This window comes from Uloborus diversus, chromosome 4, assembly GCF_026930045.1.
Source record: "Uloborus diversus isolate 005 chromosome 4, Udiv.v.3.1, whole genome shotgun sequence".
Taxonomy (NCBI): Eukaryota; Metazoa; Arthropoda; class Arachnida; order Araneae; family Uloboridae; genus Uloborus; species Uloborus diversus.
Genome location: NC_072734.1, coordinates 176,803,384 through 176,875,472, shown reverse-complemented (window position 1 = coordinate 176,875,472; position 72,089 = coordinate 176,803,384). Strand labels below are relative to the sequence as shown.

Genomic DNA, 72,089 nt, shown 5'->3' with positions numbered 1-72,089 from the left:
ATCTGTACAAAATGAGCCATTGGATGCTAGATTTGGAAAATACTGCTCATTAGCTGTATCCTCATATAGTCTATGTAAATGCCGATGGCAAAAAAAATGTAATTCTGTATTTCCTGTTATACTATACATAACTGGATATTGCATTTTCTACTAAAAAAAATTTCAAGTGTGATTTTGACTCAGAATAACTCACCATCAGTGGAAAATTATGTTTGGATTACTCAAATCATTAGACGAAAAAATCTTAGTCAAGAATGCTAATTTCTTTGACGTCACTTTTTTTTTTTTTTTTTTTTAATGTATGGAGATAGCTTAATAATTGTCATCCTGTAACAAATACTTCCAGACAATAGTTAAAAAATTATTTTTTGGTGTGAAGTGTTTCTGGGTAACATCTTTCCAGGTATAAAGTTTTTGGTTGACATTAAAATATGGAAACCCGATGGGTGTCAGCACCAAAATTTGGCGATGTTTCCATTTGAAAAGAGGATATAAGCCAGTAATCGAAAACCTAGTAATCGAAATGTCTCCCTTAAATTTAAAAAAGTAAACTGAACTGTAACTATTAAAAAATCCTTTTTTTTTTTTGTAAAAACACCATGTACAGAAACGACTTAAAAACAGCGGATGAGTTTTATTGAATATTTTCTACGATTAGTATACTTAAAAAAACTGTAAAGAACAAGAAATGTAAAAACTTACAAATTTTAAAGGTCCATATTTTCTTACTGAAATTTTTGAGGTTAAATGAATTTAGTTCGGAAATGTATGTATTAATTTTGTAAACATACTGAAATTGATTTATTTCAATATTTCAAAAAAGATATTGCTGCCTAATTTAAAGTTTGCGTGATGATTTATTGTTATATTTTTTACCCAAGGTTCAACTCAATCAGCACTGCAAAGCTTTTTGAACTAATCAACGCTGATTCTCGTAGGCTGCTCTCCGAAGTTAAAGTTTGAAAACAACCTCTACTTAAATAGCACGCAAAAGTTTGCGTGTGTGTGTATGTGTATGTGTGTGTGTGGGTGGGTGGGTGGGTAGGTGGGTGGATGGGTGTTACGCCCCCCACATTTCTTTCAGGACTCCCTTGCCAGATCATGCCTCGAGCCCCTTACAGTTTTTGGGGGGGGGGGGGCGTCGGACTCGTAACCGAAGGGTCCCGGGTTTGAAGCCAGCCGGTCGAAGATCCTCCGTGTTCGTTAATGGTCGCAGAGGCACGTTACATGTGTCGTGATCATAAAGTACTCCTAGTGACCTCTAGCGGGGTTGCAGCCGGGATTACTCGACTTCTGGTCTGGATTTTTAAAAACAATTAAAAAAAAGACTTGCTGATTTTTTAGGGTAAGTCGGGGTACCACGCCCCACCTAAGAAGAAACATTTTATTATCAATTATTATGTTTATGGCTCTTATCTAGCCGCAGTAACATACATCTAGTTACTGAAATTCCCAGGTAGCACAAACCATCGGATTTACGTTGGAGAAAGGTTGAAAATGCATCGCAATGGTTGGAAATATGTTTTGGTTAGATATTGGTTTTTTTCATACGCTCATCCGATCATTCGAAGCATCGGAGGATGGTTTAAAACCAACCTATATCCGACTAAACGCATTCCCAACTTATTTCTAACCTTCAAACCTGTTTCACATTTACGCCCATTTATTGCAAGCTCGTTGCTGATTTGCACGTTCAGCGAAGCGTGCGTAATGCGTTCCATAAGCCCCCCCCCCCCCCCCTCTGCAGTTTTGTTAAGGCCCCAGGACTTGAATGGGGTGAGGGAGGGGTGCGCCGCAGCATAGCCATTTTCTTCTTCATTCCAGGGTCTCATACACATCCACACGTGTCGTACTTGCTAACGGCGAGTGTTGAATCCTCGCAAGTACTCAAGTCTTTCAAAGTAAATCAATTCATTTTTCCAACTATTTTTCTTTTTTTCAATAAATTTAAAACTAAGATAAAACATTGTTTTTTTTTTTTTTTTTTGGGTGTGTGTGATTATTAAATGCATTCTACATTTATTTGTTTTCCAAGCACGAGAAATCATTGTGGGTGTGCAGGCCCAGATTTTTTCGTTTTAAACTACTTGAATTTTTTCTACAAATTCGTTTTGGCAGGGGTTTTTAGGGGGAGGTTGTTTCTAGGGGTATTTTCTCTCTTTCGGGGGGGGGGGGGTCTCCGATGAATCAAAATTCTTTAAATGTTTGCGCATATTCATTTTTTTTTTTTTTGATAGATGCTGTAACTAGTTTTCTGGAGAATTTTGTGAATGCTTTGAATTCGTTTCAGAATTTCGTGTTTTTCTTTGTTTAGCTTCGGTAATTTTAAACGCATAATATTTAAAAATAGTTTCCTCATCATACAAATTACATGTGCAATTTACCATAGAAATAAAATTGTCTTTGAATGAGCTTTTCTCGTTGATGGATAAACTACATTAAAATTCCTTCCCTAATAATAAAAAAAAAATAATAAAAAAATCAGTGAACATGAACTTTTGAATGAAATGGGAGAGTATAATAGTTCGGCAAAACAAACTAAATGTTTACGCGTATGTTTTTTTTTTTTAATTTTTTTCTTATTTCAGGTCAAAGCAAAATTGAACCTTCAAACAAGCTAGGTTATTTTTCATGGCAGAATTTTAAAGTCAAAAATTTTTCTGTCTTAAGAATAACCTTGCTGGTAATTAATATTTCCTGAAAAAGAAAAAAAGAAACTAATGTATGCTTATGAAGATAATTTTGGAGTAATTATTCAGAAAAATAAAAGGTAAGAATTATCAATATCTTAATTTTTGTTCATATTTTATTGAAACGTTTGTAAAGATAGGGAAATGATAAATTGTATTAAATTCAGCCATTTTATCATTTTATGTCAATATGACTGAAAATTATTCTTTACACTCGTTCATCTAAGAGCACCTCGTAATACTTATTTTATTAATGAAATGCTACAGTTAAAGTAGATAACATTGGAAGATAGTTGGTTTAGCGTTGAAATTCATAGTGGAATAACGTTAGAAAATGTAGGTTAAGCGTTGTTTTTTTTACATCGAAATTACGTTTGGAAAGTGTTAGTTTACTGTTGTGTTTTACATTGGAACAACATTAGAAAATGTTGGTTAAGTGTTGCTTTTTACATCGAAATTACGTTTTTAAATGGTTAGTTTACTGTTGTATTTTACATTGGAATAACATTGGTTGAACGTTGTATTTTACATCGAAATCACGTTTGTAAATGGGTAGTTTACAGTTGTATTTTACATTAGAATAACGTTGGAAACTAACCAATAACCAACCGTTGGATAACCGTTTTCCGACGTACCGTTTTAAGGTACGTTCCGACGTAAGATGCCGACGCTGGTCCAATGTAATATGATAACGTTGGACCAATGTTCGTGTGCTAGCTGGGTTACCTTTGCTTCACGAGTTGAGCAGCAAAAATCGCTTGCAGACTCTCGCTCGGCAGCTGGTGTGCAAAATTAGTTTTGACTACCAACCTATTAGTTACTTTAAAGGTAATCTCAGTTTTTATGAGAGGACATCTGCTACATCCAGCTTGGTAAATTGACTAGTTCAGAGTGATGAGTCCATTACAAGGATGAAACTGTAGTTTTGGTGTATGCGTGCAGTTCTACCTTAGTCCTGGTTTAATATAAGGGTGGTAACATGCTGCTTATTGCCTAAAGCCTTTACCTCTATTTTACGCAGAGGCGGCGATTGGGGCTCATAAGGGGGGGGGGGGCAAAAAAAGGCAACAAAAAATGGCAAAAAGGGAACATTTTTGTCAGGGCTGATTTTGAGAGCAAATAGGTGGAAATTGCTGTAAATCTAACTACTTAATTCACGTTTTTTTTTTAAAGATTTTGATGAATTATGTACATAATAACTTCCCTCGAAAAAACTTAGACATGAATTAGACTTACATTATTTACCCCAAAGTATTTTGAGATGTCACGAACACCTGGTAATAACTTCATTAAACCAAGTATGGCCTGTTCAAATAAAACAATAGATTTACTAATATCTAAACAATGAATTCATAAACTAAAAGTTACTATTTGTGCTAAATAATGTTTCGTAAACTGAAGTACAAAGTAAAACAAATGTTCTGAAAATTTTGCCATTTCTGCTTTTTTTTGTAATTTCTAGTTTTCAGTTCCTTAATTGGAAAATAAAATAAATTTCTCATAAAAAATGCCCCCCCCCCCCTCCCCGAATCGCCGCCATTGATTTTACGAGTTGAGTGGCACCATTGCTTGAGTAAAGTCCCTCTGGTGGGCTTGATTTCAGCTACCAGTTTGAAGGTTTTTCGAGAGGACTTATGCCTCCAGTTCCATTCGCAACTCCAACAAACTATAGGGAGCACTGCAGCCACTGCCTAATGGCGGATGAAAAAGGTAAAACAAATGCGTGCCGTGGCGTAGAAAATGCTCTTAAGCCTAGTAAATGTTGTTCGTATGCATGATTTTTTCGCTTTATTCTTTTTTTATTAATTTTCAATGTTTTGTGGATATTCTGGCCCATATGTAGAAAGAAATGAGAATTCAAGAAGCATTACTAAACGTCAAAAATTAATGCGAATTACGTAGTTCGTAGTTCTAAGCAGCCATTTCCACGATGTTGAATTCGATATTTATCAATTCTTGATAATACTAAATAATAATTGTGGCCTGACAAGAAGAACAATTAATGCTATATAATTTAATCATATTATATTACGAATTATTATCAAAAGAAGATGATACTTCTTTGCCTTGCTTGGCTAGCGCTAGCCAAGCAAGGCAATTGTTTTGCATTTGTAGCTGAGTTATTTTTCTCAAATTGCCGAATCGGTTGATTTTAAATTTTTCTGTTTCGTACGTTTCTAATTTCTGAGTTATGATTTAATTATGTCATGCTATGCAAATCATCAACAAAACTCTCACGGATATATGGTGGTGGTAGTTTTATTTTCAATTGATCTACCATTATGTATTTCTTTTTACTTATCGAATTCTGTAATCTTTCTACCATTTTATTCCACTCATGATAAAAAATAAAAATGGTTTAATTGACATGCGAAATCTCGCCAGGGGTTCTTCGCTCGCACAATATTAAAACTATAATCCTAAACAAATTTGGCGAAACCTTTCAGCTGAGAATGTAAGTAATAAAGTAAATTCTTTCTCGGTTAAACAGTTTTCATTTCGTTGTACGATAATATATTCAAGAAAATATTTTGCAAACTGTACATTCCAACTAAATGCTGCTGTAAAATATGGTTAGTTAAACTAATTTAAGATTTTTAAAAAAAAATCCATATTCTTACAAATTCACACAAAACAATAAAAGATTTTGCCTGGTATAACGTTATCCAAGTTTGTTAATCCAGAGTTTTCTTGTGTTTACGCTTTCACCATTTAACAATCAACTCACTTTTTAGAAGGAAATAAGGAAAACAAACGAAACAATTTCTGTAGCTGAAAGCAATCTAAGACACATCGAATGCGTAAATAAATACTCATAACAAACTGCCTATGTTTACCAACAGACACACGTGGAACGCATTGTTTTACCTTTTTCTTTAATTTTGTAAATCACCACAAGGTAGCGTATTCTAGCGCTGGAGTTGCGAATTTCAAATTATTCCAGGCTGCAGTACAAAAAAAGAACAAGGATTCAAACTCCAGTCTCGAAATTTTAGAACCAGACTGCTCAATTGAGTTTTCACCACTAATCTGTGATCACTCTATGGAAATATTATCGCAAGAATTTCACTACGTCACTGTGGATGTTTAATAAGTTGTCTGAAACATGTCGTGGCAGGAGGAAATCCGATATTTCAGCAGCTTCAAAACGCTTCCTTCTGATTTTAAAAGACTTCTTTTGAAATAGAAATATTGTGAACGAAAGATGAACCACATCTGGCTCGAAATTATTTCTTTTTGAAGTACTGTAAGCCTCTCTGCCCGAGGGACTCTAGCCCGAATGTAGCTTATGAGTCTGTTTTATCCCTGCATATGCTCAGAATGTATGCTAATTAGTCTAGTGTGAAATAAAACGCTAATACAACAAATCCACAAACGAATTAATTTCGTTTTACGCCAGCAATGACGTCACCGGTAGACCAGTCGAGATCGGCGGAACGCACCCAAAGAAAAAATGTTACTAACTTCAACTAATACTTTTGTTGTTTGTTTTGTTTTCGGTGTGAATCTAAATTTTGTCGAAACATTTTTGGTATTTCTCCTGTTAACAAGTAATTGAAACTACTTTTTTATACCTTGTTTAATCTGTTTACATTAAAAAGTGACTTATTATTATTTTCATGTTTTGCACAGCTATGTAAAAGTGCTTGCAACGTTTATTATGCGGTAGAGGAAATTTCACATCAGACTGTCCCTAGAGTAATGTGTAATTAGTTATATATAACATTGTTTTAATTATTAGAAATTCAGACTAGACAGCTTTTCATTGACTTGTGTGTTGATCTTATTTTTTTCATGAACTAATTTCTGCCTTTTTAATTGCATCCAAAAAAGTTCAACATTTTTCTTTGTTTTTGCATTATTGAAATTGTCCTGTGTTGTAATGTTAAAAATGTGTGATATAGTTTATTGTTTTTTTGTGCAACAGTTGTAGGCTGTAGGGGTTCATCTGAGGATGTATCCAGCTTAAAATGGAGAGGGGCACACAATTGGGACAGTTTTTGAAACAATGTAGTTGTGCAATTATGCATTTTGTGTTTTTTTTTACATAAAATGCATAGAGGATATACCCTTTGCCTTCCCACCCTCACCCAGGAAAATTCGAAAGTGAGCAGCCTAAGAGAGTCACTTTTCTAAATTAAATTTTTTTCCTGGTGTATGGAGAGGAGGTTGTGTGTGTTCCTCACACATTTTGTGTTGAGTTTGTACAGAAAAAGTAAGCTTTTGGTGGCTGTATTACCAATCATTCAGGTATGTGTCAAGAGGGGGGTGAGACAACCACCTAGATTTTTTTTCCTTGTCTGCATTTCAAATGAAAGTAGTTGGCACATTTTGAAACAGTACCTGAAAGTGATTGTTTTCTGCACATCGATTTTCATTGGAAATAGTTTGAGCAGTGTGATAAAATTAACGATAACCAGTCGTCATGATTCAAACCATACCAGTCCTCATGATCACCCATATAGGTGGGACAAGTAGGGACTCAAGCCTCCCATTAGAAATTGGAACTTAATTGCTTTTAGGTATTGAAATCGGTTTCCATGCAGAACATATCTGCAGATATTTTGATATGTATGAAATCCACCACCAGCTCAGTCATTTCCAGCCAAGGACTGCAGTTTCGTGCATATTAGCACTCATCAGCCCGGCATAGGAAAGTGACTGAGCTGGAGATGGAAAACCCCTTAAGGAAGCCAAGAGTGTAAACAAACTGGTAGCTAATCATGATATTTTGATATTTTCGATATTTATTTTTTTCATCTACGGTATTTTCAATATAAAAATTATATCAATCATAGTAATATTGTTCATTTACTATTCAAAATAACCAAAAAGTCATGTACTATATTTTTAAGCTGCAATAATACATCATTAATATAACAAAGTAATATAATATTCGTTTTTCATTTTATTTTCATAAAATTATTCGTAATGTAACAATTTTAATTCATATTACAAGTGCCTAATTAACTATTAAACATTAGTCAGAATAAAAGAAAGTATCTTATGACTGTGCACTTACTAATGCATAATTTTTATGTCTGAATCTTATAACTGTGTAAAAGTAGCTAACAGTGTACCGTTTCCACCTCTTGTCTAAAGATAACGAGAATTCATGGTCTTTTAGAGACGTTTAATGTGATCAATATTTACAGCTATTTTACAAGTTACAAATTATTTAATGTTACAAAGATATTCTGAACTACGAGAGCCCATAGTCCGGGGCTCACAGCTCTCTCTGCTCTTCGAGTGTCTCCCCTTCTGACCTGGATTCGTTTGGCGGGGAATGCACCCCTGTTTACAACAGTCAGACGATGTTGACAAAATGCGTTAAGATCTTTTCCTTCTGCTGTCTGACGTTTCAACTGCGTTGACAGGGTGGTTGAAAAATGTTCCCTGAAGTGTCACAGACATCATATCACACCAAACGGAGAAAGTTTATGTGCACAACAAATGTCCAGCTTCGGATAAAATTCAGCTATTTTGAAGATCTCATTTCGAATATTTCTCAGAAAAGGGGAGCAAAGCGGTATTTACTTGTGGTCTGATATTTATCCAGCTCCCATTCTGGTGACAGATATAAAACACCCGCGTAACATGTTTTTCTCACGATGAGTGTGGTCTGGGAAAGAATTTCTAGATCGACCCCACACACTGAATCGAAATAGCAAACAACTGGAGGAATTGCATCGGTATAACAGAAGAAAAATGGATAAAACAGCTAATTCTAAATTAACTCCATTAAAATTGATAAAAATGTTAAATGAAATATTAAATATAAATAATGAAAGAAACCGTAATTTTAAGTCTACATATTGTAAAAAAAATATATAATGATTTGAGGATGCATTTACTATTTTGAAGACTTTAGTTTCTGCTTATTGAAAATATCGGATATATATCAAAATATCCGATATACAGTCGAGTCCCGACTTATGCAAGAGATGCGCGTTCCAAGATGGGACGTGCGGCGTAAAGTTGGCGTAAGTTGAAATTTCGCGTTGTGGAAAAGGGTATGTGTAAAAACTTTTATAAACATACCCATACGATTAAAGACACTTGTAAACACTACCTCAAACTGTTAAAAACCATTTCTTAACTATATAGGGTCAGGTGGGGTAAAATGGGCATAAAATAGCCTACTTTTGGATTTCGACTCAACTATTTTTGTCAAAATATTTTGTTTCTAATTTTTTTTTGTTTTATGTATACATTACATATGTTGAGAGTAGAATTAAATTATTTTCACACATAATTTGATACAAATTTATTTTTGAGAGGATGTGTTTATGACTATATGTTTTCTATGCCCATTTTATCCCATGCAGGTGAAAATGGGTAGCGTGTGGGGTAAAATGGGTATTCATGTCTAATAAGTGATAAAAAAGCATACTATTTGTTCAATACAGTGTGATAATATAGACTTAAGAGTCAGTTAACAAAATTTTACAATTTAATTAAAAAAAAAATAGTGCAAACAGTAAATTTGACAAAATATTAATGACGTTTCTTTCAATCTATGATATCCATACTTGTCATTCTTTAAAAAAAGTAATGGCCTCTATTGTTAAATTGTAGCTCATCAATTTTTTTTTATTTGATGTTTTTCAGTCAAATCCATGTCGTCTATATCAGGAAAAATAAAAATCCCCCATCCTGGATTTTTAAAAAATATTTCATCTCATAATATTTCCCTCTTGCTTGTTTCCTCTAAGTATAATATTTATACCCAGGCACCTGTGGTTACACTTTGCTTCATAAGCATATTTTTAGCAGTTTCTATTCCAGATACTTCCTCTGAATGGAAACTTTCTTTTTCTACTATTTTTTATTTTCTTGTTTTTTAATTCATTATTTTTTTCACTTTCAACTCTTAGCCTTCCTGAAACATTTTTGTCAATACTTCCTGTATTTGCCATCATACATTTCAGTTGTTTTAAATAACTCATGCAGGTAGTTGTCAAATCTGAAGCTCTTGTTGAAATTGCAGACAATATTGCACTTTTCAAATCTTTATAAGGTGACGAAATCGTGCTTTGTGACGTATAATTTTCGGATTGAAATGAGGCTGTGTTCTGAGAATTTAAAGGTACATTAGAGAAATTTGTAGCATCTGATTGTAATCAAATACAAATGTGACGACCAGCAACAGGCTGGGTCCAGCATATTCTGAGGAAATTGTTATTTTGTACACAAGTGCACAAAAACTCTAAAATAAGTATACCGCTGTCTTCTTATCATAGGCGGATTTAGAACTGAGTTCCTGGAGGGGGCAGCATTTTATTTTTTTTTATTATTAGCATTATCAGGTGTATTGATTACAACTAGCTGGATTTAGACATAGCGTGCTTCTAAGCTATTTCAGGGTTTGGGTCTCTTTAGTAGTCTGGTCAACTTCTCTATCGGTGTCAAAAAAGGCCATTTTTTAAAGCTCCCCGCCCCCCCTGCATTATACATAAGGTCTAAGGTGGAAAATGGAGTCCCTTTTAAGTAGGGGATAGAATATCTCCAATTTTAGGGGGTCCGGGGGCTTCTCCCCTGGAGGAATTTTTGTAAAATAGATATAAAATTCTGCATTTTGAAGCCTTAGAAGGGGTAATTGGAACTACTAAAATCTCTGAGACAAATAGCAAAACACTCTTTTGCAAATTACGATAATACAGAGTAAAAATTGTTTTCGGGTTGACAAATCAATTACAACAGTTCTCAGAGAGAAAAAGCGAGAAAGAATAGAAGATTATGCATTGTTATTTACTTACTTTGGCTGTCGGTTCAATTCAATCAGTTTTTGATCACGCCTCCAACCCACCGACAAATACAACAGTGAATTAAATAAAAAATGATCAATAGTAAAAAAATGCTTTAAAAGAAATGGTGTATAGATTTAGAAAATAGGCCCATTTGGACAGTTCATAATTTATACACTTGATAAGAAATAAAGTTGAAGCACACTTTGCTTAGGAATTTCAAACACTCATCTAATCCGTTTCAAGTACTTGAAAACAGTTAAAATTATTTAAGGCACTTAAATTGGCCTTTCCAGTCTCTGAAATTTAGTACTTGATTGTACTGTTTTACAGTATTGTTCTAACTTTGTAAGAAACAACTATTTTAAGCTTGGGGCTTCGGTGGCTAAGCGGTATTGCTCAGCAACTGCTTGCATGCATAGAGGCACAGGTTCGATTCCCCCCTACTGCCCTGGGTGTTCTTCTGATTTCCTTGCATTGTAATAAATCTGAATTGTGCTATCTGTAAAATGTGTCTGAGTAAAAGTCGGAACGTCCACCTAAAATGGGGCTCAGTCAAACGGAAGCCGCTCATATTAGCCTCAAAAGTGGATTAACGCCTCTGTTACCTTGTTTATTACCTTGAATGCTCCAAGGGCCATCAGGAACAACAACAACATTTTAAGTTTAAAAGGAAAAAAAAACTATTGATTTCTCATTACAACAACTTTTTATTTTCAATTACAAGTAGTGCAAAAAAAAAAAAAAAAAAAAAAAAAATAGAGGTAGTGTTTTTTTTTTTTCCCTTCTGGGCTGAACAGATTAACAATATGCAGAAGAAGTAAGATAAACGCAAGTTATGCAAAATAATTTCCAAAATTACTGCATTCGGGATTAAATAAACAGCAATATATGAAACATGTGAGTCACAAAAATTCATCTCAAGAAACGTGAGAACCATGATTTTTATATTTTTGATGCAGGATGTGGCAAGGAGCTAAACTTGACACATTTCGGCATTTCTTCCCCCCCCCCCATCATTTGTTATAAATTTTTAAATTTATGGTTTGTATCACACTTTTTCAAATAAATTTTCAAGGTTTACAAGCACTTTAAAATATATTTTTTTTTATCAAGTACTTTTCTTTTTTTCTTTAAAGAACAAATCATGAAATTTTCCAGAGTTGGGGGCCTTCGACAAAGCGGGTGCCCTCAACTATAGCTTGTTTAGTTTATAGGTAAATCCATTTTTTTAAAAAAAATCTTTGTTTTAGTTTCCAATTTGTTGAAACAGTCGTTGATTATTTTAAGTATAGAGGCTGATTACTTATATTTTCTCTCATCTATTTGCTCTTATGGTTTTCAATTCAAAGTAGTCCTTTTCAACACATTTCAACAACCCGGTAACAGCTTCACTCTTTGTAATACAGTGTACGGTGCCCCCCCCCCCCCCCCCCATCAGAAAAGGACAGTCGCTATTCTCTTCATTTTCACTTCTGAACTTTTCAAAAAAAGAAAAAATCATGATTTTTTTCTTTTCACATTTTTGAAGGTGTGTTGTTAGCATGTATAAAGTTCTCCCAAGACTGGGGGGGGGGGCATTGACCCCTCTCGCCCCCCATAAATCCGCCCATGCTTCTTATTATTTGTTATGATGGAGTGAAGTTTATTTTATTAAGTCATGGCATTGCATACTTTTATGTTTCAATCATTTTAAATTAACCACAAATGAATTAATATTCATTTAAAGGAAAATATGCTGTTGTATCTTTTAAAACAACTTGCTGGAATGATAAGCCTAACCATATATCCATTTTACCTCATTTTCAAAATATGAGATTAAAAATAGAAAAAAAATTATTTTTTCTTCCCTGTAAGTTGAAGCAGCAACAAAAATGTCAAACTAAAGATAATATGAAACATTAATAAAAATTTCTCAAAAATCAGGAGCTGGAGATAGAAGTTTAAGCAGACAACATGCGGCTTGAATTTATCTACTTCAATTTAAAGTATTACCTCTAACTAAAAAATAATCTATTGGAAAAATATATTTTGTGAAACAGAATTCAGAACAGCCAAGTATAATGTCCCACTCAAAAAAATGCAAATTTAGTTTAAAATAATTTGTTTTTAAAACCATATATTTTGACTACCCATTTTACCCCACCTGACCCTATTACTGTTTCTTAAATAAAAAATTGAATTTTTATTTATTGTATATTTTTTTAAAAAAAAACATTTTTTTTAACATAAAAAACTGTTATGATGCACAAAATCAATGACCAATGGGAAAGGAAAACGTAAAATAAAACACTATGGTATGTACATTATGTAGTAAGAAAAACAAATGCACTATGGTTGTTGAAACTTTCTCTTTTTCCTTCTATCGTCACAAACTTTGAATGAAACAGCGCCCTTAGGTGTCGTATTTCATCAACTTTCCCATATAGAATGAAAAAAATAAATGGAAAATGAGGAGTAGTTATTTGTATAAGCAATGATCATACTAGTATGTGTGGGAACTTCCGCTCTGAGTGGTGTCAAAGGGATGAAGGTCCATTCACGAAAAAAACGTGATTCCCTTCGGAAAATTTTCGTGCTGCGGGTGAAGAATTCTCGTTAGGAATAAAATTTTTACCGTGAAAAAAAAAAAACGCGTTATGCCCTTTTCACGTAAGTCGGATCTCGTTGTAGCGGGAGCCGACTGTATATCAAAATATTGGATATTTTCGAAAATATCACAATATTTTCGAACCCTGATTAATAACCACCCGGTGACAACGACTCAATGTTTCCAAGCTTCTGAAAGGTTGTGTGGTTTATAGAGCATTGTGTTATATAGGTCAGCGTTATGAAGGTATTCTACTGTATTTTGAAATGTAAAAGAGAAATGAAAGAAAAATAAATGAATAAATAAAGACAACAAACTACTTCAATTTTTTCTCTGTCTAATTTTATCAAAACATAGTTGGTCAGCTTTTTTTTTAAGTACCTAGGAAGAAAAATTGTAATGATTTAAGAAATAAAAGAAAATCTATTTAGCTAATTTGTGTTACATTAAAAAATTTTGCAAATTTATTAATCTGTAATTCATCTCTAAAGCTTTGCTGGTTACTTTGCATTCATTTTATTGTACATCTTTCAATCATATGTAAAATTCATAAAAACATATGAAAGAAAACAATTTTGTTTTTTTTAAAAAAATATTTTCAGAAAAAAACCACAGGATTTTTTTTAACGACTTGGTTTAAACCAAACAACCCTGTGTGGAATAAGTTAAAATTTAATTGGGAGATTATTAAATATGCATGGAAAATAATCGAACTCTAAGTCATTATACTCTCTGAAGTTAGAACTTGAACAATTGCACTTTTCGAAATTTATCGGAATAACCAACACAAATTGAAACTTATGCCAGTAGCAGTTCAAATCAGCATGCTTTTTCCTGTTGGTTTGTTTTTTGTTTTATTTTTTACTCTATTTTTCAGATTAACTACCTTGACAATGTCTACAAAAGATACTGCAGCTAGTATTGATCAATTCCTTTGTGATTTAAAGAAAGGAAAAATCAAGTATTCAAATGAAATTGCTTGTGAGACGGTTAAACTTTTAGAAATAATTGTGACAAACTCTACATGGGAAACAGCTAAAGATTTAATGAGCATTATTAGTGAAGTAGGAAAGCAAATATCTTTAGCTCAGCCCATGCATTCTGTAGTCAGCAACATGGTGAAGCGTGTGTTGAAGATTATTCGCGATGAGTATTCTAGTGCTCTGGGGAAAGATGATGAGTACGACCAGCAAGAGTCCTTGCAAAAAATGCTGGTTGCTGAAGAGCAAATGGATTTTGCCAAGACACTCAGCAATTTACAAAAATCGATATCTGCAAATTTAAGAGAATTAATGGAGGAGCTGGAAAGGAGCCCTCAAGATATTGCAACACAGTCATTGGAGCATGTCCATTTCGATGAAGTCATCATGACGTTTGGGAATTCCAGAACAGTTGAGAAGTTTTTAAGAAAAGCTGCCTCCAAACGCAAATGTCAGATATTTGTTGCTGAAGCTGCTCCTAGATTAACTGGGCATGATCTTGTGAAGAGCTTGGCAGAAAGTGGAATTCAGACCACTCTCATACAAGATTCTGCAATTTTTGCAATAATGTCTTGCGTGAACAAAGTAATTGTAGGCACGCACAGTGTTATGGCAAATGGTGGCTTGAAAGCTCCCTGTGGAACACATGCCCTCGCTCTGGCAGCCAAATATCATTCCATACCATTTGTTGTTCTTGCACCTATGTTTAAATTGACTCCTCAATATGTATCTTCAACGGATCAAGAAGGATTCAATCATATGTTGTCCCCTGAAGATGTTATATCTTTTGCCGATGATGAAGTACTTTCTGGTGTGGAAGTTATAAATCCGGCATATGACTACGTTCCACCAGATTTAGTAACATTATTGATTTCTAATTTAGGTGGCAACGCTCCTTCTTATGTTTATAGGTTGTTATCTGAATTATATCATCGTGATGACTATGATTTATGATATTTTGTATTTAGCTTGTACATGATGTTGCAAATATTTATTTTTTGAAAGTTATTCCTTTTCTTAGAAATAAAATTTGATTGTACACCAAGTTTTAAGTTTAAAATTTTTTGTACTTTGTTTGATTCTGATTTATTGCCTAATCTGTCTATAATTTGCTTCATAATCTTATCATTCATGGATGTAATGCATTTGAAGAAATTCTTATCTTAATATATAAAAATCTTCTGTGCGGACGTTTGTCACCATAAGGCTTTTAAATGGCTGGACTGATTTTGATCAAATTTTTTGTGTGTAATTAAGTTGTGGCAAGCATGGTTTCGAAGCGCGATTGATCGAATAGGAAACGTTTTCGTTAATTAATAAATTAATTTAAAGATTTGATATTTATAGCTCCCAAATGATTGATATTTATTTTAACCTATTGTTGAGCGAGAACTGAAATAAATATTTAACCCATTGCCACAGGACAATAAGAAAGCCAGCTCTGCTTTTTGTAATGAAATTTCCTACTGTGATATGTCAGTTGAGAATAGATAAAATGTAGAAAGGGAGAGAGTGAGAGAAACCTTCATTTCTTGAAAGCAACGATTTTAGGTCTCGAGATATATTTTAAAGTAAAGTAAAGTTCACGCAAAACGTGTGCTCTGTCGTTGTAGTTGAACCATGCGACCGGATCGGTGATTTAGGTTTTCCTAACTCAAATGATCAGAAAGTACCGTCCCCAGCAATATTTGTTTCTCGGCTCAAATCCATCTGAGTTTTGGCACCAATGTCAAGAATACTTTAAGGATTATGTAACTAATCAGTACATTATTAAAGGAAAAGGTGATGGAATTAAAAGACGAAACAAATTTTATTTTTGGCCAGATAAATTACAACAGGGTAGTTCTGTACACAAAAGATTAGTGCAGTGGAAGATCTTTGTCTTCCGTGGAAAGAACAAATTAGGCAGTATCTGAAGTTTTAAAAGTTTTCGTACAAAAGATCGAACTGCTAATTGGTCGGAGTTGGCTTCGCTCACTGATCGGCTAGATTACAGTAACGTGGTGGCTTGGCGACTTTGGCTATAAACAATAGAGTTTCGTGATCATTCGTTTACATTTTAAAGCTACTGTCAATGTAATTTATTGTATTTTTGCTTATTTGGCAAAATATTTCAAATTGCAAAGGATTGCTTTTCGTTTTTAAAGAGTTTTGCGTCATTTTAGTTGAAAAATGTATTTATTTTATATCTGGAGGGGGGGGGGGGAGGGATAATTGATTTTCTCTTATTCAGTTTTTATCTGTTTTAGAACTGTTTTTACATTTATCAATTTTTTTTGAACGCTATCCTTTCGATTGTTTTATTTATTTATTTTTTTTTCATATGGGGGATGTTGCAGCGGGATTTTCCGTTTATTCTGGATGGGTAGTTTTTTACACTTATTATCTGAGGACGCTTCTTATCCTTTGAGTATGGCTGAAAGAACAAACCATCAAGTACGGGAGAAAAAATAATTAATAAAACAACTGCCCATTGGGCATTAGATAAATCAATTTGTAATAAATGAACGCATTCTGACACCAAGCAGCTTAAAACCTTTTCTTTTTACTTATTTTTTTTCAACAAAACGGTTCATACACTTGATAGTTTATTGAAGTTTTTTAACTTTTCAATTTACAAAGTTTGAACAGAACAACGTCTGTCGGGTCTTCTAGTATTGGTATAAATTTCCTTGGTCAGTAGTTCCAAATACTTTTTAGTGATATTGGAAATACAAATTTTAAACCCTTTCTTGTAATATCCAAACATTTATAGTCATTAGGGGCAAACCTAACCTGGCAGCACCGTAATGCTGAGATTAGGATTAGCGTAGCCCTCACAATGCTGTCAGGTTAGGTTTGCCCCACCTGTAGTGGGATAAACAAAAGGGTCTTGAGCTATTCTGCCGTGTAAAGGTAAACAGCAATATCTGCACATTTTTCTTTTGATTTTTTAAAAATTTTATTGTACTTTAGTTTTACTGTACAAGGTTGCTTATAAGGTTTCCAGTGAAAATAAAGCGTGAAAATAAAAATGACCAAGTCCAACATTTCACTATTGTTTGTGGGGAATTTAAAATGTGGTTATTCAATTACATCAAAAACTTCTTTCTGTATGTACTGCTTTTTACCTTTCCAAGGCAGTATAGATCTGGTTTGAACCCTGGGCAGGGCATGGATACAATGATGCGCACAAAGAGTGGATACAGGGGCCTGGATCCTTCTGATCGCCGTTTAGTTTTTTTAATTAACTATAACCCTATTTATGTAGCACATAAAATAAAAGGAAAACATAAAATTTGTTTTCTTTCTTTCTTCCCCTGCAAAATCAAACTGTATATGAACATAATTTGTTCTTTCATGATGATTTTATATCGCTGGTTTTATTTTCAATTACGAGAAATGTAAATACATTCATTCTTGTGTTTTCTGATGTGTCAAGTAATAGTTATTCATATATTTTTCAATTAACTAATGCTGAGTAATTATTCAATATTTTTTTAATGCTTTTTTTCCCGATAATCGAAAAAATCAAAAGAATATGTTTGAATGCATGTTGGAGTATGATATGAGAATGGTGGACTTTCGATCCATGCCCCCCTCCCTCCTTCTTTGAAAAATTCTTTTGTGCACCACTGCATTAACGATATTAATCAGTACAGCCAAAGGCATAAGTAACCTGATGTCTGGTATGGTGTCATTTAAGTTTCAAAATTAAAAATAATTTAAATTCTGAAATAGTGCATCTTCTGACAAGTAAACGCTTAACTGAAAGTGGTGTGACAAATGTTTTTTTTTAAATTTATTTATTTAATAAGAATATGTTACAATAGAACCTCTCAGTAAGCGACACCAAGGGGACTGGACTTTTTGTTCCCACTTAGATTATGATTCCAGGCTTAGAAGGCTAAAAATGTACAGTCTTGAGCAAAGAAGAGACCGAGGGGACATGATTCAGCTGTTTAAATTTATTAAAACGAAAGATGTTACGGGGCTGAAGTTTAGCACTGAAAACAGGACAAGGGGTCATTGTTTTAAGCTATTTAAATCTCAGGCTAGCATGGATATTAGGAAAAATTATTATTTTAGCAGGGTAGTGGAACCTTGGAACAGCTTACCGGAAGAGGTAGTAATGAGCAAAGGAGTAGACAGTTTTAAGAGGGCCATTGATCTTCACTGGGGATTGTAAATTGACTAGGACCAGTCTAGCTGGGCCCAGAGCCTGTTGCTGGACGTCACTTTTGTATTTGTCCCTTAAATAGAGGTGTCCCTTGTTCGGAGGTATATAAATTGATGTACACTGTGTACTTAGTATAATACCATAACATAACCAAAAACTATTAACATTTAAGATTAAACACTGAAAATATTTTATGTATGCTAAATAAAATTCAGAGTTATTAAAAGTGAAAAAAATATTTTAAAAATTGAAATTTAATAAAAAATTTAGTAGAATTATAAAATAAGTATTCATCCACAAAGTTTAGTGAGTAATTTATAGAAATAATTTCGAAGTATAATTTGTTTCATGGACTTGCTTCATGTTACATAATTTACGATTCAATGTAATGTAAATAACAGTGTGAATACATATCAGTTTTCTATCAAAAGTTTGTCATAGGCCGTCCACTATCCATCGGAGCTGAACCCAAATGAATAAATTACTCAGAAAGAAAAGCATGCATGTAATAAATCTCGTCAAGAATTTTAAAACACATATCTACTTAGCATGTTAATGTCAAGGCAAACTTTTGCCAGTTAATTTTTAGACAAAAAAAAAAAGAACCTTTATTCCAATATGTTCAATTCATATGCATTTATTTCTTATGCATTTTTACATAAATTACTTCAAATTTTCTCTATGGCTGTCCCTTAGAGTGTCCCTTAATCAGAGGTAAATACATGGAGGTCGCTATTTAAAGGGACAGGGGACAGAAAAAGTGTCCCTTAAAGGAGATACTATTGTATTTACAAGCGACTAACGCTCGGTTAAATTAATATCGGTAGCTTTAAATAACTATCATTTTTAAGATCCTAAATGAAGCTAGATAGAATAATAAGTCAAAATCAATATGTTTATTAAAATGGATTTTTAAAATGGCATTCGTAATTTTGTCATCACAAAACCAGGAAAAAAGACTGCTATAATGTTCATTTTGCGATTTAAAATTTCAAAAATTAGATTTGATTATTTTATAAGTTTTTGTATTACCATATAAATTTTTAAATTGAAACACTGATGTTAACTGAGTTTTTTTGTTCACAGGGGTTTATTTAGAAGAAAATTGGGTTCTTTTACTGACCTTTCACAAAAAATAACGGTGTCTCCCCAGTTTTGCCCCCCCCCCTCCCCGTTTTTCAGTTTTAATCATACCTTCTTATGTAGTAAAGGGAGGAGGAGGAAATTTGAAATGTCGACGAAGCTGGGGATAAACAAAAATAATACCTTTAAAAACGGACCCTTTACAAAATAATGAACTCTGAAAGCGGACCCTTCACCAAAAATCTAAAAACAATCTAGCGATTATTTTTCAATCGATAAAATAGATCAACTTTGCTATTTCAGTTACCATGCACCAGGAAAACTTGGAATTGTCGGGGAAAATAAAAAGTCCGAGAATTACTTTTCCATCCTGTAGTTTCAGGCTTGAAACTGCTGTTAAAAATTTCCCCAAATTTGCGCCCAACTTTCTAATTTGCCTATCATTTTATCCTTTTGCTTTCTGATCATGGTTCGGAACGAATCTAACCTGACATTAAGTCATTGTTTTCCCTTTGCCAATAAACGTGCAATGTTTGGCTAGCTTTTTCTCTCCCCCTCCACCTCTTCAAAAAAAAAAAAGCCCGCCAGACAGTGGCGGATCCACAGGGGGGGGGTGATCACCCCCCCCCAAACTCTCGAAAATTTAAAAAACTCCCGGGGGGAAACCTGCGCCCCCCACCCCAACATTACAAAAATCACCTTGTTGAATTTTTAAAAATTGAATTCTAAAAAATTTCCAAGAGCCCTCTTGTCATTGTTGATTATTTAAAGGTTTCCACTCATGGAGCCTGAATTTCAGAAAAATGCCCGCGAAGATTCTTACACTCCAATTCCAAAAAAAACTTCCAAGGGAAAACCACATAATCGTCCCTGACATCACAAAGAAGAGTCGGAAATTGCGTTTCTGGAACTTCAATATCAACGTATTTTCTTGGAGGGGGGGGGGGGGGTGTCTGAACCCAATGCTTTCGCCTACTGTCATTAAAAAAGGCCCACAGTTGCATTTTTAGAACTTTAATTCTGTAAATTCTTTAGGCCCCCATCCCATACCATCATTAAGGAATGTCTAAAATTGTATCTTTGGAATTTTCAATAATGAAAATTGAGGGACAATTCCTCAACTGCATCGTTTCTCTTAACGCTACCGAAGATAACCAACAATAGCGTTTTTAAGACTCCATTTTTGAACAATTTCCAGGGAAGGCTCCCAAACCTCCGATTACCGATAAGTTCGTGAAGAGTGAGCGATGTGACCTTGGCGGGGTTTGATCCACGCAATTTTGCTATGATAATCCAGTGCTTTACTGCTTAGCCAAAAGGGTCTCAAAGCTGGAGTGCAAAGTTGGGATAATTGCTCGCTGAATGTACGTTATACGTTTCTAGGATTTCAGTTTCGAAATATTTCGGGTAAGAGCCATCAAGTCCGTTTTCTAATACCTACTAAAATCCTTTAAAGCTTTTGATGGCATTTCAATATTAAAATATTTCTGGAGAAGAACCCATGCCTTCTCCTAACGTCACCATAGATGACCCGCAATTTTTCACTTTAAGACTTTATATCCGAAATTTTTTAGGGAAAAGCCTTCGAACTGCCCTTTTCTAAGCATCATTAAAGATTCTCTAAAATCGTATTTCGGAACTTCAATATCGAAATGTAGATGAATCCCATCTCTTCCCTTCATGTCACCAAAGATGACCAACAACTGCATTGTTAAAGCTTCAATTTTGAAAAATTTAGGAAATGAGCCTCAAAATCTCGCTTCCTCCTTATGCCACCAAAATCGCCGAAAACTGCATTTTAACATTAAAATTTGCGGGGAGAGTCCAGTGGCGGGCTTTCAATTTTTCCGAGACGGGGCAAAACTTAATATTGCCGCCTTTACCCCCCTTTTTTTCGCGAATTTTTAAACGAGAGATTGTTGTTTTCTTTAACTGCTTTCATATTCTACCTTTTTTAAAAAATACTTTTTAAAATTCGTTTTTAACTTAGTGCTTTTAGGAATATGTGGGTTGATACATTCAACATTCATCCGTACATCATTCACACCAATACACCCCAAACACAGACATACAGAGCCTTTAGCCTTAGGTACAATGCTATGAATTTCCATCTTTTGATTAAGTTAAATTTTTTTTTTTTCACCTTTCAAATTTCTAGAACTGCCGTGACTCGCTTACAATATTTTCAAACTTTGAGGATTCCTAATCTTTTCTGTGCACAAAACATTTTTTTTTCTTTTTACGAATTTTATTTGAAATTTATATTTTGGAAGTCACAGTAAGTTATTTCTATTTTTGAAAAAAATTAACTGTTGTTCTTACGAAAAATGTTGAGTTTCTATTTTTCCTTAAATTTTTACCGAACCATTGAATATTTTTTTTTAATTTATATTTGGTTTCTTGGGTTGTGCCGCCTCCTCCCCCCCCCCTTCTCCGCACAGTGGGTACGTAGATCCGAACCTGCTCTACAATCTACGTGTTAGATACAGAAGAAAGTAGACGATGCGCAATCTGACACATTTCGGGTAGGATTCGTCATTTCCGTGTTCGATCGAGAGCGACGCAGTTTTAAGCCTGCTGGAATCGTTCCATTTCACTCAATGCGTTAACATTTCTCTGAAACGAAACAGCCTCTCGAGTTATCGCGCTATTGCATCACATTATTTTCCACGCAGCTGCTGCGTCTCAGGGCATCAACACAACACGCGCACAGGTTGTGACCGTGAAGAGGTGCGGCAATGCTTCTGTTTTACCTTTGTTTGTTTCTCTCATTTAACCTTTGAGCACGGTTATAGGCGGATTTAGGACTGAGCTCCTGGGGGGGGGGGGGGGGCAGGATATTTTTTTTTTTGAGCAATATTAGTTGCAATCAAGACTGGTTTAATTTCCGTGGCCCTAAACTTTTTCAGGTTTTGAGTCTCTTTTGTAGCCCGCACAACTTTTACCTACCAACAACCTACCCACATTAGGGGGTCCGGGGGATTTCTCCCCTGGAGGAATTTTCGTAAAATAGATATAAAATTCTGCATTTTGAAACCTTACAATGGGTAATTAGAACTACCAAAATATCAGAAAAAATAGCAAAATACTGTTTTGTGAAGTATGATAATAAACAGTAAAAATTGTCTTCGGGTTGACAAATCAGTGACAGCAGTCCTCTGAGAGAAAGAGCGAGGGAGCTGCCCATTTGGACAATCCATAATTTATACACTTGATAAGAAATAAAATTGAAGCATCCTTTGCTTAGGAATTTCAAAGACTCATCTAATCCATTTCAAGGACTCGAGAACAATTAAAATTATTTAATGCACTTCATTTGCCCTTTCCAGTCTGTGAAATTTTGTACTAGATTGTACAGTTTTACAGTATTGTTCAAACTTTGTAAGAAACAACTTCTTTAAGTTTTAAAGACAAAAAAATATAGATTTCTCATTGCAACAACTTTTTTTTAAATTAGTACAAGCAGTGAAGAAAACAAAAAGGAATAAAGGTACTGTTTTTTTTTTCCGGGCTGAACAGATTAACAATATGCAGTAGAAGTAAGATAGAAGCAAGCAGTGGCGGATTGATTGAAAAAATCGGCCCTGGCGTTAGGAGGTGTAGCGGCCCCATAGTTCTTATAAATATTAAATTTTACCTAACGATTGGGGTATCACTTAAATATGAAGAATTATTATTAACAACTAAATATGTTTCATTTCAACAAAATTTAACAGATATGAGCACTTCTGCGCTTTAATGGTGAACAAATTGATACAGTATTAGCTAAACCTTATTTTGGAGGAAATTGTGATTGTAATTGTCCATTTAAGTATTTTTATAATGCCCGGAACTTGATTGAATATTTCCTAAATGATAACACTGATTGGCTAGTATGTCCTTTTCTGCAGTCATAACAAGTAACTTAGTAACCCTGTTATATGAAACTGATCTAGCGACGTTCATGGGTGAAAGACTAGAGCCGTCTTAGAACGTGATGGGTCCCTCGACACAAACATACATTACTGGGCCCTGTCATAAGCATTCCCTTTTTTATACTGCCATATCCTGATGACCCCCAGACTCGATACGAGGTCAATAACCTGGTGGGAAGTGTCGGGTACGAGTTTGTTAGCCCCTTAATATTTTTTCAAATGCATGTATCAATACAAAGAGAGAGAGAGAGACGACTTAGCTTTCTCGCTTGTTGGGAGTCATTAAAGTATTAGCAATATAAACTTAATGGAAAGATTAACACTGAATCTAAAATAGGGGGGTCTGGGGGGCCTCTCCCTTCCCCGGTAAATTTTTGGAATTGTAGTCTTAAAAACTCAATTTTAGACAATATTTGGTGATGTAAGGGGAGCGTAGGTTCACGGGTTCTACTGCTGCAATTTTTCAGAAGTGGAAATCCAAAAGCAGAATTTTAAATTATCTTCGAGTATATGGTACGAAGAGCGGTTCCGGGGGCTCTCCTCTGAAATTTTCAAAAATATATTAGCTTTGAAAGCGCAGTTTTAGAAGATCTTTGGTGAATTTAATTCGAGAAAGATTCCAAGGCCATCCACCAGAAAATTTTCAAATTGAAGTCTTAAAAGCCCTTTTTGGTAAAGACTAGGACACCGGCAGTAACTCGAAAATTAAGTTCCAAAAACGAAATTATTGCTGACCTTCAGTGATGTTAGGAAAAGGAGTTTTCAGGAGGCTCACCCCGGAAAGTTTTCGAAATTGAGGCACTAAAAATGAGATTTAAAACGTTCTTCATTGATGATGCCGAGAGAGAGGAGGGGACGGGACTCTCCCAGAAAATTTTTGATACTGTTAATTTTAAAACACAGTTTTAGACCATCTTTGGGAATGTTAAAAAAATGGGAGAGGTACGAGTACTTTCCTCCAACAAATTTTCGAAACTGGATACTCCTCAATAGTATTTTAAGATTGCATATTTTTAAATAATTTTACGGAAAAAAATATTTTGTCACTTTTATTCCAATTGTTATAAACAGGGTCGCCGAGAGCAAAAGCGGATCCGGGAAAAAATGACAAAGGTCAATTTTTTCACAAGTCTCCTTCTACACCTTTCACCATTAGGATATTTTACCCTCTGCACGAGTTGAATTCCAAGCCGGGCCCCTATTCTCCAACTAAGCTGACATGACCTCACGTCGGCCCTTGTTGTGAGTTGCATTTTATAGCAGTTGTAAATTGTCATTTATAAATAAAAGCGTCAAAGAGACCAAAAGTATTTTAACTTTTTACGACCGTTAAAATTTCCCTGTTTTTTTGTTTTTTTTAAAATTTATTAATTTATTTTTTATTTCACCACTAAAAATATATTGGCAGCAGTAGAGCCCGACTAACTAAGAGTGACGCCCCAGGCCCACATTAATTTGAAGGCCCCTCTGAAGACTATGCAGTGTTTGATTTACATTTTTAAAGCACGAATGCACTTCTGGAGGCCTCTTTGTCTAATCACACAACTATGTATAAATTACTTATGTGCATTTATAAATCCCTTTTGGGCCCCCTCATTATGGTGACCAAGTAAATTCGTTACTGATGGCAGAATGATTAAAAATTCCCCTTTAAAGAAGTTTTTTTCCAATTAACAAGTCATAATTTTTATTTTTTTAAAAAATACATGTATTTTTCATATCTGGGCAGTTCTCAAAAGGTGGGAACAAACACAGACTTCAACTTTGAAGCTTCAACATCAAATAACTTTCATTTTAATTAACTCAAAATTTTTTGAGTTAAATTATAATACTGTATAGAGACAAGAATTGCCATAAATTTTTGAAAAAATGCTCTTCAAATGCCCTTAAAAAAATATTTTCTTTGCTAAAAGCCACAATTTTGGACATACCAAAACGTTAACTGAGCAAATGTACCATAAAAAAAAATTTTTTTTTTTCATTATTTCCATTCGTTTCAAAAAAAAAAAAAAAATGAAAGGCATGAATCTTACACTGAATAATTTTTTGTTAATATTTTACACAAATAACAAAAGTAAAGACAGATTATTTACTTTGTAAACGATTTAAAAAAAAAGTAAGTTTGAAATTTGATGCATGTCCAAAAGTTACGATCTTTACAATGCTATTTTTTGAGAACTAAGTATATGATGTTTTCGTTTTAAAGGTATTTATCGATCCTCAGAATCATTTTTTAATTGTTTAAAAGTGTTTTCATAAGCTTTTATGCAGTATCTTAGAAGAAAAGTAATTTTTCTTAAACATACATGCGAGATGTCCAAATAGTGTTACGATCTTGACGCCGATAATTCTGTCCGTTTATTCATAATTTTTAGATGATCCACTGTCTTCTAACCTCAATAAAAAAGGTTATAGAGTAAGAGTCCATGGGTGCCAGACATACGTCATAGTATAAAGGCCCAAAATTTTACTGCGTAAGCGCACTGGAGCAGGTATGACGGGTTCGCTATTAGTTAAGCTGACTCGCGCTGGCTTTGGCGGGCAAGAGGTAGCAAAGGCGCGAAAAAAATGGTGAACAAAAACATCATAGTATAACGCGTGATTTTTTAATATTATATTAGGGATACTATTACGAGTTAAACATTACAAAGCCAGACACTTAGCATGCTGGCTTTGCGCAGCCAGACACTTCAAAGCAGGGGAAAAATGGTGCACAAAAACATCATAGTATAAAGCGCGATTTTTTTATATATTGTAAGGGGTGCTACTAGGAGTTACGCCTTACAATGCCAGACACTTCGCACGCTGGCCTTGCGCAGCCAGACACTTCAAAGTTGGGAAAAATCGTGTCCAAAAACATCATAGTATAAAGCGTGATTTTTTTATATTTTGTAAGGGGTGCTACTAGGAGTTACGCCTTACAATGCCAGACACTTAGCACGCTGGCTTTGCGCAGCCAGACACTTCAAAGCAGGGAAAAAATGGTGCACAAAAACATCATAGTATAAAGCGCGATTTTTTTATATATTGTAAGGGGTGCTACTAGGAGTTACGCCTTACAGTGCCAGACACTTCGCACGCTGGCCTTGCGCAGCCAGACACTTCAAAGTTGGGAAAAATCGTATCCAAAAACATCATAGTATATAAAGCGTGATTTTTTTATATATTGTAAGGGGTGCTACTAGGAGTTACGCCTTACAATGCCAGACACTTCGCACGCTGGCCTTGCGCAGCCAGACACTTCAAAGTTGGGAAAAATCGTGTCCAAAAACATCATAGTATAAAGCGTGATTTTTTTATATTTTGTACGGGGTGCTACTAGGAGTTACGCCTTACAATGCCAGACACTTCGCACGCTGGCCTTGCGCAGCGCTTTATATTATGACGCTTTAAATCACGCTTTATATTATGATGTTTTTAGACACCCCATTTATTTTAAGTGTCTGGCTGCGCAAGGCCAGCGTGCGAAGTGTCTGGCATTGTAAGGCGTAACTCCCAGTAGCACCCCTTACAAAATATAAAAAAATCACGCTATATATTATGATGTTTTTGGACACGATTTTTCCCAACTTTGAAGTGTCTGGCTGCGCAAGGCCAGCGTGCGAAGTGTCTGGCATTGTAAGGCATAACTCCTAGTAGCACCCCTTACAAAATATAAAAAAATCACGCTTTATACTATGATGTTTTTGGACACGATTTTTCCCAACTTTGAAGTGTCTGGCTGCGCAAGGCCAGCGTGCGAAGTGTCTGGCATTGTAAGGCGTAACTCCTAGTAGCACCCCTTACAATATATAAAAAATAATAATAATAATTTGAATTTTTGGCATCTTGAATTCAAATTATGTTTTTCGCAATCACGAGCGTGTGTGTTTGTGTAGGCGCATGTGTGTGGGTACGTAAGTGTATGTATGTGTGTGAGTGAGTGTTGTGTACGTGCGTGTGCGTGTAGATGTTTGTGTGTGTGTGTAGGCGTTCGTGTGTGTGTGTAGGCGTTCGTGTGTGTGTGTGTGTGTGTAGGCGTTCGTGTGTGTGTGTGTGTAGGCGTTCGTGTGTGTGTGTGTAGGCGTTCGTGTGTGTGTGTAGGCGTTCGTGTGTGTGTGTGTGTAGGCGTTCGTGTGTGTGTGTGTGTAGGCGTTCGTGTGTGTGTGTATGTGTGTAGGCGTTCGTTCGTGTGTGTGTGTGTAGGCGGTGGTGTGTGTGTGTGTGTGTAGGCGTTCGCGCGCGTGTGTGTAGGCGTTCGTGTGTGTGTGTAGGCGTTCGTGTGTGTGTGTGTAGGCGTTCGTGTGTGTGGGCGTTCGTGTGTGTGTGTGTGTAGGCGTTCGTGTGTGTGTGTATGTGTGTAGGCGTTCGTTCGTGTGTGTGTGTGTAGGCGGTGGTGTGTGTGTGTGTGTGTGTAGGCGTTCGTGCGTGTGGGACATGGACGCCACCGCCCAGCAAAAGTGGATTCCGGTGGACAGTGGTCAGGACCAACCGCGCCGCCGCCGGTGGACGGTGGTGCTGCAGCCCTGGTCCAAGCTGAAAAAGGAACCGGAACATCAAGGACTGTCAAGTGAGAACAATAAGCAATCGTGATTGCTCAAAAAATCGCGCTTTATACTATGATGTTTTTGTGCACCATTTTTTCCCTGCTTTGAAGTGTCTGGCTGCGCAAAGCCAGCGTGCTAAGTGTCTGGCATTGTAAGGCATAACTCCTAGTAGCACCCCTTACAAAATATAAAAAAAATCACGCTTTATACTATGATGTTTTTGGACACCATTTTTTCGCGCCTTTGCTACCTCTTGCCCGCCAAAGTCAGCGCGAGTCAGCTTAACTAATAGCGAACCCTTCATACCTGCTCCAGTGCGCTTACGCAGGAAAATTTTGGGCCTTTATACTATGACGTATGTCTGGCTATCATGGGCTCTTGGACTATTACTATAATGTTATCTTCTTTAATCCATTGGTATTTTGCATAATTAGTACGTTACACATTGAACAATACATAAATTACAGAGGAAACATGGCTGGTTATGATCGCAATGAAAGCCATTTTGCGCTAAATTCGCCAAGCAAACCTCCGTTAGCAACAACACAGTATACGATAAGCTAAAGGTTACCAGAGGGGAATTCCAGTTTGACAAATGTAGTTTATCGTCAGCTGCACCAGTTTTGGCGACGTTATCACCTGCGCTAGCATTTTTTTCTCCCCCGCTTTTATTATTTTAGAATTTTTTTTTTCTCTTCTTTCTTTTGGAAACATAATTTAACGATCTCCAAAAAGAAATACGAATTTCTTTTTTCAATAATTTTTTTTAGACATCGTTTTAATTCTAATGACATTAGAAAAAATATTTATTATTAAAACTGATGATGTCACTTTTTATATTTGTATTATTTTTAATTTGAAGCATTTTTTTACCTTTCATCACTTCTTCAAAATCATTCCAAAACTTTATTATATGTAAAGAGCAGTATGTATAGCCATTCAAGTACTTCATTAATATCCTCTTTATTATTAAATTGCAAAATTCAAAAAGTGGTAAATAAAATTTTCATTGGAAATGTTAAAAATCAGATAAACAATTGTCAAAAATGGTGAAACTTACATTATGATGATGTCCAAAACCAGTTACCTACAGACTGCTGATTTAATTTGCTAATTAACAATTTTGACAAATACCTGATGTCTTTTCATGTTCATATATTGTGTTCTAGGTATGCATACTATAGAATAAAAGCAAAATTAATGTCAAATTTGAAAATTTTTGAAATTGCTCAAAGTTAACTTTTTTGTTCCCACCTTTTGAGAACTACCCATCTACTATGCATAATTCTTTAAAAAATGTGGGACCCCTTAGAAACATGGGGCCCCAGGTCTAGGCCTAGTCTGCCTCTGTGTTAATCAGGCCCTGGGCAGCCCCATTTCAGAAATCCCCCCCCCCCCGCCCTCTTGTGGTGACGACCCTACCGTAAATGCCCATGCGTAAAGAGAAGCTGAGGCTGTGTTTTGCGAATTTGCGTAATTCTAAACACATCCGTGCAAAATTTACATTTTGCTGTTAGTAGACAGGCCCGAAAGACTTTGCTGTTAGTTGATCAGCCCCAAGCATGACCGGCCCACCGGGCAAATGCCCGGTTGCCCGCCGGCTGTATCCGCCACTAGAAGCAAGCAATACAAAAAGAATTTCCAAAATACTGCACTGCATTTGGGATTAAATAAACAGCAAGATATGAAGAATGTGAGTCATAAAAATTTATCTCAAGTAATATTACAAAAACGCAAGAACCACGATTTTTACATTTTTGATGCAGGATGAGGCAAAGAACTAAATTTAACATATTTCAGCATTTATCCCTCTACCCTCTTCCATTTGTTATAAATGCTTAAATTTATGGTTTGTATTCATACTTTTACCATATTTTTAAAGATTTTCAAGCACTTTAAAATGAAATTTATTTTTTCAAGTTGTTTCCTTTTTCTTTTTTTTGTTGAGGAACAAATCATGAAATTTTCGGAAGTTAGGGGACTTCAACAAAGCGGGTGCCCTAAGCTATAGTTTGTTTAGTTTATAGGTAAATCCGTTTTTTTTTTGAGCAATCACGATTACTTATTGCTTTCATTTGACTGTTTTTGGCGTGCTATCATTTTTCCCACCGGCGCGGCACCACCCTCAGCCAACACCACCCGTCGCGTCGGCCGGCCTCACGATGCTGCTTCTCTAGCGAAAACAGTCTCCAGGTTGCGTCCATATCCTACACACACACGCATACATACACGCACCCGCACACACAAACACATACACAAACACCACCATAAACACATACACAAACACCACCATACACACACATACACCACCATACACACACATACACAAACACATACACACACGCATACATACAGACACCTACACATACACACAAATACACACAACTGCCCACACATTCATGCCTGCACACAGACACAAACACATATGCTTACACACACATACACATACCCCGCCCCCACGCAAACACTCATACACACAAATACCCACACAGTCATGACTGCACACAGACACAAACACACATGCCTACACACATACACATACCCCCCCACACGCACACACATACACACTCCTGATTGCAAAAAACATAATTTGAATTCAAGATGACAAAATTCAAATTAATTTTTTTTTCTTTTTAAATCTTTATTTCAGTTTCTAATTTGTTGAAATAATCTTTGATTATTTCAACATTGCAGCTGAATACATAGCTCGTTCAGTGGATATTTTCATTTATATACTTGCCCTAATAGCTTTCAGTTCAAAGTAGTTGTTTTAAACACATTTCTGCATCCCAGTTACTACTTGTAATACAATGTACAGTGCCCCCCCCCTACATCCCCCTAGAAAAAGACGGTCACTATTCTCTTTATTTTCTCTTCTGAACTATTTAAAAAAGAAAAAAAATTATGATTTTTTTCTTTTAAGGTTTTGGAAGGTGTTTGTTACTATGTATAAAGTTCTCCCAAGACTGGGGGGGGGGGGCATTGCCCTCCCTCGCCCCCCCATAAATCCGCCCATGATGCACGGTTAGCAATTTCGAAAAATAGCCGACTTTCTCTTTCAAATGTTAATCGCCCCGATCGAAGGCGAAGGTCACTCTATATTCCCCTCCCCAAATTTCTTTGTTCGGGAAATTTTGTCTGACGATTTGGAAAACTTGGAAACAACATTTGCAAATAGGTTTTTTCTTGTGTCTCTAATTTTGTGCTTTGTCCTATTTCATCATTCAGTAATATTTGGAATTGGAGTTTCATTAAGATAAACAATTTTTCATAACTTTCTTGACAGCGCATTATTTTTAAAAACCAATTGTAAAAAAAACTAAAATAAACATATGTGAGCATAAAATCACTTTTGTTTCAAGACCATAGTCACTGAGCTATACAAAAAGAATGTACGTGCAGGGGTGTACCTAGCACGGATGTCCCCTCCCCCCCTTCCCCGGGTTATAGTGGACTCAAGTAAAATTTTATGAAGACAAGTGTGAAATATTTGGACACTATGAGGAAGCTCCCCCCCCTCCCCAAAAAAACTTTATATATGCATACAAAAATCATTTAAAAACTTTTTTAAATATATATATTTTTTAGAACGTGCTGTTTCTGCATCAACCAAAAAGACACACATAGTAAAAATAAAGAACGTGTTTTTACCTTCTTTACCTTTGACAAAACAGTCTGTACTAAAAAAATGGGCTCCATATCTGAACCCTGTTTACTGAATCCGGTCCTGCCTCCCACTAACATTACCAAAGATAGTATAAAATTAGCTGCAACGAAGATTTTCTGGGGGAGTTCCCCCTCTCCTCTTGCCAACATCTCCTCCCCCCTACTTTCTGTTATCGCCGCAGCCCTGCCTTAGCCCCCCCCCCCCCCCAACACAGATTTCTGTAACTGCCACTGTATGAGGGAGACAATTGTTTTATGCAAAAGTGCTAATGTTTACTTTGAAAGTAGTAATTATGCGATATCGTTTTAAAAATGCTCACATTATTCATAATTTTAGTTTATTAAAAAGGAAGGAATGCATTTACTTAACTGTGCACTTTAATTTTTATTTTCACTTGCTGCATTTGCAGAAAAATTAATTTACAAGCAAAATCTAAAACTGCCCCAAGCATAAAAAATGATTTTAAGTCAACTACTATTTGATCGAACAATCAATCAACACAGTTGTGCACAAATTCAAAATATTACATTCATAAATTTTTACTATTCATCTTCATTTCTTTATTAGTAGAATATTCGGTTCACATGTTGACACTCGATTCAACATCCGAAATTGCAAACAAAAGCAATGTACACGCATTTTGAAAGACATTCAAAATCCAGTCTGCAGCAGCCCTTCTCTTTAGGTCTAGAAAGGAGTTGTGAATATTGTAACAGCTAATTGATATTTTGCTCATATTATATTGAGTTTTTGCTCACCTTTTGGAAGGAGTGCTTGGAATCTCCAGAAGCATGTTTAATGTACTTGAAAAAGAAAAGCGCAATAATCTTGTTGTGCAGGATGCAGAAAGATTGGCATTGAAAATTCTTTTTTTTGCATAGAAAATTCGGTTTGCGTTATACTTAGACACTTAAAATTTCCAGAAAATTTGAACCGATGGAAAAAAAAAGTTTTTCCAGATCTTTTCTGGAAAACTTTGGTTTTTTTAAACAGTTATATTTTCTTAGCAAATATGAAGTGTTAACTGTTTGAAAAAATGCAATTTATATGTTTATTTTTTTTATTCCTTTTAATAGATATTCATTCAGCATTTGCTGCTAAAAATATCCTTTCTGTTTCATAAATGCCAATATCATTCCTTGTTCAGAAATAAAAATTATTTAAATCATCAACTATTAATTTGTTATAGGATGTGATTTTTTTGATCGTTAAAAAAATCTTTTTGACAATTCGTGGGATTTTTTTTATTAATAAGTTGTGAAAGTTTTGAAGAGAAATTTGCTTTTTTTTCCAGTTTGTTACATGCATTTATACAAATGTGCACACACATATTAAATGGACAAAATTAAACTTAATAATTTTCACTAATTGATATTATTGTTGCAATTCTGTTCTACATTTAAAAATGTAGATTATGTAGGAAGAGTAGCAAATAATGCTACACATACAGAGACATTAAAACTTTCCTGCATTTGTCAAAGTTGGTGTTCTCATGGGCGATACTAAACATCAACTATTCAAAGAAAAACCATTAAAATAAAATATCTTAAATTTCATTGAACAATATTTTGTAAGAAAATTTCCAATTTCTCAACTACACACTAAATTTTCAGGAAGAAATATCTTATGCTTTTTGTGGGATGGATTTAGAAAGAATTAAACCCAGGAAAAAGCGAAAAATAATTTTTTTTTAAATTTCATTAAAAAAGTATAAAAAAAACTATCGCATATTTTTGAAAACTTTTTTTTTCTGAAGTGGGAGAAATGTTTTGACTACTACATACTAAATTTTCAGAAAAGAAATCTCTCATACATTTGGCAGGATGGGTTTAGAAAAAGTTAAACCCAGGAAAAAAAGCAAAATAAAGGTTTTTTAAAAAAAAGTCTTAAAAAATTAGACAATCTTTAAAAAAGTTTCGGTCATCGTGTTTGTAATTAAATTAATATTTTCCTGGCACGATTGTTTGGGGGAGGGGGGGGGGGGGGGTCTGTGACAAAATAAACACAAAAAAGAGCTAAAAATCACATAGAACATTTAATTAAGAAGCTAATTGGAAATTCAAAATTTAGGCTTTGAGTTGCACATTCTAAGGGTACGTTCGAATTTTATGCCAAGTTTCAGAGCTGTAGGTGCCATGGGGGCTTCTAGCCATCAGGTGCAAGCAAAGGAACACCGTCTGCTTTATATATATATATATAGGCGATTAATTCATTAACAATGCAAAGTATGCTGAGCAAAAAATACAAAGTTAGTTTTTATAAGAGTTTTTTTTTTGGTTAATTCTCGTATATGTCTCTTTTTAAAAGGTTTATAAAAAAACGTTAAAAGCAGAGTTCTGTGAATATGAGGAATTAAATTCACGTAACTCCGCCAATTAGCAGAAAACTCACATATGAATGCAGAACCAATTTGTATAAGAACATAACTTTTTTTCTTAACAACCAACAGACAGGCTGGCTAATAATTAATGGTTTCAAGGTCAAAGTATCAACAACTACAACTGGAAGAAAATACTTTATTGGTTACAATATGCATGAATATATAAACTACATTTTATGGTTTTTAATGCAAAATGCTTTTGATGAAAAATAATTTTTGTAGAATACTGCACATAAATTCAAAATAGTACTGAATTATTAATAACACTGGCTTATAATTTTAAAAAAGGTAAAAACATGATAAAAGTTTTTAAAAGAGCTCTTTTTTAATATAGCATTGTTATTTGATCGCTATTAATTGCAGAATTGCAGAATACAAAAAATAGCACAGGAATTCTAACAAATATGTATCCATAGTTCTTCGAGACACTTGTTTTATTAATGAAAACAATAAAAGCATCTATAAGTGCAAATAAGCGGTATTATTTAAAAAATATAGCAGAAGTTATTAAATTTAATATTTGGAAAATTTCCAGACAATTTTTACTTCTCAAAAAACTAGAATCACATAAAATAAACTAAAATAGCATTTAAGACTTTTAAAAAAAGGAAGGGAGGGGAGGGTAGGCAGAAACAACCATTACATGATATAACTTTCAATTTTTTTTTTTTTTTTTTCACTGCAAATCTGTTTCTGAAGCCATACATTTCTCAAAGAAAAAACATTACCCCACATGTTTAATGAATAAGATTAAATGCAATACTTTGAGGTTCGACTAAATGATATGAAGCCCTTTGAGCCGTCAAATTGAATAGTTGGAGTATGTTGAAAAAAATACTTAAATCATCACAAACCCAAAGATCAATCAATGAAAACAAAAGCAATAAGTATCACAATACATGCCGAAAGTAGGTAATTTGAGCAATGAACATTAATAACCAAAAGATGAAATATCAAAGCATCAATGTTATTAAAGTATCAATTGTATTTGATAGAATCGCCTAGATTGCAATTTATACTTTAATAATGTTGGCTTTTCTCATTTATTGTTTTCAAAGCAATGGCAATTCTTTGTGTACAAACACATCCAAAAGATATTATTTAAGTACTATTGCATACTAATTGTACACCTGCCAACATTGTTGAAACTAAACAAAAGCCTTCTAAGTTTGATCCTAAAGCATCTCTTAGGCATAAAAAATATTGAGAATTTACTCTTAATCTTGCATGTAATGAACTTCACTAGGCACAAGCAATCTAATTGTTGCAATAAATGGGTTACAAGTAAACTGCCAATAAAACACTAAAAAACAATAACACAATAAAATTTAATTCATCATTTATTCTTGATAAACCATGTAAAATTAACATTTAAAAGCTCTGATCCATTCATGTTATTCTGATAAGAACTTTGGACAAAATTACTGAAAACAAATTTTAATTGTATTTCTGATTTATATAAGCTTTTAAAAATTTTAACTTGAATAACAGAAAAAAAAAATGTCTCCATGCCAATAGCAATATGCAGCAAGTACAATCAGAGCATTTGGTGCAAATATTATTTCTACCAGTCTGTTGGCTAACTATAGATGCTTTCTTTTAGAATTGAACAAGAAATGTTAAATTTTTCTAAGATGATCATGTACTAAACTATGCTTATTTATGTAGTGTTTCTTATTACGTATGATAGGCAATAGTTGGCAGGTACATCAAAGTACAAGTAACGAAATAACTTTTCTTCAAAATTTGAAAATTAGCTATAAGAATTGTTGAAACTTTAAAATCAGAATAAAAACACCTATCACCAACCAGCAACAAAAAGGCTGGCATAAAATGCAATTCTTATTAAAATGAAATTTTAGCATCCTCAATAGATTTTTCTTTAAAAAAGGAGAAATAACACTACTATACAACAAATTTCAAAGAAACTACATATAACAAATAAACTATACTTCAAAAAACAGCATCTCGGACACATTTTAAAAGAATAATTTAAACACCAAGCGCACAATTAGGATCTTTCTTTAATGTTCAAAGAGAGCATTATGAGTAGTGGTAGACTACGTGAAATGCAATTCTCAAATAACAATCTCAGTACCAGACATTAAATATGATCAAACCTTCCATGCTTTCCAAGTTTTGCCCATTCGACATCACAAAACTTATACAAGGCTCTAAAATTGTTTCACATTCAGAAGTTTCAATAGTTTTAATAATGGATAGAATCGAAAGGAAGTATCATGATTCACCATTTCCGGAATCTTCATTATCTTCATCGTAGTCTTCTTCATCTTCGTCCTCATCATCTTCATCCATATCATCACCATAGTCATCATCATAGAAATCAGTCATATCAGTTTCACATTCGGAAGGTTTAACAGTATGCTTAATACAGTACTCTTCAAGAGTCATAGGTACTACAACATTGTCCTTCTTGGCTTCGGCATGAGTGGCAGAAACTTGCTTCCTGTTAAGAAAATCATTTTTAAAATCCATCAATATGCATTCTCAAAATTCCAATACAGACATAACACAGAACATATTAAAAATATTAAGAATGAATTTATGTAATAAATATATCAAATGATGCAGTGAGAAGCAAAGGGATGTAAGTGGTAAAATTAAAAATTTGGAGATAACCAGAACACTAGGGGAACTTCTCCTCTGTCTTGGGGCAAGAGATGGTATTACCAGCCCTGGTAGTTGCTGCTATACAGCAAGATTTAGAAAAAAAATTCAATTCCTACCTAGGATCTTTAAATGCATTTTACTCAAAACTTGAAAATGTCCACTTACATACCTTTGCTTCTCACTGTCTCAAATATCAAGGAAATACTTTTTTCAATACAGTAAAAAAAAAAAAAAAAAAAAAAAAAAAGGAAAAAAAAAAGGAAAAATCTTAATAGACAATCATTTTAATTTTATACATAATTTCCCACCCTTTTAGATTCACCAGAACAAAAGATACACTGATTTTATCGAGTTATTACTTACAAAAAATATTTGGATTTGATAGAGAAGGATCAAAATTCCTATTTTAATGATAATGCTACATACAAAGTAAACTTTTACATTAAAAAAAATAGTAACTATATCAGCATTTATTTCTCATAGAACCTGAGAAATTCATCACCACATTAATTTTTAATATTAATAGTTTAATCATAGTAATTTTTAAACTATTACATTTTAAAAATTAGCAAATACGTCAGGATTTCTATGTCATAGAATCTGAGAAATTCATCATCACGATAGCTGAGCTAAAATCAGATGCAATTTTCTAATCCTACTGATTCATAGAGTTGTAACATAGAGGAATAATTTGTAACACAATATCTGTTGAGTTAGGTTTCTGAGCAGTTTTGAGTAAAACAGGCATGTTAATTTCAAAACTGTTAGTTTTCTTTTACCACATCAGGGTTTTCACCACAATCACATTAGGATATCGCCCTTCATGTATAATATGAATGCGTAGGCTTTTATACTTTTTTACACTGATTATGAAATATTTCATCACAGTGATTGGGTTTTGTGGACTTTTTTTCTAGGTCATGGAATTTAGACAGTGGCTCACACAGGAAATTTTCCAAGGGGGGGGGGGGGGTTTAGAATCGAAAGTTCACCATTCTCATACAGGGTTCGCCGATATATATTGCGATATATATCCAATATTTATTTTGAAAATATCATGATATTTTGATATTTATTTTTTTAACTCTGCTATTTTCAATATAAAAAGTACATCAATAATAGTAATATTGTTCATTTATAATTAAACATAAACAAAAAGTTATGTACTATATTTTTATGATGTATTAATACATCATTAATATAACAAAGTAGTATAATATTCCTTCTTTACTTGTATTTTATATTCATAAAATTATTTGTAATGTAACAATTTTAGTGTAATTCATATTAAAAGTGCCTACTTAAATATTAAACATCACTCAGAACAAATGAAAATGTCTTATGGCTGCGCACTGACTAATGTATATTACTTATTTCTGAGTCATATAACTGTAAAATTAGCTAACAGAAGAAAAGTAAGTAAAACAGCTAATGCTAAATTAACTCGATTAAAATTGATAGAAATGTAAAATGAAACATTAGATATTGACTTAAAAATAATGAAAGAAATATTAATTTTAAGTCTGCATATTGTAATTATAATGTAAGAAAATAAAAAGTGATTTGAGGATGCATTTACTATTTTGAAGTCTTTAGTTTGTGCTAATTGAAAATATCAAATATATATCAAAATATCGGATATTTTCGAAAATATCATGACATTTTCAAACCCTGTTCTCATATCATACTTCGACACCCATCTGAACATATTATTTCGATTGTATCGATTGTCGAGAATAAAAAACATGCTAAAAAATGAATAATTACTTTGCATTAGTTAATAAAATTAATTTATTAATAACAAACTGGTAACAAAAACTCTATGATAGAAGCTTTGCTTTATATGTCGGAGGTTGCAGGTTCGACAGGGTTCATACTCAATTTAGATGAAAAATTTCCAAGACTTTATCAGGACTTCATAAAATTTTTCATGACCTTGTTACACGAAGAGAATAGTACTATTTAATGTAAAACTTGACAATTTCCGTTAATGGGCATTAGAAAAATTCTTATGTGAGTGCCACTACCTCATTGGAGCACTTACTTGTGACTGAAAAAATATCAGTGCACACTGCAGTCATACAAATTCAAGCAAAATGAAAATATAGTGAATGCAATACACTGTTGTTTAAATGTCTAACAAATATTTAATAAATAAGGCCGAATAGTAATGCATGGGACAAAAATTGAATGAGTCATTAGTAAGTTTCCAATAATAAATTTAATTTATAAAAACCATTGTCCTTTGGTGTCATTAGTGCATCTAATCATCCATGTAACTTGACATTATATGCGTTCATTACAATAAAGCCACGTTTTTCAGTAAATTCCTTTTTCTAAACCAGATATTTCAGTTGGCCACGGGGATCAGTTTTGCGAGCTATATGTAGGGCACTACTATTTTATAGTATTAGAATTCCCCTATTTCTATGTTCTATTGCCTGACTAAAGTCTTCATTTTTTAAAGCCTTCAACATATTAAGATAAACTCCAGTAAATTTAATAATGAATTTTTTTCAAGTAGTTGAAACGAACTCGGATGCAATTGAATTACACTTTTTGAGGGGGCGTGGCAAAATCAAGAATGCGCAAGTTCACTACTACAGAATACAAAATATAAGAAGTGCTGAAAATAATGGTGAATTCAAAATTAGTGACGAACCAGTAGTAAAATCTCATTACAAAAAATGGCGAGCAACTGTTACAGAAGCAGATGAAATTGGATTCCAAAACTCGGATTTGTTTTTGAGATCGATCAATTTGTATGCAATTAATTCCTCAAAATTTCTAGTGCTCTTTTAGCTATTGTTAGTTTTTTACTGCCCAAGACATTTTTCCATGACTTAAAATAAATTTCCATGACTTAAAATGAAAATATTAATTTTCCATGACTTTTCCAGGTCTGAAATTTGTTTATTTTTTTCCATGACTTTCCAGGATTTCCATGACCTGTACGAACCCTGGTTCGATTCCCGCTGGTGCCCTGGTTTTTGTTTCCTCTCTATGTGCTGTAAATCTTGTATAGTCTTATCTATTAAAAAAGAAGTCCAACCTTTCTACACAATGGCACGAATCTTTCCGCAGTAGTTTATTACGGACACGCCAACAACAACAAAAATAACAAATAATTAACTGAAGTACCAGAAAGCACAAGAATGGTTATTTTGCTCATAATTTAAAATACAAACAGCGAAGCAAAATCATCACGCAGTAGCAACCCCGCTAAAGAACTTAAATGCTATTTTTTTTTCGCAATTAACGATTTGAAAGCCACTGCTTTCTTAGTTTGGATGGCAGAACACACAGCAATCCTTGTTATTATTGTGTCCTTTCATGAATAATAAGTGTTATGGACAGGGTTGGCTTTCTGCCGGCAGAAACTAGTTTTTGCCGTGCCAGATGCATAAACTGGTTATAACTGGTAAAAACCGGCAGAAACTGGCAAAAACTTAAAAGCATCTTTAACTACTTAAGTGATTGCTAAATGATATTCGTTTAAGTAAACTAAAAAATTAAACTTCATTTCATCATTTTAAAAAATAAAATCCTATGCTGATGCCCTTGATTTAGTTCGAGAAGGGAAATTTTCAACTACAGATGCTCGTAATGTTTGGATTAATCTAACAAAGGACGAAAAATCATATAGGTGCTCAGGAAAGAGGAGTGACATACTGAATTAAAAGGCATTTCTGATTTTAATTTGCTCACTTATATGCTTCATCTAAATTGTTTGTGATTGAAATTATCACGTGCTTCAAGAAGAAAGTGCCAGAATTTTACTTGCCAATATTAACATAGATTTTGTACCTAATGTCACAGCTTTGCAAAACAAATTGGCCTTATTTCTCGAAACTTATTTTTTCAGTCGAATTTCTCCCACTACCCCAGTTACTACATGGTGGACCAGTTTAAAAAATATATACAATAGATGAAAGTTTCACGAACATTGCTTGTTCCTTCATGCATTGCCCGCAAGCTCTTCTGTTGCAGGAATGTTCAAAAGTTTATCATTTGTACATATTAGATTGAGAAACTGTTTAGATTTTAGAAACCACCTTTTCTAAGAAGCAACTGCAGGGTCCAAATAATGTAACATTTGATTTTAAATTGTGGTAATATCGTAATTAAATTGTGCTTTGGTTAATATTTATTTTTTCCATGCACTTCCTATTGCATGTCAATAACTTAATTTTTTTTCATTTTGTGAGTTTTTGCCAGTTTCTGCCGCAAATGTGGCAAAGTGGTTTTTGCCATGAGTTTTAACCGGTTTCTACCAGGGGTTTTAACCGCCTCAGAAGAAACTTGCCAACCCTGGTTATGGATTTTATAATCACTTTATAAATTCAGAAAAAAAATTTAAAAAAATGCCAACCATGATATTTTGATCCAATTTTTACACAAAAGTTATCCTACACTATCTCTATTACTAAATTACATAGATTTTGCATGCAAATAAGCAATTCTCATACATTGTTTTACATACCAATATTTAAAAAATAAAGATGAAAAAACAGCTTTGCGTTGAAAATGCTTGAATCTGGGACTTTTATATTTCTCCTACCAACTAAAACAGTTACCTTATAATGTTTTCATATTCTTTGTCCTTTCCTTTAGACTCTTTCCATCGCCTATACATGACAGATGCATCAACATTGGCAGGAGAAAATGTATTTGGCTCATTTAAAAGTGATATCACACTAAGAAGGATAGTTCTGTAAGAAACAATGTTACAGTTGTAAATTTTTACTGCTTAATTTACATTAGAATAAAGAATACAATTCTAAGTAAAATACGTAACAAGAATGTCATAAAGAGAAAATTAACACATACTAAAAAAATCACCCATCATGGTATCGTTGGTTAAAACTACATTGTTATTAAATTGCCCCCCCCCCCTCAAAAGATGGTGAGATTTTTTTTTTTTTTTTTTTGTTAGTGGTCAGAGTAAAAAATGCAATAAAATAATGACTGAAACATAAGATATAAAATAACTTAAAGTAACAAAATATATGTAAAGTTTAGTAACCATTCTCTATTTATAGTTCAAGAACGATAAAATTCTTAGCTTATTAAATACAAGTCAAAAGTTAAAACTTTCAAATGAATTCTTTTCAAAATTATAATTTAAGGGGAAAAACTTGTCCCCTTTCAAAAATTGCTGAAAAATATTATAAAATTAGATATAATGGTAACAATCAATAAATTTAAGGCTAAGACTGGATTATAACTATAGATATACTGTGGCATCCAAATACCACTAATGTGATTTAGTACTTTCTATTAAAAACTAATTTGCCAAATATGATTAATAAGTTATTAATCCATTTATTTATAGGAAAAAAATATTTTTAATTATTTACAAGTTTCAAGGGAAGTCAATTTAATAAAAATTCCACTGACAATTTTAAAACAATGAAGAGAGAATCACTCACAGTAGGGCAAGAATTCATAAAACTGAACAATATGCATTTTGACTAGATATTATTCTAAACAATGGCGATATTTTTCCTGCATTTCATCACCAGCATCATTAATACTTTACTGTATACTAGGGTAAATACCTTCATCAGTAAGTACCACATCCAGTCACCAACTCATACAAAATCAAAGTAATTTGGGTTTAGTTATAGTTATTTACCGTCCTATGTCCCAACTTTTCGAAATAGGTATCAAAAAGGACTTTTGTGCACTTAAATAATTAAAATTGCTCAAATTTCATTAAGGACACATATAATTAAGAATGATGCAAAGACCTAATTAACATTAACAGATATGATCAAGAAAATTTTATCAAGTTTAAAATGATGGAAAAAATCCAGAATTTAAGTACTCGTAATATATCCAGATTTTGGCATAATTTTACCATCTAAAACGTCAAATTCTTGAATTGCTCTGTGGAAAAAATAAATAACACAGCTTGATGCAACTGGATTAAAATTTTCGAGAAGGAGTGGCAAAATGGCGATCAGGCATGTCCTCTGCTAAGAAATATGATGTATGAAAAAAGTTAAAATAATGGTAAACTAAAAATTAGGGATATCCTTGCAGTAGAATTTAATAATAAACCAAAACTAGAGAAATTTACATAGGCAGATGCAATCAGATTTCAAAATGACTAACAAATTCGGCTTAAACATAAAAACAAAAATACATACATTTTACGCCTAATACGTAAAAGTTGGCAAGTATGTAGTTTTTCTTACTGAAAACTACATTCATTATCTTTAGCTCTTTTTAAGCTGTATCACAAATATTCAAGATCCAATAAAATAACATTCTGAAAAAAAAAAGGCCTTGAAGGGACACTTCTTGGAAGACAAGAGACTGCACTTTTCATCAAAAGAAATTTTTTGTGCAAAAAAATAAATATCCGATGTTTTTTAACATAAAAATATTAATTACATTTCATTTTTCTCCTTTTATAGCGTTTAAATTCAAAATTAGCGGCAAAATGCTCCCGATTTTTTCTGAAAGTAAGGACTTGACTTATAAAGGGGTTTTTAATTTCTCCTCCAATTTTCTTCCTAAAAGTAGGGAGTCAACAAAAACACGAATATATGGTAGTTTTTTCTTTCCTAAAATTCTGGATATTCTGTAATTAAAATTCTCTCACCAACTCATAATAAATAGCTTTTGAAAGAATATTTTTATACAAAAAGCTCCTATTATTCTACAGCTCTAGATTCAATATTTAAAACTTTTTAAAAAGTTGTATCCCAACAATATAAAGAGCCAAAGTGACAGGGGTACCCATCTGGGGGGGAGGGGGGCTTTGGAGGATCTTTGTGGTATTTATGGTATTTAGGAGGGGGTGCACCATTGCTCTTGCGGCAGAGAGATAATAACTGAAAGAAAACTGTTGAATAACAAAAGAGAATAATCTGTCTTAGAAAGTCTGGGTTCTTGAAAGACAAACATTTCTCCAAAAATGAAGGTGGAGATTAAAAAACCGGGGAGAAAAATAATACTAATTGCAATAATCAAAAGGCATATTAGTTCATAATAAACAGTATCCCATGCATTCTTGAATGTGTAAAAATCCAATGATTTGTGATAGTCATACACTTCTTGTGCTTATCAACGGGATACTCGTACTTGTACCCAAAGCCTGGTAGCAGAACAACAAGACCCTGTGACCTGCTTTGCCACTCTGCCAGCTCTTGAGCAAGTCTGCAGACTATTTCTCAGTAAAGGGAGAAAAAATCCAAAAATTTTAAAGAAACAGAAAAAAAATCTAAAATTCCAGTTCCAACTAAAGAAGTTTTGTACTACATTTTCTGGGTTATAACTCAGAAGCAGCAGGTACTTGTACTAGCACCTTACTTTTTAAGTATTGCTTGGGATCGATTTGAGTGTTAAGATTAACCAACGGTCTCTGTGGAGAAACCCTAGTGAAGTTTGAAATAAAACCTTTATGTAGAGATTAAGACTTTCATAATCAAGATTTAGATAAATCTTCAAAATCCTAATCATCACCACAAAGAGGTTTTGTTTTATGGAATTAATAAGAAAATTATTCTGAATATATTGAAATAAAATTCCATTTAACAAATAACTTGTCTCGACTACATTTGGCTTTTTGAAAATAACAAAAGCTCCGTTCAGTAAGTTGACAACTTTGAAACTATTACTCTAAGAAAGTACCACTACATCTCCCTACATATAATATATTGTATGCGTACTTGCAAAATAAACTGGTATATTTAAACTTCACACTCTTAACAGGGTTCATACTCGGTTTGGATGAAAAAAATTCCATGACTTTTCCAAGACTTTTGCATGACTTCATAAAAATGTTCATGACCTTGTTACATGAAGATAATAGTAATATTTAATATCAAAAAATTTGCCAATTTTTGGAAATGTGCATTAGCAAAACTTCTATGTGAATGCCACCCATTACCTCATTGAAGCACTTACTTGTGATTGAAAAAATATCAGTGTGCACCTAAAAAACTAAACTATTCTTATTTGTCTTCATATAAATTTAAGTAAAGTAAAAATGCAACAAATGGAATATGATGATTAAATGTCTAATATTTTTTTTATAAACAAGCAGAATGATAATGAATTGGATAAAGGTCATTGAATGAGTCATTACCAAGTTCCAATAAATTTGCTTTAAAAGTTGACTTTTAATGTCAACAGTGCAGTTAATCATCCACATAACTTGACATTATTTTGGTTCTTTAAACAAAAGACGCATTCTTTAGTAAATTCATTTTTCTAAACCAGAATTTTTTTTTTTTTTAAACCAAATCAGTAGTGAATAAGTCTTCAGAATCAAATGTACTTATTAACTTATGAGCACATTTTCAAATGCATATAAATTAATAGGTTCAGAAATTCCAGAACATAGTATTTGATACCTGACATTGAATGTAGCAGTGGGTTGCATGGATTCGATTTTCAGGCCGTAAGTTCTATTTTCGGCACTACTCTTTTAGAGTATTAGAATATCCCTATTTCTGTATCCTATCGCCTGACTAAAGATTTTCATTTTCTAAAACCTTCAGTAAATTAAGGTAAACTCTAATAAATTTAATAATAAAGTTTTGAAGGGTGATGGAAACGAACTCGGATGCAATTAAATTGAGTTTTTTGAGTGAGCATGGCAAAATCAAAAAGGTGCAAGTTCGCTACTACAGAGAATAAAATGTAAGAAATGTTGAAAATAATGGTTCAATCAAAATGAGTAAAATTACATAACAAAAAAAGATGAGCGGCTGCTAGAGAAGTGGATGCAATGAGATTTCAAAACTCAGATTTGTTTTTGGGATCGTTCAATTTTCTAGTTTTAATAGATTTTAAGTGCAATACTATTAAATCACTCAAGATTTCTTTTGTTGTTTTAGCTACTGTTACTTTTTTAATGCTCATGATATTTTTCCATGACTTTAAATAAATTTCCATGACTTTAAATGAAAACTTCAATTTTCCATGACTTTTCCAGGTCTGAAATTTGCTAAACTTTTTTCCATGACTTTCCAGGATTTCCATGACCCGTACGAAAAAAAAGAAAGAAAGAAAAAAAGGAAGAAAAACAAAGAGATTATTTAATAACCAATTGATTTGTTTTTTTTTAGTTGAACATTTACTAAGATTTCAGTAATATTGTACTAATGTGAGGATTTAGGTACATTAAACATAGTTAAAAAATATTAAATTTTGTTGATTAATCATTGAAAAAATAAGAGTAAAACTATGAAACCGTCAACAAACTACGCAATTAAATTGGAAAGATTGCACGTAGACATTTTTTACTCATTCATCATAACTAAACTCATTACTAAATCATAATACTTATTTACATTATACTTATTACATTATACTTATTTAAAATTTATGAATAGAAAAGTTTGCATTTTTCATAAAAGCTATATCAGTGACATAAATTTTGCTGAAAAAAAAAAAAAAGTCATGAAAAGAGCAATGTTTTTAAAACGCAGCTATGATAAACAAACTCAATATTTACACCAAGTTAATTACTGAATACATATATTACTTGATCTGATGTTTGCACACATAATTTTGAACAATTTGATTGTTTAATCTTTTATGAAGCTTTACTAAAAAGTTCAAATTAAAATTTTTCAATTTAACAATAATTTTCTGAAATTTAAAAAATTGCATAATAGAAAATCTTTGAAACTTTTCTATAAAAAACGAAAATAACTTATTCATTGATTTTATATAAATACATAAATATAGTTACTTACAACAAAAAAAAAATCGATCGCCATTAATGATGCAAAAAAGATGGCGCATTACGAAATATAGATCAAACAAGTATGAGAAATATGCAAAATGACATTTCTTGACCAAAATAAATAATTGCTAAATATTTAAGAAATGCTTGAAACCTCGAGAGAGGGTTGGGGGGGGGGGGGGTCACTCTCTGATTTTGGAGTAATTCACACTTCGGCCCCAACCTCTGCCTAAATTTTTTAGTAAAAAACCGCTAAAACCAACGCCTCGGAAGAGTTTCTGAATCTATTTCAGCACTTCCGAAGAAAAAATTAAAAAGTCCTTTCGATTTCCGAATTATGTCACCATTCTAAACGTCTTTAATCAATTTCTTACATTAATGCTCTAAATTTTTTCTAAACAATAGATAAAGTTTGAAAAAAAAAAATCTCTAATTTTATGAATGGTGTTAGTTTTAAACAACTCAAAAGTAAAACTAGAGTTTAGTTTTAGAAATTGGGGGAGTAGGAGGAGGAGCACGCAAGTGTTCTCGGAAATTCAAAAAATAGTCGTAAAAAGTTCAAAACAATCATAAACATTGAGCGGAAAAACCCTTTCAAAACTTGCACCCGAGTTTGTTTTGACGTGCAGTGGCGGATTTAAAATATAGCAAATGTTGCAATTGCGCGAGAGGTCCCATAACCATAGGGGCACCGTAGGAGTTACAAAAATGCTTATGATAAATGTTTTACAACTTGTGATAGAGAAATAGGGCCCCATAATGTATTTCGACGGGCCTCAAACTTGTAACTCTGCCGAAGCGATACAGAAAAGACTGCATTACTGTGATTTATATTACAAATATCGAAAAATTAAAAATTACCGTCGGCTCAACGGGAATCTAAAAAAAATGACACAAAAAACGGTTTTGCCATCTCATATTTGTTTCCATGGTCTCCAAATTGGCAATATATCACCAAATGATCGTCAGTCTGAGACTCTATGTTAGTGTTGCATTGAAATAAGTAATTAATAGCCACAAAAACTGAGTAAAGAGGCTTTTCAGAATACCCGATCGAAAACAAAAAGGGAAGTGCACAACTGGAACGTACGCACAACCCACATGCGAAAATGTATCCTTCTACAGCTTAGTATTTTTGAGTTATGACTAATGAGAGATACATACGTACATCCAGCTGCAAGAAACAAAGCAATAATTAACTTGTTTGGTACCTGAATGCAGTATTAAAAACTCTTTTAAAGGGGACTAAAATAGAAATTCATATTGAAATTTAAGTAAACAACTTTATATGAAAACAATAACTCCCTTTACTTTGTATTAAAAAGTAAAACATCAAAGGTCCTTTTTTTTCGAAAACATCGGCCGATTCCATCGGCTTTTTGATGTTTTTTAAGGCCGATGGGCCGATGTTTCCTGCAAGTTAGCATCGGCCGCCGATGCCGATGGCTAAATTGTTGAACCATCGGTGCCGATGCATCGGTCGAGTCCTAGTCTTAATGACAAAGCCAAACATATTAGAGCTAATCTAGTTTTACAGAATTGCTTTCAAAATCAGGGGCCTGCACGATGGGGGGGGGGGAGTGCTTTCTATGCACACCCCTGTTCAGAATGATTAGATACAAAATTATATAGCAAACGTGATCAACAGGGAGAAAAATTTGAATCTTGAATAAAACTATTCAAACTATTAATCTTTATCATCAGATAAGGAAGTAGGACTCTTTTCAGGGGACCAAAGTGGCTATTTCATGAAATCTCTGAAAAAAACCATCAAACTGCAATAAAAAAGAAATTAAAACTTCTTTTTTTTTTATCAGACACTGACATAGCAAAATATTCCGACAAAAAACGGATTTTGGGGAATAGTCTTTGACATCCCCTTGAAGTTTGTAATTCACTAGTAGTAGACACATGGATGAAAACAATAAATATAACATACCGAACATTTTGAGTTGGATTCCAACGCTCACACGGTAGTTCACCACTTTGAGGGTCATCAATTGGTGGATGAAGAATAGAAATACATAGATCACCATTCTGCAAATGTAAATGAAAACAACACATTAACACTTATTCTATTTCAATTATATGTTTTTACAGCGTTGTACCCCCCCCCCCTTTCTTTCTGAAATTTAGCTGCCCCTTCAAAGTATAAATTCCTTGATTTTTCAGTGCATTATCTATTTAGTGTTGCTTCGTAGATCTAGTACTTGTTAATTAGAGATTTCCAATGCTGATAAGATTGATCTCAAACAGTTTTTTTTTTTTTTTTTTTTTGTGTGTGTGTGTTTGGTACTTTTTAATTTCTTCTGCTTTCAACTTTTGTATGTGCTTTTTCTTTTGTTAATTTACCACAATTGTTGTACTTTGTTTTATTAATTGCTGCTTTATGCATTTTTAAGTTAAAAGCCCTTAAATTTTTTATTTATATTTTAAAATTCGTACTAGTTTGTTTATTATAGTATATATATAAATGGAGATATATATACATGCATATTTGGGTGTCCCAAAAAAAATGAAGGTCTTTGTTCCAAGTCGCACAGCCTCTTATATTTTTCCTTTTAGGTCAAAACAATTGCAAAAAGGTAAAAAAGAACTTGCGCCTGAATGCGAACCAGCACTGTGTACTAGCCCAAATAGAAAAAAAAACTTGGAAGTTACAAATTTCATGTTGATAAAACATTGCCCCTTTTGTCCCATACGTACCACAAAAATATTTATCCAAATTAAAAAATATTCAGGTATCCAGCCGGAGGTTTAAAAATTATAATTTTCTTCAAAAAAAATTTTTTTTTTTCTATATACAGCATAGCCCCGATTTAACGATTGTCAACAGACTGGAAAACGTTATCGTTAAACCAAAGATCTCGTTGAATTGCGGAACATATACATTCAAATATGGACCAGAGAAATGTATCATTAAATTTAGGAAATCACTAAATCGGATATTGTTAAATCAAAGATATACTGTTTTTTTTTTAACGTAGGATACATTTTAAGAAATTACCAAGCTGAAAACTAAAAACAGTAAAGTAGGTAATTTTTTAATTAGAAATGGGACGAAGCACAATTTGGGAGAGAAGCGCCAAATACCAAAGCTTCGACTGCTCTGTATGTTGAGTTTTATCATTAAAAGCATATAACATCATGTAATTCTCCATATATACTTTACTACACAATTTTTTCAACATTTTCAGCTTCTGTGTTTTTTTTATTTTTTATTTAATACATATCACCAATAAAGTTTTTACTTTTGTTTTGTACTGGTATTACCAGAAAAACACATGTTCCTTTTTTTTTTCATTCAAATACAATAATTTATTAGAAGTAGAATGATAGCTTAAGTTCCAGTCAGTTACAGTTGTGAATGAGGCTTTTTTAAGTTCACTCCAAACCAAAACAAAGCTCAGGTCGACAATGCTGTAAGACTGGGTAGAAAACCTTCTTGCAATGCATTAAACTTTCTATAACAGCAAGCACTAACAAACGCATTGATAAGATCAAGTTAATAGTTCCTCATAAGAAAAGGATATCTCTATAACCTGCCAACATGCCTGAATAGAGTAAGTCTTCACAATACAGCTGGATACCCTAGTTAGCAGAACAGCTCCATAATATTTATAATGTCAGCGTATAGGGGTCAGGAAACAAAGAGTAGTTGTAAGGGGAAATTATTCTAATTGGAGTGAGGTCTTAAGCGGGGTTCCTCAAGGATCAGTGTTAGGGCCTGTTTTGTTCATTGTCTTTATGAACGATATTCACAAAAATATTTCTGGGAACATGAATTGTTTTGCTGATGATGTCAAAGTTATGGGGACTGTAGAAAATGAAGAACAAGCAAATCAGCTGCAAGAGGATCTAGATCATATTACGGAGTGGGCTGATAAATGGGGTATGGCTGTTAATGTTGGGAAATGTCAAGTGCTACATTTAGGGCATGGAAATAAGTGTACAAGTTATTATTTGCAAGGTTCAGTCATTAGTCAGGCAGACAAAGTTACTGATCTGGGGGCAGTAGCGGATACAGACTATGGATTTGGGAGGGGAACTTTTCTTGCAAGTATGATTAGAGGGGGGGGGGGGGGTATATGAAATTTCACTAAAAATAACCATAAATATTGAGTTTTGCAACGTATATACTACTTCTTAATGCTTCTTATTAAAGAATTTTATTTATTACAAATTCTAAAAGTACAATTCTTAAATGATTATTTTTAAAAGTTTGTTTGTTCTTCTATTTTTAAGTGCTTAGATTAAATAATATTTGCAGCAGTGGCTAAACCAGAAAAAGTTTTAGAGGGGGCACTTTTAAAATTTTCACTATCTGAGAGATCTTATGGGGGGCCCGAGGGCCGTCCCACGGAAAAAAATGTTGAAATTTTAGTCTTAAGAACGCAGTTTTAGACGGTCTCTGGTGATGTTACGAGAAAGAAAGGTTCGGGGGCCGTCTGCAGAAACTAAAGTTTTAAAAACGCGATTATAGGCGATATTTGTTGACGGTAGGGTAAGAGATGGGATTTTTTGGAGGGCTGCCTCCGATCGATTTTTTGTAAAATAGATTTAAATCGGTAATCCCACCGCTAAATTTTTCGAAATTGAATTTCCAAAAACGCAGTTACAGACTAACTTTGACAATTCTTCGAGCAGTTACGGTTCTGGGGCTTTCCCCAAAAAAATATTTCAAAATTGTCCTAGAAAACGAAGTTTTTAAGCGATATTCGGTGATAAAGGATTTAAACGCTCTCCCCAATCAATTTTGCAAAATTGTAATTTTTTTATGTTCAGATTTTCTACAGGAGCATTTGGACCCTTGTCCGGAAATTTTTCGTTATTGACATCTTAAAAAACATGACTGTAGACCATATTTGCTAACGTCAGGGGTTTGGCTATTTTTCAAAATTGAAGCTCCAAAAAAGCAATCTTAAACGATTCTCGATGTTATTAGAATGCAAGATGTTAGGTAGTTCTCCACTTTAAAATTTTCAAAAGTGAAGTTCTGAAAACAAGATTTGAAATGCGCTTTAAAGGTATTGTCGGAGGAAGCGGACTTCCGAAACATAGTATTATGAAGACTTTCTTATTTTTAGACCGACTAAAAAAAGAGGACTGTTCCCAAGGTGTGTTCTATTTTTCTCTTTAATTGTAAGAAATGTTTTACAAAAACATTCTACTCGGCCTTCTGAACGATCACGGGTCCTTCCAACCCTGTGCCTCCCCTCCCGCCTCCACCTCTGATACCGCCACTGAATTGCAGAAGCTTTAAATACAATGATCAACCCTTCACCAAATAAATGCAAAATACAATTTAAACAGGTTTGTGTTCAAAGAGATTTTCTTTGAAAGATTACTCGAAAACATATACAAAAAGCAAGTACAGAAATTTGGGAGACTTAAAATGGCCCTAAAGTGGATAAATTGAACTTCCACTGGAAAGCTGTATTGTACCATATCGATGAGTCATAAAATATAAGTACGATGAAAAATATTTACTCTCAGTCCCCGAACTCGAATTTTTATGTAGTTAACTTTCCGTAGTCTTATAACTTAGCATTGCTTATAAATTGTGACGAAAGCAATTAATTTTTGTATTTTTCTATAATATAACTATCTATATACATTCCTGCAGTGCGGGATTTTCAATTTTTTAGAATTGGAGCAAATTGCATTATAATAGGAGACTAGTTGGTGCAGTTATAACTTATTAAAAGTTTCCCCTCTAAGCTATGTTTTTAGATTTACTTAAGATTTTTTTGTTTTGGGGAAGGACATTCCCCAGTTTCCCTCTTTGAGTCCACTTTTGCAATTCTCTCCCCGCTTTTCCCTGCGCATTTCTTCAAGTTCAACTTTTATAAAACAGAGGAATTTTCCTGCACTCTGTTCTAAAAATTTTTAAGAAGACGTGGGATTTTTGGTGAGAGGAGAACATTGCCCCAGTTCCCCTCCTTGGATTCTGCTCTTGTCTAATCGCTTTCCCTGGAGCCTTTTGTAAAGTTCTAACAAACGGAAAATTTTTCCTGTACTCTGTTTTCTAAACAGTTTCATGATCACTTGCTTTTTTTTTTTTATGCAGGAAGAAGGGAACAAATTCCTCAGTTCTCCTCTTTAGATCTGCTTTTGCAATTCTCTCCTCGCTTTTTCTTGCGCCTTTCTTCAAGCTCAAGTTCTATATAACAGGAGACTTTCGCTGTATTATGTTGTGAAAAATTTTAAGTACACATGAGATTTTAGAGGAAGGGAAACGTTCCCCCAATTCCCCTCCAGGGATCCGCCTCTGCTATTGTTTGATTGAATTTTCAAAAGCTTTTCCTCAAGTTTAAGTTCTATAAAACAGAAGAATTTTCCTACACTCTGTTGTGAAAATTTTTAGGTGTATATGGGGTTTTGGGAGGGAGGAGAACGTTCTCCCAGTTCCCCTCCGTGGATCTGCTTCCGTTGTCGCCAGTTTGCGTTTTAAAAAAATTAAAACATTTTCCTGTACTCTGTTTTTTGAACAGCTTTAAGCACACTTGTTCCTCCCCCCCCCCCGAGGTGTGTGTGTGGGGGGGGGGGGGGGCATTCCAGCAGTTCTTCTTCTTAGATCCGCTTTTGAAATTCTCTCCTCACTTTTTCTGGCGCCTTTCTTAAAGTAAAAGTTTTGGAAAACGGAATTATTTTCCAGTACTCTCTTTTGAAAATTTGTAGGTAGACTTGGGATTTTGGAGGGGGAACGTTCCCCCAGTTCCCCTCCCGTGAATCCGCGCCTGTCTGGGGGTCCTAATAAGTCAGGATTTAAAGTTTAGCCAACAGTGCAGCATTGCTAGCAACAAAGCCAATAAGATGCTTGGGTTTATCAATAGATCTATTTCAAATAAATCTAAAGAAGTTCTTCTGCCCTTATATAGAAGTTTGGTAAGACCCCATTTGGAGTATGCTGTTCAGTTTTGGTCTCCTTATCTTAAGAAAGACATTAATGTATTGGAAAGGGTTCAAAGGCGGGCTACAAGGCTAATAAGTGGACTTTCCCACTTAGATTATGATTCCAGGCTTAGAAGGCTAAAAATGTACAGTCTTGAGCAAAGAAGAGACTGAGGGGACATGATTCTGCTGTTTAAATTTATTAAAACGAAAGATGTCACGGGGCTTAAGTTTAACACTGAAAACAGGACAAGGGGTCATTGTTTTAAGCTATTTAAATCTCAGGCTAACATGGATATTAGGAAAAATTATTATTTTAACAGGGTAGTGGAACCTTGGAACAGCTTACCGGAACAGGTGGTAATGAGCAAAGGAGTAGACAGTTTTAAGAGGGCCATTGATCTTCACTGGGGATTGTAAATTGACTAGGACCAGTCTAGCTGGGCCCAGAGCCTGTTGCTGGTCGTCACTTTTGTATTTGTATATAGGGAAAATCATTCACAAAAACTAAGTTTTTTAAAATTCATACAGCAGAAGACTGTTTTAACACACACATTGGGACCAGAGCTTTTGCGTTATACAGGTTTTGGCGTTATATAGGTCATTTCACAAATTTTGAAACTAATATTCAGAATATATATTTATTAGCACTTCAGAATTAGTTCTATCTGCAATGAGTATTAAAACACTAATTATACAACTAATCATTCACAAATAAATATGCTTTACAATTAAAAGAAAGTGAATTATCCTGCACTTCTGCCAGCTTCATAGTTTGCATAACAGCTGCATTTTCAAGAGCCATCTGATATTTTCTCTTTACTGTGAATATTGATTTTCATTTAAAAGCTTTGAATTAAGCTGGAAAGATGAAAAACTGTTTCAAAATTTAATTCTCATAGCAATTTTTATGTTAGCAGGGAAAACAAAGGGATTTTTTAAGCTTAAAAATCTATTGTTTACTTTTGAAAAGTTGTGCGGTTTATTGAGAATTGTGTTATATGGGTCGGCGTTATAAAGGTATTCTACTGTATTTTGTAATAATGACCCTTGTTAAGGACCATGGCCCAGAAGTTGATCTTTAGATGCAGCTAAAATAAAAATAAGGTTCTACACTTCCTGTTCTTGACCTATTATAAAAATGAACAAAAAGACTGCAAAAGAACAAGGAACATCAGGAGTTTACTGCCCTCAAGGTATCATGGTAGTAAAAAAACGCAGAAAACAAGAATCATGGTAGTAAAAAAGAAATGCAGAAAACAAGAGTGTAATGGGGGCCCAACAGCTATGAGTAAAAAACCAAATGATTCTAACTAAACTAGGAAATATTTGTACATGGAATCAAAATTTGAAAAGAAACATCTATCAAGTTACTTTTCACTACCATTGGAGAAATTCCTTTACAAATGCAGAACCCCACCCCCCCTATACCCTCAGCAATTATTTATTCCTAACCTTTTGACTCAGAATTTTCATCAATCATGTTTAATTTTAGGGAACAATATTATATAATAAGCATTCAGAAAATTCTCTGATTATGAAATACAGCATGGTACATCAGTATTTCTGCGTTCAAGGAAAAAAACCTCGAAGGAGAACCGGCGTCTCTTAAGACAGGACACTGCTGTCCCATTTTCGCATCAAAAAGTAACCAATTTTATGATTTTTGACTTAGGACATAGATAACAATTCAGAAAAAGGCAAACTTAATTAAGTGCCATTTATACCTTTGAAAGAAAAAAAAAACATGAAGATTTAATAACTTCAGAAATTTTATATATTTTCATGACAATTTTTAATAAATAAACATACTTCATATACATTAGGATGCCACACTTTAGAAAGAAACCTTATTGAAGGAGGAGAGTATGGATAATCAGGAGGAAACTTTATATGAGCCTGAAAGACAAGATAAGATGCATTCAGTTATCAGATACAATTTACATGTTAGGAAATCATTTAAGAACCTCTCCCTTTACAATGTTTATACACACTTTTTAAAAAGAAAACCCAGGACTGGTTAGGACTAAGAAAACCAAAAAATTAAGGACTTAAATTGAATAAACCAACGACTTGCTGGGTATCATTTTAAATAAAATATCTAATTTTTGAAAATTCAACTGATTACAGTGAAACCTCGACACCCCAAGGGAACATGAAAACAAGTTGACTTAAGCGGATGTCAACTTACTGAGGTTCCATAATTTCAATTCCTAAATTGTATCACTTACTTACTCAATGCTTAACATTCACACTATGAAAACTAATTCCAGTAGATGAATTTTCTCTTCTTTTTTTTTTTTAAATCCGCAATTTTTGTAAAAGGGTGAAAGTTTCTTGTACAGACGTACCGAGTACTTTGTAACTACTCGGTACTCGGCAGGGTTTCCGCTACGGTCGCATTTTTCGCATAATGCGAAAACACTATCTAAATTGCGAAAATAAAGCAATGCCTTTTCGTTTTTTTGCTCAAATAAAAATTAAATTAGTTTTTTAAATAAAGAAGAAATGTATGATCCTAGAGAGGAAGCGTGCATGGCGATAATAAACTTAATCTTTTTTAAATCTTAGCTAAGATGTTTAAACTACAATTAAGTTCAATAACTATTATTCTTATCCAGCATCATGTCCCCCCAAAAACTGCTTTATTAGGAGGAGGAGACTGCAACGTTCTAAACACCAATCATGTTTTCTTTTTTTATTTTATGTTTTAAAAAAATTGCTGTTGTACTTATTTCTTCAAGGATGTCACAAATGAAATATGAATTTTATTTTCAACTGGAGATGAAACACACTGAGGCATATGTAAATATATGAGAATGTGTAACATTTTAGCATTTTGCTAACATTTTTCCATCAATTTTAGCTTTTATGCTAAAGAACTTTTGAACCCAGCTTAAACCCTGGTACTCGGCCAAATTTCGATCAGATACTTGGCCAATACAGAGTAGTAAAAAATTAAATATTGCTCAAGAGAGATTTTACAATTAATAAAAAAGTGCAAGCATATAATATACTACAAATATTTACAAGTCATATTTAAATTTTGAGAATAATGAAGTTTGTTATGTTTCAATGGTGTAAATCTTTATTTTAATGTCCCCAAAGTTAAAACTTATTTATTAAAAATAGGACAAAAAAGATAGGAATTTAAAAATTATTTATGTTTGGCGAACTAGAACTATAATAGATTGATATAAATTGCTTTAATTCCAACATGATTAATCATACATTTTATTTATTTAATTTTACAAATAACTTTGATGTAACATTTTTGACTCAAACAAAATCTTTTAAGTAATGCGTAATTAAATTTTAGCTAGAATTTTGTTGTAAAAAACTATTATATAAACATGGAGGTCTATACTACTATTCCAATGAGTTCAAAATTCATCACGTGTGTTGAAGGTTCTTCTTAACACATAATAGTACTCTGTAACTCAGTACTCGGCCGAGTAGTAAAAGGCCGAGTACATGGCACTCGGTTAAAGTGCTACTAAGTACGTCTTTAGCTTGTCAGTCAAATCTTACCTACTTATTTGAAAAATCTGCCATGGTGCCTTTTTTTTCTCCAGAGGACTCCCCTAGATACATTTATCTTACCGTTAAGTAGCCTTTTAGAATTGCACTAACAGCTCAGAGTGTAGTGGCCAACTCCCGTGGATTAAAGGCGAGCTCTCTAATGGAGCTTTCCAGAAAAGGATCGACTTACCAAGAAACTGCAGCTTAAAATTCTGAGAAAAGGTCAATATGAGAGAACATTTTGATAGCGAAAATTAGACTAGAATAGCAATTGGAAGTCAACTTATAGGGGTTCTTGCAAATATTTGTCACGCTAGAGAGGTTTTCGTCCGTTGAAATTAGCATTGGGCCAACCATGAGAAAAATTAATGTTGAATTACCAGGGTAGTTAAGTTACCAAAGTTTCACTGAAAAATATAATCAATAGAAGACAAATTAAAAATTTAGACTAACATATGGTAAAGAACTAAAATTGTAAGTCGATAAATTGGACTATACACTGGTAATCACATTAAATATTTTTTAATTTCAAAAATTTTTCGTTCAACTAAACACCTGCGAGGTATTTATCTCAATTTCCTTTTCAGTAAATGTCCTTGTTCATGTGATGGAATTAAAAAATTTATGTCCTAAGTCTTTTCAGTGTCATTAGCTTAATCTTCAATGATTACCGCAATGGTAAAGCAGCAATTTGTACAAAGTCTACTATTTTTATATTTTCCGATTTTCTTTTTTTCAAATTTATAATTTCTATCAATTTTATTCAGGGTTGGGTTTTGGATGTCAAACCCTGTTTTAAGACAGAACAGGTGGTTTTTACCCCCCAAATCTGTACAAAAGTACATGCTAAAGCTAAAGTATGGTAATTTAATCATTTAGTATTTACTGCAACATTCATAATACATGAAATATTAATAAGCTTTAATTGCTGAGTATTTGATTTAATTTTTTGTTAAAATGTTCATTTAAAATATATTTTACTTGAAAAAATGCCAATAACTTTTGCATAAAAATGTCCTTGTGTAAGCAGGGCCGTAACTAGATCATTTTCAAACAGGGGCAAGACCTCGTTTCGGCGCCCCCCCCCCCCCCCATACGAAACAAACAATGCAAAAAAAAAAATCCCTGAGAAACTTCATAACGTCAACACCAGGGCCCCTCACGTACATTACAGAGAAAATACACGCTCTCTATATATAGATATATTTATATATAATTATTATTATTATAATTATAATACAAGTGAAGAATATTGAAAAGACCAAATCCCAAAAGCCTATAGATGCGCAACGCAGCAAAACTAAAAAGCCAAGTAAATATATAAAATATACAAGCCAAGTAACAAGTTTTAAACAATTTTTAAGAATAATAATGATGAAGAAAAATACAAACAGCAATTAATAGAAAAAGTTGAAAGGTTGAATCAAGAGCTCATCAGCCGAGGAGGATTCAATAAGTATGGTCAAAAGACCAAAAAATTAAAATACAAACTAAAAAGAGGGTGTTTAAGCTCCAGTATATGTACGACAGAATATCTTATTGGGCTAAACGCACCACATGGTAAACTATATACAATAAATAAGAACTTAAACCTAAAATTAAGATCTTAAATGAATCTTAAATTTAATTCTAACTATCAAATTTCAACGCAAATGTAGCAGAATCACAGAGGAGACGGTTACATTTGAGGCAGTGAGAAGCAAAGGAATGCAAGTGGCAAAACTAAAAATTTGGAGATATCTCACTGCCTCATATGAGCAAAAGACGAATTTTACACAAAATGCATTTGCAATTTGTACATATCTTGTAATGTAAATTTTCGTTACACCGTGATGGAGTACTCTTTAACCAGTAGAACAAATAGATAAATAACATTCCATTTGGTATCATTTTTTAACTGTTTCACCACTGGAAGCCATATTTGAATTAGGCAGTGATAAAGGAGTCCGCTGCTTATAATGCCATAAGCCTTATAAATGTGACTTTTACGTTATTATAAGTTTTTAAATAGCTTTATCACTGTATTGCTTTTTTAAAAATAGCGATAGGGGGTAAAAATCATTAAGTATTTTATTTATTATTTTACATGGAAAAATAATTTTATATTTCCACAAGAGAGTAACTCACAACTTGTTTCAATATTGCTTTAAAAAAATAAATTAAAAATTAATAACTTCAATAGAACAAAGATTTTCAATTATTTATTTTTCAGTATTTTAATATAATACAGTAGAAGACCGTTATAACGCACACCTTGGGACCAGAGCTTTTGCGTTATACAGGATTTTGCGTTACATAGATCATTTCACAAATTTTGTAACTAATATTCAGAATATATCTATATATTAGCACTTCAGAATGAGTTTTATCTGCAATGAGTATTAAAGCACCAATATTACAATTAGTTATTCACAAATAAATATGTTTCACAATCAAAAGAAAGTGAATTATCCTGCACTTCTGCTAGCTTCATCGTTTGCATAACAGCTGCATTTTCAAGAACCATCTGCTGGTATTTTCTTTTTACAGTGAACACTAATTTACATTTTAAAACTTTGAATTAAGATGGAAAGATGAAAAACTGTTTCAAAATTTAATTTTTCTAACAATTTTTATGTTTGCAAGACAAACCAGAGGGAGGTTTTTGACTTCAAAACCTATTGTTTACTTCTGAAAAGTTGTGCGGTTTATAGAGAATTGCGTTATACAGGTCGGCGTTATAACGGTCTTCTACTGTACTATGAAGAAATTCGCATGAAAAATAACAATATTCAACTACAAGAGAGCAACATATCGCAATAACACGTGAAATAATTTTAAATCTGATAAAAAATTTAGTAGGTTGTTTGTTTTTGTTTCTTACTTGAAATTAATTGAATATTACTATATTTGGCTTATCCTGACTTCAAGCTGACATCTTACTTTAGTTATAAAGGACAGATTATCTTATTTAAAGTCTATCTTAATAATTTTATGTGCAACACATTTTAAATTTTCGCAATCTGTACAGTTAAATATTAATTAGAGCAAATTTTTATAAAGAAGACATGTCTCCCAACTCTGGTATATAGTATACATCTGAGAAACAGTTAATAAAAAAACAGAAACCTAATGTGCTTGAGATCGAAACTCTTTCTGTTAAACTTAAAAAAAAAAAAAACATATCTTAAAAATGTTAAATGTTATATGTTTTCGGTGCGCTTCCGTTCAGGTTATTTTCATTTACAGTACAACTTCATTTTTCCGAACTAGCGGAGGACCAAAGGCAATCCGGATAATGAAAATCCGGGTAATTTGTAAAACACATTCGTAAATAAGCAGACTTATCTTTTATTCAGCAAAAAACGCTGTAACAAAATTACATAGGATTGTTACTCGCAAACACTTAATCATTTATAGTTCAGCTGCTGTGGTCTAGGAATGACACTCCAAATATGCCATGTTGCTTATTAGATGACTATAATTTATTGCACGTCCTATATATGCAGGAGTTGTGTATTTAATCAAAATAAAGAGCAAATATTTGTTACATTGACAGTTTCGTTCCGGCTATCATAATTTAGAATTATATCCATTTCAGTGAATATATTTTTTAACTTTAAAAATTTGATCTGGATAAGCCGGAGATCTGGATAAAAGGGGGCAAAATAAACAAGGTTCTACTGTAATCATAAGTATGCATCAAAAGTACCAAAGAAAAATTCAAATTTAGAGCCGTAAAAAATAGCCGATTTCTGGCATTGATTGACGTTGATGATTTAAGCATACTTAAAATATTTTGTAGGTTAAAAAAATATATTTAAAATAAGTCGAAAATTTATCGTTTTAGTTCAATTTATCCTCAAAATAACTCTAGTATTTTCTAAAGAAAAATTGGCAGCCTCCCGAACTTTAAATTGAATCTCCATTATTATAGTGCGAGATTTTTTTCCAAGAATGAGAAAAATTATAAAATTCAACAAATTCGTATTACATTATTCAAATTTTATAAACACTGCCTTACCTGCTCTCCTAACGTCTTTAGCATTTAACCACGATGATAAATAAGATAAAGATTATTGGGGACCTCTTTTTCGTGGTCTTTCGCTCTTTTTCTGAATTCAGCTTCAGATAGTTTTTTAGATGGTAAAATTGATTTAAAACTATACAAGATGAGCAAAAAATATCCTGAGAACGGAGTAAAAAGCAGAAAAAAAGTTCGTGGTACGAGCTAGAGAACATACTCTTTAGAGAATGGTTCTGTTGGATAAAGATATTGGCTCCAATTCCTAAGCCATGGGCTACGGCGAAGGGAACAGTGTAACGATTTTCCCTTAGGCCCTTGGGGTGGGGTAGACAAGTTCTCGTCATTGTAAAAGCTGAGAGGAAGACATCATGTTGACAACTTTATGACGTTTAATTGTAGAAAAAGGACATTTGAGCATTTCCGCTGTTTTGTATTGGTGTGTACTTCCCTCAGCTTAGCTCCCATATTCCTCCTCCGAGAAGAAAATTCTTAGATAAGATATAACAAGTATTGGTCACTCTGAGAAAACATATTCGTGCTATTTACTGCGCCCTCCTACTATCTCTCTCTGTCTGTCCTTCCCACTCTTTATCCACATTAAACCATGCAAACTTTCTGCCAGCACCTGCACAGCGTGTTTTTTTTTTTTTTTTTTTTTTTGGGGGGGGGGGCTTCTAATAACTTGTCCTTCTTTAAAAATTATATTTAATCATTTATTTAGTCACTTTAGCCCCCCCAAAATCTGGCGCCCGGGGCACGAGCCCCGTCTGCCCCCCTCTAGTTACGTCCCTGTGTGTAAGAGCTTGTAGTGTTATGAAAAAAAAATTCATAACACTACCATGACAATTTCAGTTTCACTTATAACTCAAAGGAATATTATTAAATGTATAATATTAAGGTGCAAAAAAAGGTTTTAAAGAGCAATAAATTGATGATTAAATGATCCTAAATGCATTTAAAGATGCACTTCTACTTTAACACTTGTGCAATTTCTTTTTATTTCATATTTTTAATATAATACATTCTGTAACTCTACAATAAATAATAACTTTTGTTAGTTGAAATTTTTAAAAACAAATTATTTATAAATTAAAAGAAATCACACTCATTTGGGCTTAAAATGCGATCAGTTTAAATTTTATTTTAAAACACAGAAACCTTATTTCTAGTTCATTTTTCTTAAACTTGCAACTGAAAAAAAAAAAAAAAAAAACAATAAGCTACAACAAAAAGATAAAAAAGAAAAACGCATTATGATGATAAACAATTGTACTTATTGCATATTAAACGGAATTGTAAATAAGAAGCCATTAAACATAAAACACGGAGAACAATAAATTAGAAAACATAGTCAAAATAAAAACAAAAATCAATAGCAGCACTTAGGTAGAAGAAAGACAACTATTAATTTTCAGACAAATCATGCAATAGCGAAGAAAACGTCAATAAAACCTTGAAATTCGAGGTTATATAAAATTGCGTACTAATATGGTAATGAACAATTTTGCAAATATTATAGAGTAAAGGGGAGCTTGCAAGTAATTTTACCTTAAAATAACCACCTTCATACAAAGTCTTTGGAGGTCCAAATATTGCAACTTCCCATTCGAACAAATTTTCCTCGGATACTAGTTTGACGCGAAAACCTTCCACAGGCTCCTCTTGAAGGCTTTTAAATTCCAAGGCTAGAGCACGTAAAGCGCTACTAGAAGGTATTTGAGCCATTTTAAATTTAAAACAATAACTCTAAGTCTATTATTGTGAAACAAAGATTTCTTGTGAGACTTTAGAGAACAGAAGAATCCTCTTCCCTTACGAAGACAATGCCAAAACAATGCACAAAAGATATCTGCACTACTCTCTTTACCACAGCTGAAATGACGTCAGTTCACAAGAAGTAAACAGGGTCAAGTTGAGCTGAGTTATTTATAAGTATTTTTAACATGAGATTTTTTATTTTTCTGAGAAAATTCAGAAAAATTTAAGTGTGTTATTTGAATATTTTAAATTTATTTCTGTTTCTGGTAAATGCTTTTGCTTTCGGAACTAACCTTAATATTTTTTGAAAATAGCAACTATGTATAAACACTGCTGCTAGCAATGAGCAGTAAACTTTGTTATCATTTCTTAATTTGCGTTAATACACTGTGATTACACCTTTTTTTTCTCATACATTTTTTTTTTTCATTACTATCCAGCGCGGCATCAAATTTAACCATAACCGCAAGAGCTTTGCGTCTTCTCTCTTGTTGATGTTCCGGTCTCGCAAAATGGCACTGTTTTCTACAAATAAAAGTTAGTTCATAAACTCTTAATCTTTGAATTCTCTAATTTGATCACTGTTGGAACATTATCTTTTATGTTTTAGTAGTTTTACGAAAGTTTACTTTTGAACTCTCAATATGTAATGTGCATGAACTTATAAGCCTTGATAACATTCACTAAGTGATAAAATGTTTAATTCGTGGGTGTAATTACACAAATAAAGGTTGTACAAGATGATTGGGAATCCATATGTCATGGGTATGCTAGCGCAGCAGCAAGCATTTGCTGCTGTTCAGCTAGCTCACGCCCAAGCTCAAGCACAAATGCAGCAACAACAAATACAACAGCATCAGCAACAACAAATTATGAAACCAGAAGTGCTGTCTGAAGAAAAGCTTCAAGAAAAAGCTCGAAAGTGGCAGCAGCTGCAAAGTAAACGGTATGCCGAGAAAAGGAAATTTGGATTTGTCGATGCTCAAAAAGAAGAGATGCCTCCAGAACACATTCGTAAAATCATACGTGATCATGGAGATATGAGTAGTCGAAAGTATCGTCATGACAAAAGAGTCTACTTGGGTGCTCTTAAATATATGCCTCATGCAGTTCTTAAGCTAATGGAAAACATGCCAATGCCATGGGAACAAATACGAGACGTCAAAGTTTTGTACCACATTACTGGCGCTATAACATTCGTGAATGAAATTCCATGGGTGATTGAACCAGTCTACATCGCTCAATGGGGTACTATGTGGATTATGATGCGAAGGGAAAAACGGGATCGACGACATTTCAAAAGAATGAGATTTCCACCTTTCGATGATGAAGAGCCTCCTCTTGACTATGCTGACAATATTCTTGATGTTGAACCTCTGGAAGCAATTCAAATGGAGCTAGATACCGAAGAAGATTCTCAAGTTTCCAAGTGGCTTTATGACCATAAACCACTGTTGGATACAAAACATGTGAATGGATCCACCTACCGTAAGTGGAATCTTGCTCTACCACAGCTTGCAACATTATATCGACTTGCCAATCAACTCTTAACTGATTTAGTTGATGATAACTACTTCTATTTATTTGACCTTAAGTCTTTCTTCACTGCGAAAGCCCTAAACATGTCTATACCTGGTGGACCAAAATTTGAGCCCCTGATCAAGGATGCGAATCCTGCTGATGAAGATTGGAATGAGTTCAATGACATAAATAAAATTATCATTCGTCAGCCAATCCGCACAGAATACAGAATTGCTTTTCCTTATTTGTACAACAATTTGCCTCACTATGTTCATTTGTCATGGTATCATACTCCTAATGTAGTGTTTATCAAGACAGAAGATCCCGATTTGCCAGCTTTCTATTTTGATCCCTTGATAAATCCGATATCGCACAGGCATGCTGTCAAAGGAGCAGAACCTTTGCCTGATGATGACGAAGATTTTGAGCTTCCTGAATATGTTCAACCGTTTTTGCAAGACTGTCCTCTATACACAGACAACACAGCGAATGGAATTGCATTGCTGTGGGCTCCTCGTCCATTCAACTTGCGTTCTGGGCGAACAAGACGAGCGATCGATGTGCCCCTCGTGAAATCATGGTATCGAGAGCATTGCCCGCCAGGAATGCCGGTAAAAGTTCGAGTTTCTTACCAGAAGTTATTGAAGTATTATGTGTTGAATGCATTGAAGCATAGGCCTCCAAAGCCACAGAAAAAGCGATATTTGTTTAGATCTTTTAAATCTACAAAATTTTTCCAAACTACAACCTTAGATTGGGTAGAAGTTGGACTCCATGTTTGTCGGCAAGGGTATAATATGTTAAACTTGTTGATTCATCGCAAGAACTTGAACTATCTGCATTTAGATTATAATTTTAACTTAAAACCTGTGAAAACTTTAACTACGAAGGAAAGAAAGAAATCAAGGTTCGGCAATGCTTTTCATCTTTGTCGTGAAATTTTGAGGCTGACGAAACTCGTTGTCGACAGTCACGTTCAGTATCGATTGAATAACGTTGATGCTTTTCAATTAGCGGATGGTTTACAGTATATCTTTGCTCATGTTGGTCAGTTAACTGGTATGTATCGCTACAAGTACAAACTAATGAGACAGATACGGATGTGTAAGGACTTGAAGCATCTGATTTATTATCGCTTCAACACTGGCCCCATAGGAAAAGGACCTGGCTGTGGATTTTGGGCTCCAGGTTGGAGAGTGTGGCTTTTCTTTATGCGGGGAGTGACTCCTCTTCTTGAACGTTGGCTAGGAAATTTGCTGTCGAGACAATTTGAGGGTAGACATTCCAAGGGAGTTGCTAAAACTGTAACAAAGCAACGTGTGGAGAGCCATTTTGACCTTGAGTTGCGAGCATCTGTCATGCATGATATTTTGGACATGATGCCTGAAGGCATGAAGCAAAACAAAGCAAGAACCATTTTGCAGCACCTTAGTGAAGCATGGCGGTGTTGGAAAGCTAACATTCCATGGAAGGTTCCAGGTTTGCCCATTCCGATTGAAAATATGATATTGCGTTATGTCAAGATGAAAGCTGATTGGTGGACAAATACTGCCCATTATAATCGAGAACGTATACGCAGAGGTGCTACAGTAGACAAAACTGTGTGCAAGAAGAATTTGGGTAGATTGACTCGTTTATATCTAAAAGCAGAACAAGAAAGACAGCATAACTATTTGAAGGATGGTCCTTACATCAGTGCTGAAGAAGCAGTTGCTATATACACTACCACTGTACATTGGCTCGAGAGTCGCAGATTTTCTCCCATTCCGTTTCCGCCACTCTCCTACAAACATGATACTAAACTTCTCATTCTTGCATTGGAACGTTTGAAAGAAGCTTACAGCGTAAAGAGTCGATTGAATCAATCTCAAAGAGAAGAACTGGGGTTAATTGAACAAGCCTATGATAATCCTCATGAAGCGTTGTCACGTATAAAACGTCATCTTTTGACTCACAGGCAATTTAAGGAAGTTGGCATTGAATTTATGGACCTTTACAGTCATCTCATTCCAGTATATGATGTAGAGCCATTGGAGAAGATTACAGACGCTTACCTGGATCAATATCTTTGGTATGAAGCCGATAAGAGACGTTTGTTTCCCCCATGGATAAAGCCGGCCGATTCCGAACCTCCACCACTGTTGGTGTATAAATGGTGTCAAGGAATCAATAACTTGCAAGATGTCTGGGATACTTCTGAAGGTGAATGCTGTGTCATGTTAGAGTCTCGCTATGAAAAAATGTATGAAAAGATTGATTTAACATTGCTGAACAGACTATTAAGACTGATTGTTGACCACAACATTGCAGATTACATGACGGCAAAAAGTAATGTTATCATTAATTACAAGGATATGAACCACACTAATTCCTATGGTATAATAAGGGGTCTACAGTTTGCATCTTTCATAGTCCAGTATTATGGATTGGTACTAGATCTACTGGTTCTTGGGTTACAAAGAGCGAGTGAAATGGCCGGGCCACCTCAAATGCCTAATGATTTCTTGACATACAAAGATGTTGCTACAGAAACTGCTCATCCCATACGACTGTATTCAAGATACATTGAGCGCATGCACATTTTCTTCCGTTTTACTGCTGAAGAAGCCCGTGACTTGATTCAGAGATATTTGACACAGCATCCTGATCCTAACAATGAAAATATTGTTGGTTATAACAACAAAAAATGTTGGCCTCGTGATGCTCGTATGAGGCTGATGAAACATGATGTTAATCTTGGCCGTGCTGTCTTTTGGGACATAAAGAACCGACTACCTCGTTCAGTTACAACAGTTCAGTGGGAAAGTAGCTTTGTTTCTGTTTATAGTAAAGATAACCCTAATTTGCTATTTAATATGAGTGGGTTTGAGTGCAGAATTTTACCGAAATGCCGAATGACTCATGAAGAATTCACGCATAAGGATGGTGTCTGGAATTTGCAAAATGAAGTAACTAAGGAACGTACTGCTCAGTGTTTCTTAAGAGTAGATGATGAATCCATGCAAAGATTTCATAACAGAGTTCGTCAAATTCTGATGGCTTCTGGTTCAACTACGTTTACTAAAATAGTAAACAAATGGAACACCGCCTTGATTGGATTAATGACCTATTTCAGGGAAGCTGTTGTTAACACGCAAGAGCTACTTGATTTGTTAGTAAAGTGTGAAAATAAGATTCAAACTCGTATCAAGATTGGTTTGAATTCAAAAATGCCTAGTCGGTTTCCGCCAGTTGTCTTCTACACACCAAAAGAGTTGGGAGGACTTGGTATGTTGTCTATGGGCCATGTTCTCATACCACAGTCTGATCTTAGATGGTCGAAGCAAACAGATGTTGGAATTACCCATTTTAGGTCTGGAATGAGCCATGATGAAGATCAAGTTATTCCTAATCTCTATCGTTACATACAACCATGGGAAAGTGAATTTATTGATTCTCAAAGAGTATGGGCTGAGTATGCTTTAAAAAGACAAGAAGCTTTGGCACAAAATCGACGTTTGACACTTGAAGATTTGGAAGACAGTTGGGATCGTGGAATACCCAGAATAAACACATTGTTTCAGAAAGACCGACATACTTTGGCATACGATAAAGGCTGGAGAGTTCGTACCGACTTTAAACAATATCAAGTCTTGAAGCAGAATCCATTTTGGTGGACACACCAACGTCACGATGGTAAGCTGTGGAATCTGAATAACTACCGTACTGATATGATTCAAGCCCTGGGTGGAGTAGAAGGAATATTGGAACATACTTTGTTTAAGGGAACTTATTTCCCTACCTGGGAAGGACTGTTTTGGGAGAAAGCGAGCGGATTTGAAGAATCTATGAAGTACAAAAAGCTAACTAATGCACAGAGATCTGGTTTGAATCAAATTCCAAACCGTAGGTTTACTCTCTGGTGGTCACCAACAATCAATCGAGCTAATGTTTATGTTGGTTTTCAAGTTCAGCTTGATTTGACTGGAATTTTCATGCATGGAAAAATACCCACCCTGAAGATTTCTTTGATTCAAATATTTAGAGCTCATTTATGGCAGAAAATTCATGAAAGCATTGTTATGGATTTGTGCCAAGTTTTTGATCAGGAACTGGATGCATTGGAGATCGAGACTGTCCAGAAAGAAACGATCCATCCTAGAAAATCTTACAAAATGAACAGCTCATGTGCTGATATCTTGCTCTTTGCAGCATATAAATGGAGTTGTTCTAGGCCATCTTTACTTGCCGACTCCAAAGATACTATGGATGTTACCAGCACTCAGAAGTATTGGATTGATGTTCAGTTGAGATGGGGTGATTACGATTCTCATGACATAGAAAGATATGCTCGTGCGAAATTTTTGGATTATACAACGGACAATATGAGTATCTATCCTTCTCCTACAGGTGTTCTCATTGCAATTGATCTGGCTTACAACTTGCATAGTGCTTATGGAAATTGGTTTCCTGGAGCTAAGCCTTTAATTCAGCAAGCAATGGCAAAAATAATGAAAGCAAATCCTGCATTATATGTATTAAGAGAAAGAATAAGAAAAGGACTTCAGCTATATTCTTCAGAACCAACTGAGCCTTATTTATCATCTCAAAATTATGGTGAATTGTTTTCCAATCAAATCATCTGGTTTGTTGATGACACTAATGTATATCGTGTTACAATCCACAAAACTTTTGAAGGTAATCTTACTACAAAACCAATAAATGGTGCTATTTTTATTTTTAATCCTCGTACAGGACAATTATTTTTGAAGATTATCCATACTTCTGTGTGGGCAGGTCAAAAACGTCTTGGTCAGTTAGCTAAGTGGAAAACTGCTGAAGAAGTAGCAGCTTTGATTAGATCATTACCTGTTGAAGAACAGCCCAAGCAAATTATTGTCACCCGTAAAGGCATGTTGGATCCTTTAGAAGTACATTTACTTGATTTTCCTAACATCGTTATTAAAGGTAGTGAGTTACAATTACCTTTCCAAGCTTGTTTAAAAGTTGAGAAATTTGGAGATTTAATTCTGAAAGCTACTGAGCCTCAGATGGTTCTTTTTAACCTGTATGATGATTGGCTGAAAACAATTTCGTCATACACTGCATTTTCTCGTTTAATTTTGATCTTGAGAGCGTTGCATGTAAACAATGAGCGTACTAAAGTTATTTTGAAACCAGATAAAACTACCGTTACAGAATTGCACCACATATGGCCCACCCTTACAGATGAAGAATGGATCAAAGTTGAAGTTCAGTTGAAAGATTTGATTTTGGCGGATTATGGGAAAAAGAATAATGTCAATGTTGCTTCTCTAACACAATCAGAAATAAGAGATATTATACTTGGAATGGAAATATCAGCTCCTTCTGCTCAAAGGCAACAGATTGCCGAGATTGAGAAACAGACAAAGGAACAAACACAGCTAACTGCAACCACAACAAGAACTATCAACAAACATGGAGATGAAATCATCACGTCAACAACAAGTAATTATGAGAAAGATACGTTTGCATCAAAGACAGAATGGAGAGTACGTGCTATTTCTGCTACCAATCTGCATCTGCGTACAAATCATATCTACGTATCATCAGATGATATAAAAGAAACTGGCTATACTTACATCTTGCCAAAAAATATATTGAAGAAGTTTATTATTGCCTCAGATTTAAGAACGCAAATTGCTGGTTATTTGTATGGTGTGAGCCCATCTGATCAGCCTCAAGTGAAGGAAATTCGTTGTATTGTAATGGCTCCTCAGTGGGGAACCCATCAAATGGTTCACTTGCCGAATATATTGCCCAGTCATGAGTATCTACAAGAAATGGAGCCTCTTGGCTGGATTCACACACAACCTAATGAATTGCCTCAGCTATCCCCACAAGATGTCACTACTCATGCCAACATCATGAATGACAACCCGTCATGGGATGGAGAAAAAACTATTGTTATTACATGCAGTTTTACTCCTGGTTCATGTTCTCTAACTGCTTATAAATTGACGCCAAGCGGTTACGATTGGGGTCGACAGAATACCGATCGAGGCAACAACCCCAAAGGCTACTTACCCTCTCATTATGAAAGAGTTCAGATGCTTTTGACCCATCGCTTTTTGGGTTTCTTCATGGTACCAGCCCAAGGATCTTGGAATTATAATTTCATGGGTGTTCGTCATGATGCAGCAATGAAATATGATTTGCAGCTGGCAAATCCAAAAGAGTTTTATCATGAATTGCACAGACCTTCTCATTTTTTGAACTTCAGCAATATTGAAGATAGTGAAGGTGTTGGCGCTGATCGTGAGGATTATTATTCATGAACATTTTCATCTGGCATACATATTTTTAATGTCAATTCAAAAAAAAAAAAAAAAAATACTGCTGTAAATTCTTGTTACCTGTTGGAAATACTTGCTTTCAGGATCCGATTCTTAATTTAGTAATAATAATAAAATGAATGAAATTTTATTGTTTTTTTTCCCCTTTTAAACCTATTTTGTTAGGGTAATTTGAAATATTAGTAATCATTTTTCAAATGATTATTACAATTCCAATTTTTCTTATGTTAATGTTACTGCTATTCAAATAGAATTTCAGATCTGATCATCGTTATATATTTTTATTAGCCTAACAAGCTTGTTCTGAGGGAAACATTTGAATATTCAAGTTAAAGAAAAGAAAAGAGTTTTTTCTACTAAAGTATATTTCAGTGTTTCATCTCCAGTTGAAAACGAAGTTATATATTTAGCTGAGGCATCTTTAAAGAAAAAATAGACAGCAGCTTTTTTTTTTCTTCAGGCTTGAAATAAAAAGTTTAGAATTGTACTTATCATTGAGAGAACACAACTTCAATTTTTAAAAGGCTAATGCATTGATTCTTGGGACATTCTATCCAAAAAAACAATATATTGTTGAATTTAATTGTTTAAAGTTTAAACATGTTAGCAAAAATTTATAATAAGATTAAGTTTACTATTGCCATGATTGCTCCTTCTTTCATATTGTTTTTGTTTATTTTTCTTTTTTCTTGTCTGAGCAAAAAAGGGAAAATGCCTTATTTGATTTCTATAATTTTAATAGTATTTTAGCATTTTGCCAAAATTGTGGCTGCAGCGGAAATCCTGGTTTAAAAGAAATGCATATACAGAATCTGCTCACTGCACAATGCTTTAAAACTAGCTTTTTATTTAGTGATTGCTTCAGTTTAGTGATCATACTGACTGCAGAGTTGATTGGCAATTATTAAACCTTTACGTTAATCTAATGTTGCAATGTCAGTGTGTTTGTATAAAAACTTTTTCAGTAGTTATCAGTTTTATGTCTTAATCAGTATTCAGAGCCAGGTTAAAGCACGAAATTTATATTTGAAAATTTAACACTAATCATACCACTGACCAGTAAATGCCAGTGCACAAATTTGACAAATCAAGACAAAATTTGAGGAAAGTAGAAATTTTTTGGGAAGTTGCAGCGACCTCTCATAAGATATTGACTAATACATTTTGATATTCACATCTCATTGCAACCATGAAAAATTTGACAACATCTTATATTTATAATGTAATTTTAGAACATGAAATTTTTTTTGAGGTTAGAATATGACAGAGTTTTTTTTTATGAATCTTCATTATTAATTTTACTTTTGGCCAACTGAAATATCACCTGTTGTGTATATGTTGATTATTTTAATCAAATTAATGTACTAAAATATTTTAAGTATTTCAAATGTGTTTATATTTTAATACAGTACAAGGAACTTAGTATAGCCACTACAAAATATCCCGAAGTTTTCTAAAAAAAAAGGTTTTATTTTTCTTAATGCTACCAGGATAACATAATAGAATTTGGATGAAGAATTTCTTCCAGTACATACATATGTCCAGTGATTGAACTATGGTTATGTTCAAATAGAGCTACCGGTTAACCAGGGCATTTGATTACATAACAACATTGCAGTGAGTGTCTATAGAATGTTTTCATGTATGATTGCCCTACTGGTAATCTATTAGAATGCTTTTTGTTATTCACTAGTGAGCCAGGGTTAATTGGTTGTTCTATTTGAACATGAGCTTAATCTTCAAAAAGGCAGCATGCCTTTTGGACTTATAAGAGAAGAAAAATAAGCTAGCATTTACTTAAAAAAATTAATATGCATCATATAATTACTTGAATGTTGAATTATTAATGAATACAATCAAATCCTCTTTTAGCAAAGTCCATCGCAATGAAAATCATTTTAGCAAAGATTTTGGTAATTCGCCATCTCAACCCAAATAAAAAGGAGCAACCCAAATAAAAGGTTAACATTAATGATTCAGTATTATGAAATTTT

At 33.8% G+C, this 72,089-nt stretch overlaps 3 protein-coding genes across 3 annotated transcripts; 2 read left to right on the top strand and 1 right to left on the bottom strand.

Moving 5' to 3' along the window:
- The first annotated feature begins 6,168 nt into the window (after window positions 1–6,168).
- LOC129221127 (translation initiation factor eIF-2B subunit beta-like) lies at window positions 6,169–15,042 on the top strand. Its single transcript, XM_054855572.1, has 2 exons — window positions 6,169–6,241; window positions 13,906–15,042. Exon 2 carries the CDS (start codon window positions 13,922–13,924, stop codon window positions 14,960–14,962), a length of 1,041 nt encoding a protein of 346 aa, XP_054711547.1. The 5' UTR covers window positions 6,169–6,241; window positions 13,906–13,921; the 3' UTR covers window positions 14,963–15,042.
- An 18,817-nt stretch (window positions 15,043–33,859) lies between these two features.
- On the bottom strand, window positions 33,860–62,369 carry LOC129221513 (ubiquitin-conjugating enzyme E2 R2-like). The gene is made up of 5 exons (XM_054856004.1): window positions 62,048–62,369; window positions 54,784–54,870; window positions 48,017–48,114; window positions 40,946–41,080; window positions 33,860–36,204 (listed from the first exon to the last, which is right to left on the bottom strand). The coding sequence occupies exons 1-5, from the start codon at window positions 62,222–62,224 to the stop codon at window positions 35,976–35,978; spliced, it is 726 nt and encodes a 241-aa protein (XP_054711979.1). The 5' UTR covers window positions 62,225–62,369; the 3' UTR covers window positions 33,860–35,975.
- A 591-nt stretch (window positions 62,370–62,960) lies between these two features.
- Window positions 62,961–70,223, top strand: LOC129221571 (pre-mRNA-processing-splicing factor 8). Its single transcript, XM_054856075.1, has one exon. It carries the CDS (start codon window positions 62,998–63,000, stop codon window positions 70,075–70,077), a length of 7,080 nt encoding a protein of 2,359 aa, XP_054712050.1. The 5' UTR covers window positions 62,961–62,997; the 3' UTR covers window positions 70,078–70,223.
- Window positions 70,224–72,089: the final 1,866 nt, after the last annotated feature.

Coding starts and splice junctions, on each gene's coding strand:
- LOC129221127 (XM_054855572.1), top strand. CDS start 13,922: ATGTCTACAAAAGATACTGCAGCTAGTATTGATCAATTCCTTTGTGAT.
- LOC129221513 (XM_054856004.1), bottom strand. CDS start 62,224: ATGGCTCAAATACCTTCTAGTAGCGCTTTACGTGCTCTAGCCTTGGAA. Junction 54,871..62,047: donor ATGAAGGTGGTTATTTTAAG/GTAAAATTACTT, acceptor CTTGTCTTTCAG/GCTCATATAAAGTTTCCTCC. Junction 48,115..54,783: donor GGCATCCTAATGTATATGAA/GTATGTTTATTT, acceptor TTACATTTGCAG/AATGGTGATCTATGTATTTC.
- LOC129221571 (XM_054856075.1), top strand. CDS start 62,998: ATGATTGGGAATCCATATGTCATGGGTATGCTAGCGCAGCAGCAAGCA.